General features: G+C 38.0%; 1 protein-coding gene across 4 annotated transcripts; it reads left to right on the top strand.

The window, feature by feature from the left end:
• The first annotated feature begins 30,278 nt into the window (after positions 1-30,278).
• LOC111141217 (5-aminoimidazole-4-carboxamide ribonucleotide formyltransferase/IMP cyclohydrolase) lies at positions 30,279-58,890 on the top strand. Of its 4 annotated transcripts, XM_022493639.1 has the most exons (16): positions 30,279-30,378; positions 30,685-30,811; positions 33,928-34,004; positions 35,143-35,209; positions 39,150-39,238; positions 39,762-39,913; positions 40,244-40,400; positions 44,186-44,311; positions 45,084-45,191; positions 46,223-46,308; positions 47,504-47,593; positions 50,170-50,298; positions 55,188-55,280; positions 56,485-56,667; positions 57,990-58,145; positions 58,653-58,890. In XM_022493639.1, exons 1-16 carry the CDS (start codon positions 30,360-30,362, stop codon positions 58,770-58,772), a joined length of 1,779 nt encoding a protein of 592 aa, XP_022349347.1. In that variant the 5' UTR covers positions 30,279-30,359; the 3' UTR covers positions 58,773-58,890. The 4 variants fall into 4 exon arrangements, with proteins under 4 accessions (XP_022349347.1, XP_022349356.1, XP_022349339.1 ...); XM_022493648.1 differs by lacking the exon at positions 30,279-30,378 and having other exon boundaries at positions 30,569-30,811; positions 46,223-46,246; positions 47,529-47,593; positions 58,653-58,876; XM_022493631.1 differs by lacking the exon at positions 30,279-30,378 and having other exon boundaries at positions 30,575-30,811; positions 58,653-58,876.
• Positions 58,891-64,389: the final 5,499 nt, after the last annotated feature.

Raw genomic sequence — 64,389 nt, forward strand, 5'->3', positions numbered from 1 at the left:
TGGTTGGCTTCTACGGGTCAGGATCAAGATTGCATTCCTCCCTGCCCTCTACCCTTAAGGAGAAGCAATGTTAATTTCTGAGGACTTTTGCTGGGCCCTGGTGCTGGGGCAGAGGGCAGAACTTTCACTGTTGTTACTACAGTAAGGGTGGCACAAAACCTTCCACTTCTCTGTCAATGTTCTCCAGCTGGGTTTGGTTTCTTAGAGGTTCTGTCCTTTCTGACTTGTCTCATTAAGATGACTTCCCCACCAAGGCAGCTCTAGCAAGAGACCAGGCTCTGATTTCCATCGATCAATTAACTCCTTCCTACTGCCTCCTCCCACCACCCACCCAAACCACACTTCCTATCTTGCAAAATGAAGGCTTGACCTGGGGTAGAGAATTAGACCACTTCATTCTAGGTCTTTGGGAGAGAAAATCACCCTATTTTTTTTGTTTCTGTTTTTTTGTGGGTTTTGTTTTTGTTTTTGTTTTGCCACTAGAATAAGAGGACCTGGAGGAATTCCTTTCAATTAGGTCTTTGACAAAAGACACAGAGTTAATGGTTTCAGCCCTATGTAAGCCCAGCACAATCTGTCAGGTCTAGGAATTCCACACAGGGTATTGGCACCAAGCCCACAGATTAATAAACAGTATACTTGGGCCTGGCCTCATCCTCAGTGCACGTACTTCCCATGGCAAATCCAGGAGGTGTAGCTGTGCACAAGTGGCTATCTTGAATCTGGTGCTCTTGACTGAATCCTGGCCAAACATCAACTCAGAAATGACCAACATACGCTCTTAAAACAGTTTGGAGTGGAATGGGGAGGAAAAGTAAAGATTAAGGCAAAATGAAAATACCCTGTATGCAACCACCATTTTAAGACATGGACCCATCAATGTGGGTCCCCAAATACATATTTCTGAAGCATCTAAACTATATCTCTGAATATTTGAATATTTTGAGCTATTTTTTTTAATCCTTGTTTATATTTAAGTTATCTCCTAAAGCAAGTTCTGTCCATCCTAAATGATTTCCTTTAAAACCAATCTGTCTTGGGGTGCCTGGATGGCTCAGTCTGAAGAGCATGCAACTCTTGATCTCCAGGTTATGAGTTCAAACCCCACTTTGTGTGTAGAGATTACCTGGATAAATAAAACTTGAAAAAAATTTTTTAAAAAACAATCTGTCTTTAAAATACTCCTATAGATAATGATGGTGAATATCAATGTAATAGGTAAATAGCATTAGACCACAATCATCATCTTTACCACCAACAAAAAAGGGGGCAAATAACCTTATCTTACCCAAGTTGAATGAGAATTCACTCTAGAATTTCCTTCTCACGAGGCAGAACTTGACATTCAACAACTCACGCATTTCATTTTCAGAGGTAAATGAACACACTGCAGTTAATTTGAGAGTTAGTTCCTAGTTAGAAATAAATAGAGTACATGTGGGGGAAAATAACTCCTAATTGAAATACACTGAGTGGCTATAAAGTTACTCCTAGTGCTACGCATACCAAGCAGATTGTTAGTAGCCAAGTAAAGGTAGAGGATCAACGTGGCACTGGGACTTTAACCATGTTAATGATCTATGGCAACGTGGACCGTGCACTGGACTTCTAGAATTGTCCTTACAGAAATTCAAAAGTGCCCAGTACCAAACCTACCATAGTGTAACATTTTATTTTAGATGGAAAGGCTAGATTAGTGAAAAGAGCTTGGTCTCCGAATGCAGGCAAACCTCAATTTGAAACCTAGTGAAACCACAGCCAGGTGAACCTTGGGAACACATGTCTCAGTGTTTATAAATACAGGGATAACATCAGGACCCTGCAAGTGATAGATTTTGGTGCCATACAGGTGTAAGTATTGTCTGCAGACCTTCTCAAGGGGAGGTAGGAGAAGTGAGGATGACAAAGTCTGCCTCATCAGATTCTCTGAACTCATGAAGTCCCTGATCTGAAGCCACGATCAGATTTCCAGCCTAAACCAAACAACAACATGGAGCCTGGAGATGGGCAGAGGAACCCACTGCAGCACTGAAGTGTGGTCTATACACTGCTGAAGGTCCAGGAACTGTTTGTTGTTGCTTCATGGTAAGATAAGCACAAAAAATAAGAGTAAAGATTTTAAACTTCTAGAAACATTTGACAATAATCTATTATCTGTTGAAATTAATGATAAAAAGATGTGTGTTTCTGTTTTGTATGTCTTTATTTTCATGTGTCCGCTAATCGAGTACTTTGATTTTATTGTATTTTATCAAAGTCTTGGTCTGTGACAAAATGGGAGGAGGGAACCTGTCCATCCTCAAAGACAATGTGTGAAACACTGTCTAGATGTTAAGGCTCTTAAGTCTATTGCCTGAAATCTAGTAACATCTTTATGTGCAAAAGTACTGATTCCATATAGATACGGTCTTTTTATTTTTTTTAAGATTTTATTTATTTATTTGACAGACAGAGATCACAAGTAGGCAGAGAGGCAGGCAGAGAGAGAGGAGGAAGCAGGCTCCACGCTGAGCAGAGAACCTGATGCGGGGCTCGATCCCAGGACCCTGAGATCATGACCTGAGCCAAAGGCAGAGGCTTAACCCACTGAGCCACCCAGGCACCCCTAGGTAGGGTCTTTTTAAAACTTCTCCTCCAGTTTGGGTAATCTCAGTGAGTAAAGCACTGAAGTCCAAATTTAATGTCAAAGTTTAGATTTGACAACATGAAAATTAAATGGAAAACTAATTAGCAATCATTATGCTCATCAAATATAAGTCTATTTAATATCATTTCTTTTGCCTGGTTCAATGCTTCCTAGGCTTCCATGAAGCAACACTCTGAATCAAATACCAATAGCACATTTGTTTCATGTGAAGCTACATTACAGAGACAATAAAAATGTTATGGAAAGTCAAGAGAAATGACTCTAGTCTAGATGAATGAAACACAATTTAATTGAGAATATGGATCAGAAGACTTGATTTTTAAAAAAGCAATTTTCTCCTTTGGGTTTGTCCTAGCTTTATAGTTCTATGCAAATTTTTAATATCCAATACAGATCTCGTAGGGTTATTACTGATGCCCACAGCTAAAAATGCTCTGTTTACAAATGTTTATCTTACCAAAGAGATAAACATTAAGGTGCTCTGTAATGGGTTTTTGTTTTGAGTTTATCCATTGATTTGTAAAATTCAGAATGGGCAGATCCCTGTGTTAGGCTTTTAAATTTGCAAGCACTAGAGTTCAATCAATTCCAATTGTTGGAGTGGGACCAACATCGTTAGGTGAAAGAAAACATTACTTGATAACTCCTTTTATCTTCTTTAAGCTGAGAAAAGCAGCAGTCTCATTCAAATGCCAACTTCCCAATGAGAAACACATACTTTCTGCTTTATCTCCAACATAAGGCAAAAAGAAAAAGAGAATACAGCAAGCAGGAGAATATTACATTGTGTCTGAACATCTGATAGCCCCACACATCAGAAACAGATCTAATTGAATGGCTTGCACCTTTTAACCGATACAGCAGCTATTAAATAGACTTATTCCTTTAATCATGGAAACCAAGTCTTTATATTTCTTTTCTCACATAATAAGTATTAAAAAATTTTATTACCTTTATCCTGATTATAAGAGTAATACATGTTCATTATAGAAATGCATAATAAGAAGACAAAAATCATCCGTAGTCTTATCATATTTAGAGATAAACATTATTAACGCTTGTATGTACTACTTCTCTTTTCTTTTTCCTATAGATATTCATACATATTTAGTTTTCTATATTGCTGAGATTATAATGTGAATATCATATCATCAGTTGTACCTTATTCATTTACTAAATTCGAAATATTTTTCAAACCCAGTAATTACTATTTGAGTACGTAACTTCTAGTGACTGTATAATATTGTATTGCAGTTATAAGGCACATGAGCCTCCTCCTACTGCTGAACACTTAACTCTTTAAAGAGGTTAAGAAGATGTTTTCAGAATCAATGACTTGGTTCAGTTCCTGGCTGGCTCTGCCACTTATTAGCTATGCGACCTTAATCAAGTTCTTAATCTCTCTGAACTGATTTTCTCATCTACAAAAATTAGGAAAATAATACCAGCTACTTTACAGGGTTGCGACAGTAAATAAGATGATGCATATAAAAGAGCTAAGCACAGTGTCTGCCTTTTCTCATTAAATGTTAATTATTTTGATGCTATGATAAACATCTTAGGTCAGACAGCTTTGGTCTAGTTTTTTGTTTAATTTAGACATATGCCAAGAAGATTAGAAATAGAATGGGAGAGTATATTTTAAAAAAGAACTTTTCAGCTTTGAGCACAACCAAGAGAAACTGTTGAACAGAGACTAGACTTTGTCTTAATATGTTAGATTACTCAGGTGAAGCAAACCAGCAAGACAACATAGAAAAGCTAATGGATTTAAATGTTGCAGGAACAAAAACATTTTGAGAATGCCTACTCTCCTTGGAATTTTTCATTCATTTCTCAGAGTGTTAAAAACAGAAAGATGACTGGCCCACTCAGTAAAAGACACTAGAAACAGATGATACGGGTGCCTGGGTGGCTCAGTTCGTTAAGCATCTGCCTCTGGCTCAGGTCATGCATGATCCTAGGGCTCTGGGATCCAGCCTCACACTAGGTTCCTGTTCAGTGGGGAGCCTGCTTCTCCCTCTCCCTCCCACTCTGCCTACTTGTGCACTCGCTCTCTGTCAAATAAAAAAGTAAAATCTTTAAAAAAAAAAAAAAAAGAAGAAGAAGAAAGAAATGACAGATGATAGACAGGTAGGAGACCTATAATATTCTGTACATATCTTAGAAGAAATAAAACCTTTAATATGCAGTAACTCTGACCTGCCCAGGCTTCCCATCTGTCTAAACATTCTCTTCTTTCCTTTTGTTCATTTCTTACTCCACAGCTAACCTAGAGAAGTAGCTGCTAATTGCTGATCTTCTGTACAGATGCTGACTTCACTGAAAAATACTTTCATACACACAAAATCTGTTTATCCATAACTCATCAAATATGAGAAAAAGGAAAAGAGTAGTAAAAGGAACTTAAAAATATCCAAATTCATACCCCTGAAACAAATAAGACATTATATGTTAATAAAAAAAAAAAAAAAAATCCAGGGGCGCCTGAGTGGCTCAGTGGGTTAAGCCTCTACCTTCAGCTCAGGTCATGGTCTCGGGGCCCTGGAATCCAGCTCCGCATCGGGCTCCACATCGGGCTCACCTGCTTCCCCCTCTCTCTCAGCCTGGCTCTCTGCCTACTTGTGATCTCTGTCAAATAAATAAATAATTTTAAAAATCTTTAAAAAAAAAAAAAATCCAAACTCATTTACTCTCATGAATCTGAAATACCCTTAAAAATTAGTTAAATACTCTTAAAAAGTTAGTTACCCTAAAAGTCAATTTATTGCATTTGTCATATGAATATTCATGTATTAAGCAGGTAATTTTTTTAATCTACATTAAAAAAAAATGAAAACAAACCAAAAAAACCCCCGCAAAACTTGGGCAACTGAGTTTACCGAACAACTGTGGCAGCCAACCTCTAGGATGGCCCTGAACACTGAATACGGTTCACCTGCGAAGCTAGCAGGGTACCTTGGAAAATGACTGAGTGTGATTTCAGAGGCCAGGTCATCAAATACATTGTAGCTTCCACCTTGCTCTCTCCTGGACCACTCTGGTGGAAGCCAACCACCATGGTGTGAGGACACTTAAGCAGCCCTATGGAGAAGGCCGGGCTGTGAGGAGTTAAGGCCTCCAGCCGCTAGCCAGCATCAACTCACCGGCCTTATGAGGGAGCCACTGTGAAGCAAGGCCTCCAGCCCCTGTTGAGATGTTCTAGCTGACATCTTGACTGTAAACCTGTAACCCCTGAGACCCTGAGCCAGAATCACTTAACTAACCTCGTCTGGGTACCCCCACATTTTTGACCTACAAGAAATTTGTGATATAATAAATGTTTATTATCGTTTTAAGGCAGTAAGTTTTGAAGTACTTTGGTATGTATGCAATGATATATAGACAGCACAACTGAAGTTGGTGTTCTTACAGCATTACTATTATTAGAGAACTCGTTTAACTCACATTAGCCAAGTAAAACTTTCCTTCATGATGTGTAAAAGGAATATAGAATAACAACTAAAAAAAAAATTAACTTTGAGGTCAGGTAAGTAGGATATTCAAGTTTTCTCTAAGTATTTGAAAAAAATACTCAACCTCATTAGTCATCAGGGCAATTCGAATTAAAACCACAACAAGATACAACTATACACCCACTACAAGGACTAGAATTAAAAAGAATGATAATACCAAATGTGCAAGTGTACAATCTCTTTGGTCAACTATTTGGCAGTACAGTATGTACAAAAACTAAACTTATCCAACCATTGCACTCCTAGTAATAAACCCAACAGAAATGTACACATCTGGGCACCAAACAACATGTACAAAAATGTTTATAGTCAAACACTGGGAATACTCCACATGTCCCATAGCAGTAGAATGGAGAAACTGAGATGTATTAATGCAATGACACACTACACAGCAATAAGAAACAAATTACAGACATACTCAGCAATAAGAATGAACCTCACATATCAAGTGCAAGAAGCTAGTCTAAGGCAAGAAAAAAGAAACGAAGGAAGGAAGGGAAGGAGGGAGGGAGGGAGGGAGGACAGGACAGGAAAGGACAGGACAGGACACGAAAGGAAAGGAAAGGAAAGGAAAAAGAATGCAGTTGTGTAATTCTGTTTACAAAAAGTTCAAAACCAGTCATAACTAATCTATGTTGATAGAAGCCAAGATATGGTTATCTTTGGGGAGGAGGAGATAGACAAGGAAGAAGTGACTGGAAAGGGACTGGTTGGGAAGATTTTGGGGGTTGATAATGATCCATTTTCTGATCCTCCTGGTGGTTACTTTGGCATGATCACTTGGCAGAAATTCATTAAGCTGTGTATCTTTGATTTCTGTACTTTTTTGTATATAGGCTATTCTTTGATAAAAATTTCACTTAAAAAATATACAACATGCTAGGTATCAACCTTAATTTCTTTATTTTCATGGTTGAACTTCCATTAGATGGGAGAGAATTCTTGTATTTAGGAACCACATACTTAAATATTAAGGGAGAAGAGGGTATATGTCTGAAATTCTCAGGTGGCTCAGGAAAAAACCAAAATATATAACTTACTTATATATATATATATTCTTTTTTACACATTTTTCTCATTTCTGGGTTTCTCCCTCTTTATATATATAAATAAAATGTATAAATTATATACATTTTATAAAAAAGAGAAAACCAGTGATGAGAAAAATGTGTAAAAAAAAAAGTTAACAATGGCGGGGGTCTATGCCAAAGTATGTGAGAGTTCTTTGTGTTATTCTTATACTTTTTCTATGAATTTGAAATTATTTCAAAATAAAAAGTTAAAAAGCATATTTAAAATACATCCAACAGTTCTACTTACTGACTGCATTTCCATGAGTTTATGGTCAAATTTATAGGTAAAATTCTCTATGCCTTAGAAGTCATAGAAATGGGGATATTAGTATCTATCCTTCATTATAATGATGGGAGGAAATAAGAGAATTGGTAACAGATATGTAACTTACCCTATGTCATACACCTAGTAAGTGTGAGCCAGAATCTGAACTCAGGAACTCTGAACCAAGAATCTGCACTGCCAGCCAACATATAAATCAGTCAAGCAAATGACACAGTGAACGCCACAAAGTAGATGTCATTAACAGTTAACAGTTATCTGTGGTGATGATCATGCCTGCATTGTTAGTTTGCTAGGTCTGCGATAACAAAGTTCCACAAATTGAGAGGTATAAAACAATAGAAATTGATTCCCCCATAGTTCCAGAGGCTAGAATTCCAAAATCAAGGTGTTAGCAAGCCCTTGATCCTTCCAAAGCCTCCAGGGGAAGATCCTTCCTTCTTCTCATCTATTATAAGGGCACTATTCATACTGGATTCAGGCCCCTCAATTAGGTTTGACCTTATCTTAACTTGATTACATCTGCAAAGACCCTACTTCAACATACAGTCACATTCACAGGTACTGGGGATTAGGACCTCAACATATATTTTGAGAAGACATAATTCAGCCCATAAAAAATGCTTAAGAACTTTCTGTCATATTCTTGCCAAACAGAATAAGTTTAACTGAAAGAACTTCCCTGCTGATTCCCCGGAAGAGAGAAAATGATACTTGGGCAAGAGGAAAAGAAATCCTCTTATGGCTTTTCTGCTTTAAAAAAGTGAAATGGAGATGCTCCATTCTGCTTTCAGAAATGCAGTCATTTCAAAGTTTATGCAGTTCCTTCTGTATTAAAAGTTATAGAACAAAGGCAAATAGCTCTAGAGTACTTTAAAAACGGCAGTTTTGAGGAAATGTCATTGATGGGTGCCTCAGAATAAACATAAATAAAGTGTTATACATACAGGAGCAGTGACTCTGACAAATTGTCACATTTAGGTAAAAGTTTCTCTTCCAAAAAAAAAAAGTTTCTCTTCCTCTCTGAGAAGTACCTTTATCCCTGGGAAATAAGTGTGTCCATGTGTGTATTAAACTTGGTAACTGGAGACTTTCACTGAAAGAATATACATCTATTTAACACTGGAGGAGGAATGGAAAAGAGAGAATGGAGAAAGAGGTTTGACTTAAATCTAGCACCCATCTTCACCTAGCATGGTGAAACCCCCAGGGATGATATTCTAGCTTGAATAACTCAGATATTCAGAAATGTCATGCCCTGCATTATTATTCTCGAGATTACATGGTAGAGGAAGATCAGACACACATCCTTGCAAACAGAGAAGTGGGTTTCCCAAAAGGGGACTAGAGGTTCGTACTGCATAGATATGAATAAGAAAGCAATTGCTGAGAAATGGGGCGTAGAGGGCAGGAGATCACAGAAGGAACCTGTGTTGTGTCCACAAAGGAAATACTCCACAAAGGTTCTAGCCTCTGGGAGCTTTTCCCTTGGGCAATGAGAATAAAACATGTAACATACGGTTTAAAGTTTTTCTCTGAGTCATAATTCTCTTTATTCCCAACACAGTGAGTCAGATGTATCTGTACAGCCTAGTGAGTGAGGTATGGGATTAAGTGATAAAGGCAAGTGTAGCCAGTTGTTCATCTATCCCTCTGCATCCTAATCAAGGGAGGCCTATTTTCCAGAAAATGTAAGCATTGTTAGCATCAAAAAAGAGTAGCAATCAGTCCCAAAGCGAACAGCACGAGATGGGAAAGACCAGAAAGCCAAGAAAGGCAACAGTCTAGCGGACTATTCAGGAGCTGATGTAAGATAAACAAAATTTCCTTAAAAATCAATCTTGGGAGATCTATGAATAGAGAAAGTGAGGGTGTAATATTACACGGTCACTGCAAAGCTCTCCCACAAAATCCCATCACTCTTTCATTACTCTTGTATTGTACGTTCATATTTTATGACTTGTATTAAGAAAAGTTGCCAGAAATTTGCAGAAAAGATGATGCTGTTATCTTTTTTAAGATTTTATTTCATTTATTTATAAATTAAGATTTATTTATTTATTTGACAGAGAGAGTGAGAGAGTGAGTACAAGAAGGCAGGGCAGCAGGCAGGGGTAGAGGGAGGAGCAGGCTCCTCACTGAGCAAGGAGCCTGACATGGGGCTCGATCCCAGGACCCTGGAATCACGACCTGAGCCAAAGGCAGCCACTTAACCAACTGAGCCACCCAGGCACCACATGCTGTTATCTTTTAATATCACATAAATAAGACCACGTAAGGGCCATCTAACCAGAGAATGTAACTTTCTTTGATTTATTTACTGTTCATTACTCATTAGGGTCTGACGTCTGTGAAGTTAGGTGTTTAACTTGTAGAAACTGATCAATTGCAAATCATGTCTGTCCTAAAGAGAAGCTAACCCTGAAAGTTATGGTTTACTGTCATGTAGAACATTAACTAGATCTGTATGTAATTTAGCAACTGAAATTCAGGACTCCTTTTATTTATATTTTTTACTTATATATAACAGTCTCATATTCTTGTTTGCACTAGTTTTGTTAACCAACTCATTAAATAACAGTTTGATCTGTGCTATCTACTTGTATATAAATTACATTTGTATTTTGAAATTACAATAACACCTGCATACATTTGTAGCATATCCTATCAAAAGACAAATATTTGGGGGGTGGTGCCTGGGTGGATCAGTCAGTTGGGCCTCCAACTCTTGATTTTGGCTCAGGTCATGATCTCAGGGTCATGGGATAGGGCCCCACGTTATATTCCATGCTGGGCATGAAGCCTACTTGGGATCCTCTCTCTCTCTCTCTCTCTCTCTCTGCCCTCCTTCGCTTAAAAATAAAAGGGGGGGGGCATGGGCAGTTAAGCATCTGCCTTCAGTTCAGGTCATGATCCCCTGGGTCCTGGGATGGAGCCCTGCATTGGGCTCCCTCTTCCTTTCCTGCCTCTCCCTCTGTTTATGGTCTCTCTCTCTCTCTCTGTGTCAAATAAATAAATAAAACCTTAAAAAAAAAAAAAAAACTTGTATTTTCAATTTTGAGCCTGGTTGTTTATAGAGCCAGAATGGACAGAAGGGGGAAAAGCAAAAAAGAACATATTGGTCATTTCAGGAAGTACATTTATAGTTTGTAAAAGCAAACAATATGATATTTTATATTTGACTATAGTAAATAAATAAATTGACTATAGTAAGTAAATCAAAATTGATTTTGGCTGGTGGGAACACATAGACGACAATAATTTTCAGATGGAGCATGATAATTTTAGGTTTATTAGAAAAGGGGATTATTGTCAAAAGAATTCCAAAATGTTCCTTTAGGAAACTGTTCAGTATTGTAAACCTCATGCTTGCAAATATGATGCACTACTGTTTATTAATCCCCTATTTTTAAATTATATAAACCAAAATGCTGTGCTTGCCACAAATATACTTTAAGACTTTATCTTTGGCGTTCCATAAATAATTATTTTGTAAGTTACGATGGTGTGTGACCAATTAGCTCAGCTTGTTAGTTACTGTGCTAATGAGGCCAAGGGCTCAGACCTAATCCCCAATCAAGCTAGTCTCACAAACGCACGCTGTATCATTAATCACAAGAGGGAATCTAACATTCAGTAAGAATGTGGATGAAGCAGCACAGATCCACCAAACCCAAAATAACCTCAACTGTACACCCCAAATTTCACAGGTTGATAGCATTCTTTATTACACTGTGCAGACTACAGAAACATGTCAAACCTGGAGCTGACTATGGCCAATGACTTTTTTTCTCCCTAACTAAGGAAAAATAAGAATGTTGACCATAAAATTTCAAAGAATACTTTAGTTTTAATAATCCATTCACCAATATTAATAGCTAGGGTTTCTCTTAGACTGAGAAATCGATTTTGCTCTAATCATCATTACAAATTGGAGCTCCATCTCCTGCTGACCTACCCTTGGCTTCTATTTAACTCCCTCTGACTTACCTGGTTTATCCAGGGATTGTGGTTTCTGTCATCAAACCAGTTCTAAGAGTGTTAAAACCCCCTGCAGCTCTTCTTCCTTTGCCATAGGCTTTTGGTTTAAGAAAATGTACTCCTGGGGCCCCTGGGTGGCTCGGTGGGTTAAGCCTCTGCCTTCGGCTGGGGTCCCTGATCTCAGGGTCCTGGGATCCAGCCCCGCATCAGGCTCTCTGCTCGGCGGGGAGCCTGCTTCCGCCTGCCTCTCTGCCTACTTGTGATCTCTGGCTGTCAGATAAATAAATAAAATCTTTAAAAATAATTAATTAAGAAAAGAAAAGAAAATGTACTCCTCAGTATCTAAGGACTCAGTCTTTGCTGGTCTCCTTACAAAAGGAAGAATTTTGTTTTTCTGTTCCATATGTCAAAAACAAAGAGGAAGAGAGGGAATCCTTTACTGAATATCATGACATATTCTTACCACATATCAGATAATTTTTTACTGATTGATTTCCTACGCAAAGTCCAACAGCATTTCGTATCAAAAACAGCAGGTTCCCTAAAAATTTGTTTGGTAAGGCTATTGCAAGGCTATTCTGTGTTAAAGAGATCACATTTTTTTCAGGCAAAATTTTACATGGATTCAAATGAGAAGGGCTCCTTCCAGGGGTTTCTCAGACGCTATTTTTATTATTTCATTATGCAACATAAAGGAAGTTAATAAAATCATCTTCTCATTTATATATGAAATTTACAGTATATGACATGGTGATAAGGCTCTATATAGAGAAAATTGTGCAGAAATGGAGAGAAAGCATAGGAGGATGTGAACAGGATTCGCAAACTGGGTAGCTCTTTCTTCCCCCTCCAGTCTTTCCTCTTAGTGAAACCTGCCCTGGTCATTGCAGTTTTATCGCTTTGATCTTCTATCACGTGTTCTGCTTTTTGTCAATAAGACTCAGGGTCAAATTTTTGTCTTTATTATGTGCATTGCTTATCAGCTGCCTCCCCTTACTCTATGAGGCAACAGTTTTCATCCATTTAATTCACTCTTGTATCCCAAGGTTCTAGAGAATTACATAACACAGGGTAAGAGCCTGCCAGCCTGCTCTCGCGCTCTGTCTCTCTCTCTCTATAAAATGGAAAAGTGTAGTCAGGGACAGCTTCTCTGGAAAGCTGACAATGAAAAGAGATGTGAAACTGGTGAGAGGATGACCCCGGAAGGTGGACTTATGCCTGGAGAGTTGAAGAAGGAGCAGAGACTCCACTGTGGTTGCAGTGGAACAAGACGGGGAATGGTGTAGGATGAGAGGGAAGTAAGGGACCAGATGCCCAGTGTCTGGGGGTCATTATAAGTGCTTTGCCTTTTACTTGGAGTGAGAAGGGAAGCCACTGGCAGTTAGAGCCAAGTTAAATTGGGATTATATACATTTAAAAAAAAAAGATTTACTTATTTTTATTTATTTGAGAGAGGGAAAGCATGCACGAGTGGGGAGGGGCAGAAAGAATCCTTAAGCAGACTCCCCGCTGAGTGCAGAGCTGATGCAGAACTTGATCCCAGGACCCTGAGATCATGACCTGAGCTGAAATCAAGAATCAGCCGCTTAACCAAATGAGCCACCCAGGCAATGCAGGATTGTATATGCTTTTAAAAGAATTTCTCTGTCTGGCTACTCTGTTGAGAATGACTGCAGGGGGTAGAAATGAGAAAAACACTTAGAAGATGGTTGCAATAATCTAGGAGGGAGACGACAATTACTTGGTGGTAGTAGAGACTGGTCAGATTCTGTACACATTTTCAATATGTAGTTGATGGGATTTATTGAGAGATTGGCTGTGGGGTAGGAGACTAAAAAAGAAACTCAGGGTGACTTCAACATGTTTGACCTAAGCAAGTGGTTGGATATAGATGCCACTGACTAAGATATAAAGACTATGGAAGACATCCTTGGGGAGAATGAAGAAAGGCATTGAAAATCAGTATTTGTTGGGGCGCCTGGGTGGCTTAGTGGGTTAAAGCCTCTGCCTTTGGCTCAGGTCATGATCCCAGGATGCTGGGATCGAGCCCCGCGTCGCGCGCTCTCTGCTCTTCGGGGAGCCTGCTTTCTCCTCTCTCTCTCTGCCTGCCTCTCAGCCTGCTTGTGATCTCTGTCTGTCAAATAAATAAATAAAATCTTTTAAAAAAAAAACATCAGTATTTGTTAAATAGCATTTCACTATTATTCCTTTACTTAAGAAAGCTGGGAGAAAGGATCTTCTACTGAGCTACCATCACCCACTTTAAATTTAACACTGGCACTGTCTTGATCTTACCATGTAACATTGAGAATTTTGTTGGTTTTTCTTTTTTTTGCTTGAAAATTATTTCTTAATCTTAATGTTCCCGGGGCGCCTGGGTGGCTCAGTGGGTTAAGCCGCTGCCTTCGGCTCAGGTCATGATCTCAGAGTCCTGGGATCGAGCCCCGCATCGGGCTCTCTGCTCTCTAGGGGAGCCTGCTTCCTCCTCTCTCTCTGTCTGCTTGTGATCTCTCTGTCAAATAAATAAATAAAATCTTTAAAAAAAAAAAAAAATCTTAATGTTCCCAGTGCCGACCTAGTATAAGACACACAGCAAGTAATGTTTATTGAATATATAAATCTTTCAAATGATCTAATTCCTTCAATTCCTTAGCCCGTAGTTTCTCAGCCCTTTAAAAACCCTGCGTGTCAGAGCAATCGTATTTCCTGTGTGCTAAACATTGTCTGGTCATCACTGCAGATGGACGTACAAGTAAAGCAAAAAAGAGGTGGTCTTTCATAAGGATACAAAATAAGGGTGAAGAACGTATCCACCCCATAGTGTAATTGAACAGTGCTGCAAAGTCCACCTCCAGCAAAATATCTTCTATTTTGCCACCAACCACCATGATTACCTGACCTCAAATTGAACATTGCTATTTTTTTTTAAAGATTTTATTTATTTATTTGACAGAGAGAGATCACAAGCAGGCAGAGAGGCAGGTAGAGAGAGAGGAGGAAGCAGGCTCCCTGCTGAGCAGAGAGCCCGATGCGGGGCTCGATCCCAGGACCCTGAGATCATTACCTGAGCCGAAGGCAGCGGCTTAACCCACTGAGCCACCCAGGCGCCCCGAACATTGCTATTTTAAAGGAATAAATGCTTTTTGAGAAGGGAAGCGTACCTTAGGATCCTTCCCTAACTTTATTAGTAAATCAGGAATCATAGGTAAACATCACATTGAAATTTCAAGTGAGAACTGGCCCTAAGGTGATACACAAAATAAACACACTTCAGTATGAAACAGAAAGAGGGAGAATTAGATAGAAAGACAAGCCCAAGAATGAAAGAGTACAGTTCCACTATCACTTTCTTTAAAAGGTTATCAACACGTATACACACACATACACACACACACACACACACACACACACAAATGAATACGAAGACATATATAAACTTGAGTTATTTACATATACTATTTAAGTCTACAACATACTTTCTTTTATATTTTAATCTTCTGAAATTAAAATGTAACAATGTGGAGTGTTATACTTCTCTTCCTACCTAGCAATAAAAAACCTGATCTAAAACCGAACGGGTACCTTAGAATTGAAACATTCACTGGTTGCCCCTTTCTAGGCTGAAATTTATGTTCCCAGGAGGATGTCTTTTAACACATGCTCACGATTCCCTTTCGGCACCAGCACAGACCTTGGAGTGGGAAAGATAGTTCCAACTTTACTACACTGTGACCTTGAGCTTCTACTGGGCCCTTCTTTTCTGCATCTGAAAAATGGTTAAGAATAGAATATCCTAGATTGTGTTATAATGGAAATGAGTGATAACAACACTTCATTGGCTTAAAAGCATTATGCAAATGTAGTTGGCTATCTTTTTTTTTTTTTTAAGACTTTATTTATTTATTTGACAGAGCTCACAGTAGGCAGAGAGGCAGGCAGAGAGAGAGGAGGAAGCAGGCTCCCTGCTGAGCAGAGAGCCCGATGTGGGGCTCGATCTAAGAGCCCTGATATCATGACCTAGAGCCGAAGGCAGAGGCTTAACCCACTGAGCGACCCAGGTGCCCCTAGATGGCTATCTTTGACAGAGATTCTGAGTTGCTGCTGACCCAGGGAACAACCCTCTGCTGCTCCCTAGTGGTGGTATGTTCTCCTGGGGACTCTGGTCTAGAAGTAAATCATCTCTGCTTTCATTTTTCTTTGAGGAAATGCTTTTCTTTGATATGCTGAAAACTGTCTGTAGAACTGCATGAACTCACTGCATGAATATGTAGAGAATAATCTAAGCAGGAAATGGCTTATGTATTCTTCTGTGACCGAACTTTCTTGAACATTCCCTTTTGCCTGCCCTCCTTAAGCTTAAATGACCTAAATGGCCTCCTCCTATCCATTCCAATCTCCTTGCCCTTAACTCCTTAGCAAGCATGAATTTTTAGTGATTACACATTTATGTGGTATGGACCCTTTCTAGTTCACATTATCCTTAAAAACTAAAACTAATAATTTCATTTAAATATAGCTTTTCTAGCCTCCTTTCACTCTTAACCAGAACAAGTTGAAAGTTTTTCCTAAGAGCAAAAATCATGTCTATTCTTTATTATGTTATTTAAAGGAACTAGTCATTGCCCTGTACTCTGCTGCTATTACACCCTTGTTGAATCACTACTCTCTCAAAAAACAAATAAAGGAGACACATTCTTAAATGCTTACTGAAAACTTGGTATCAAAAAACCCAAACACATTACATTTGGGTTTTGCAACACAGAGATGTAAAAATCATCCCTTTGCATTTAATGACCAGATTAAGTAGTAATCAATTATACTGATGCTATTCTGAAACAATACTTCTGACTGGAAGTTCCTTTGACATCCAGGTTCAAGGATAAATTGATGCTACATGTGTTCTTGGGTTTGATATTTAATCTTAATCCTAAACTAGATTCTTTATGGGGAAAGGAGACATATGACAGATGATAACTATATTCGTCTATAATTGCACATAGGAAGTCTTTTTTCTACTCGAAGGTTACATTTTTTTGTTTTGTTTTTTGGTTTGTTTTTTTTTTCTAAAAGAAAAGCATCCAAGTATCTTATTACGCTCTTATTATTTCTAGTGATCCAAAATATTTTTCATTTGCTATTGATTTTTATATGGAACCTTTCCAGGTGTTAGATTGAAGATTTTACTTTAACCTTGCAAACTGTCCTTTTCTCTTCAAACACTAAGGATATTAGTTTTAAGTGCTAAAAATATGATGTAATAGTAAAGATTTTTTATGAATAAATTCTGAGAAAATACAGCTGATTAAATGAATTCATCTATGTGAAGTATAGAGAAGTATGCAGCATAGTAATATAAAATTATTAGTATATATTTATAATGACACATATTTTATAATATGTGACATATTATAATGACACATATACTGCTAGAAATGAGTATAACGTATTTTGCGGAAAGAAGATATAAAATTAATATAAATAATATAATTAATATAAAACCAGACTATTTCCTTTACAAATCAATGCAAACAAGAGTTACAAAAATGCTTAAAATACAGAAATTTACTTTCCTATGTGTTCAGCCAAAATGTACACTTTAAAATCTATGTATGTATTCAACTATTTTATTTCTAAATTTAAAAACTGACGTATTGGCAAGCAACCCTGAAATAAAACAAAACTTTTACAGGGTGATTACTTTTCAGCATGAGGGAAAGGGCAAGGTTCACCCACTTCCTCGGAGTCTTATATAGGAACATAAGGAGAGTCTATATCAGGCTGTGTTCTATTTCGTTTTTTTTTTTGTTTGTTTGTTTGTTTTTTTTAAAGATTTTATTTATTTATTTGTCAGAGAGAGAGAGGGAGAGCGAGCCAGCACAGGCAGACAGAATGGCAGGCAGAGGCAGAGGGAGAAGCAGGCTCCCTGACGAGCAAGGAGCCCGATGTGGGACTCGATCCCAGGACGCTGGGATCATGACCCGAGCCGAAGGCAGCCGCTTAACCAACTGAGCCACCCAGGCGTCCCTCTATTTCGTTTTTAATGATATTTTTTAAATTAGCTTTTCCTGTTGATAGAAACATACCCTATGACAGAACCCAAAATCCAGGGTTTTAGGGTTAGAAGAACTTACATTTCTGATCTAAAGAACTAAAATAGTACAATAAGCATTTATTTGTCCCTGCATATTATTTAGTATCTCAGAGAAAGGAGGAAGATACAAAAAATACTTCTGTAGGATCTGGTACCCAAATCCAGAATGTACATAAATCCAAAGTGTCTGGAACTCTTAAGAACTCACGTAAAACCTAATGGACCGCTTTCCTCATTTTAGGTAATTTCTAAATCTGCAACTTATATTTGTATCTTACTATATAAATAGTATTGTAAAGTGTCAAATATAAAGCATTTCAGGGAATTCTGTGCCTTATCTTAATTGGCAAATGATATGACAATTCTTGGATTCTGCCTAGATTAGTGCTGTCCAGTAAAAATATAGTGGGAACTACATATCTTTAATTTCCTAGCAGTCATTTTAAAAACAGTAAAAAGAAAAAAGTAAATTTTAAGACTATATTTAACCCAGTATATCATAAACATAGTCATTCAACATGTAATCAATTAAGTTATTAAAAATAATGTATTTTTACCATTTTTTTCTCAGTCTTTAAAAACATTATATTTATTTTATACTTACTGAACTCTCAGTATAGACTGGGCACATTTCAAGTGCTTAACAGTCACATGTGATTAGTGGCTACCATATTGGACAGCACAGGATAGCACAGGTCAACAATACATTCTGTTAAGTGGGGATGAGTCCTATCCCTTGTTAGTCTTTTTCTGAAACAATTTTTTTTTTAATTTTTAGGATTTTTAAGCTACTTGTGTAGAAGACAAAAGCAACTGACTTAAACAACAACAAAAAGAAATTAGTTACTCAAATACCAACAATCTGACAGTGGGGTTGCTCAAGATTTGGCTAATCCAGAGGCTTCATAATGGTATCAAAAACACAGATTCTTCTCATTTTTCTTTAGCCTCAAAGTAAATCTTGTAGTTAGAAGAGATAGTTAAAAGATGGTTGCCACAGTTCTAAGGATCATATCCAACAGAAAAGGCCTTCCTTTTTAAGAGATAAGAAGATTTTTCCAAAGGCCCTACAACAGATCTTCCGCTAGGTCTCATTACCAGAAAAACTGGTCATGTGTGTACTCATATACCTATCACTGCCAAGGGAAATAAGACTACAACAAACAGCTTCTTTTGTAAGTATTTTTGGTCCTCTGAAAGGGATAAATTGGAATACAATTGGAGATCTGCCAGCAATAAGTAAGGTGGGGGAATGACATTTTGCATAGGTAATTAAGTGTCTGCCACACACTGTCTTTAAACAAACTTCCTACCGGGGCTTTTAAGTTTTTCTCCAATAGAAAATAGCAAGGTCCTTATTATCAAGTCAAGTTCCTAAACATATGTATTCCTTTCTGAACAAAGAATTTATGTGTCTCAGAAATGTATCATTTCTGGATATAGAAATTCAGAAAGAAACATGGAATGAATCTCAATCTGTTAAGTTTTTAAGGTGTTACATTACATTCTGTTAAGTATAACCATACATCCGTTTTACCAGAACCATAAAATTTCACGCATTCTGTCTGACTGTAATTATTAAATAACAGTGATGTTCACTCTCAAGTGTCTTACTTATTTAAAAAAAAAAAAGGCAATAAAAATTGCCTTTAAGGAAGCTCAAGTTTTGAATTTAGTGGACAAAATTTTAAAGTACTTATAATAAATATATTCAAAGAACTAAAGGAAATCATATTTAAAGAATTAAAGGAAAGTACAGTGACAACCATTCATTAAGAATATCAATAAAAAGATATAGATTATAAAAAAAGAATCAAATGAAACTTTAGAATTGGAAAAATGTAATAATGGAAATAAAATATTCACTAAAGGGACTCGAGAGTAGATCTGACCTGACAGAGAAAGACTGTGTGAACTTGAAGATAGATTCAGACAGATTAAACAATTTCAAGAATAGGAAGAGAAGAGAATGAAGAAAAATGAAGAGTCTCAGAAAAATATGTGATACCAGTAAGTACACCGACATAAACATAATGGGACTACTAGAAAGAGAAGAAAGAGAAAGGAGGACAGAAACAAATATTTGAAGAAATAATGTTTGGAAACTTCCCAAATTTGATTTAAAAAACATTAATTTATAAATCTAAGAAGTTCAATAAACTCTAGGTAGGATAAAATCAAAGACATCCACAACAAAGCATATTGTAATCAAAATGTTAAAATCCAAAACCAAGTGAAAATTTTGAAAGCAGCAAAAGAAAATGATTCATCATGTAGAAGGGAATTCAGTAATAGTCAGAACTGACTCAAATCCACAAGAAGACATGAAGAGTCTGGGAACTGGTTAAGAATGTTAACATAAGGGACGCCTGGGTGGCTCAGTTGGTTAAGCAGCTGCCTTCGGCTCAGGTCATGATCCCAGCGTCCTGGGATCAAGTCCCACATCGGGCTCCTTGCCCATCAGGGAGCCTGCTTCTCCCTCTGCCTCTGCCTGCCATTCTGCCTGCCTGTGCTTGCTCTCTCTCCCTCTCTCTCTCTGACAAATAATTAAATAAAATCTTAAAAAAAAAAAAAAAAGAATGTTAACATAAAAACTTGATAAATACATTTTTTCTTAATTTTTTCAAAAGACATATCATTGTATAAAATAATCATTGTAACACTGTACTGCTGGATTTGTAACACGGAATCGAAATACAGTGAAGCAATTTTTCTGTATCTCACTGAAATTAGTATAAATCTCAAATATATTCTGATAAATTAAGATATGTATTGCAATTCTTACAGCAACTACTAAGAAAAATAACTCAAAAATATAGTTAAAAATCAATAAAGGAATTAAAATGGTACATTAGAAATTACCCAGTTAATCCAGAAGACATTTAAAAAAGAACAAAACAACCAAGATATTAGTCAATTGGATCCAACAGTACATTAAAAGGATTATTGATCATGACCAAGTGGGATTTATTCCTGGGCTGCAAGGGTAGTTCAACATCCCTAAATCAATCAGTGTGATACACTACATAAATAAAAGAAAGGACAAGAACCATATGATCCTCTCAATAAATGCAGAAAAAGCATTTGACAAAGTACAGCATCCTTTCTTGATTAATACTCTTCATAGTGCAGGGATAGAGGGAACATACCTCAATATCATAAAAGCACATATGAAAAGCCCACAGCGAATATCATTCTCAATGGGGCAAAACTGAGAGCTTCTCCCCTAAGGTCAGGAAGAGGGCAGGGATGTCCATTATCACCATTGTTTAACATAGTACTGGAAGTCCTAGCCTCAGCAATCACACAACAACAACAAAAAATAAAAGGCATCATGAGGCACCTGGGTAGCTCAGTCATTAAGCAACTGCCTTTGGCTCAGGTCATGATCCTGGGGTCCTGGGATGGAGCCCTGCATAAGGCTCTCTGCTCAGCAGAAAGCCTGCTTCTCCCTCTCCCACTCCCCCTGCTTGTGTTCCCTCTCTCCTGGGGTCTCTCTCTGTCAAATAAATAAACAAAATCTTTAAAAAAAAAAAATAAAATAAAGATTATTAAAAAAAAAAAAAAAAAGACACCCAAAACGGGGGGGGGGGGGGTCAAATTTGATACTCTATATAGAAAACCCAAAATATTCCATAAAAAATCGCTAGGACTGATACAAGAATTCAGCAAGTTCACAAGATACCACCACTGTTATTTAGCATAGTACTAGAAGTCCTAGCCTCAGCAATCAGACAACAAAAAGAAATAAAAGGCATTAGAATTGGCAAAGAAGGGGTGCCTGGGTGGTTCAGTGGGTTAAAGCCTCTGCCTTATGGTTATGGTCCCAGGGTCCAGGATCAAACCCCGCATCGGGCTGTCTGCTCAGCAGGGAGCCTCTTCCCTTTCTCTCTCTGTGCCTGCCTCTCTGCCTACTTGTGATCTCTCTCTCTGTCAAATAAATAAATAAAATCTTTTTTAAAAAAAAAAGAAAAAAGAAAAAGAATTGGCAAAGAAAAAGTCGAACTCTCACTCTTTGCAGATGACATCAACTGTGTCGAAAACCTAAAAGACTCCACTCCAAAACTGCTAGAACTCATAGAGGAATACACCAAAGTGGAAGGATATAAAATCAATGCACAGAAATCAGGTGCATTCCTATACACTAACAATGAGACAGAAGAAAGAGAAATTAAGGCGTTGATCCTATTTACAATTGCACCGAAAACCGTAAGATACCTAGGAATAAACTTAATCAAAAAGGCAAAGGATCAGTACTCAGAAAACTATAGAACTCATGAAAGAAATTGAGGAAGACACAAAGAAATGGAAAACATTCCACGCTCACGGATTGGAAGAATAAATATTGTTAAAATTTCTGTGCTACCTAGAGTAATCTATACATTCAATACAATCCCTATCAAAATACCATCAACTGTTTTCACAGAGCTGGAGTAAATAATCCTAAAATTTGTATGGAACCAGAAAAGATCCCGAATAGCCAGAGGAATATTGAAAAGAAAACCAGCATCTTAATTGTTGGCATCACAATTCTGGACTTCAAGCTCTATTACAAAGCTGTAATCATCAAGACAGTATGGTACTAGCACAAAAACAGACACACAGATCAATGGAACAGAACAGAGGATCCAGAAATGGACCCTCAACTTTATGCTCAACTAATCTTTGACAAAGCAGGAAAGAATATGCAATGGAAAAAAGATAGGCTCTTCAACAGATGGTGTTGGGAAAATTGGACAGTCAGATGCAGAAGAATGAAACTGGACCATTTTCTTTACCATACAAAGAATATACAAAAAATAAACTCAAAATGGATGAAAGACCTAAATGTGAGATAGGAATCCATCAGAATCCAAGAAGAGAACACAGGCAGCAACCTCTGTGACCTTGTCTGCAGCAACTTCTTGCTAGATACGTTTCCAAAGGCAAGGGAAACAAAGACAAAAATGAACTATTGGGACTTCATCACAGTAAGAAGCTTTTGCACAGCAAAGGAACAGTCCACAAAACCAAAAGAAAACCAACGGAATGGGAGAAGATATTTGCAAATGTCTTAGCAGATAAAGGGCTAGTATCCAAAACTTATAAAGAACTTATCAAAATCAATACCCAAAAAACAAAATATCTAGTCAAGAAATGGGTGGAAGACACATGAACAGACATTTTTCCAAAGACATACAGATACCCAACAGACACATGAAAAAAATGCTCAACATCACTCAGTATCAGGGGAAGACCACAAGGAGATACCACCTCACACCAGTCAGAATGGCTAAAATTAAGAAATCAGGAAACAACAATTATTGGCAAAGATGTGGAGAAAGAGAAGCCCTCTTACACTGTTAGTGGGAATGCAAGCTGGTGCAGCCACTCTAGAAAACAGTATGGGGGTTCCTCAAGAAGTTGAAAATAGAGCACTGGCTGTTATACACAACAAATGAATCATTAAACATTACATCAAAAACTAATGATGTAGTATAATTTGGCTAATTGAACATTAAAAAAAAGTTGAAAATAAGGTTACCCTATGACCAAGCAATTGCACTACTAGGGATTTACCCCAAAGATACAAATACAGTGATCCGAAGGGTCACCTGCCCCCCCAGTGTTTATAGCAGCAATGTCCACAACAGCCAAACTATGGAAAGAGCCCAGATGTCCATTGAAGAAGAATGGATGATGTGAGATACACACCCCACACACACACACAAACACACACACACAATAGAATACTACTCAGTCATCAAAAAAATCTTGCCATTTGCAACAATGTGAATGGAACTAGAGGGTATTATGCTAAGCAAAATAAGTCCATCAGAGAAAGACAATTATCATAAGATTTTACTCATATGTAGAATTTAAGAAACAAAGAGGGGCATAGGGAAAGAGAAGAGAAAAGGAAAAGCTGAGGGTTGCTGGAGGGAGGTGGGTAAGGGGTTGGGGTAACTGGGTGATGGACATTAAGGAGGGCATGTGATGTAATGAGCACTAGATATTACATAAGATTGACGAATCACTGAACTCTACCTCTGGAATTTATAATACACTATATGTTAACTGAATTTAAATTTTAATTTTTTAAAAAAATTTTTTAAAAATTAGAGAACAAAACAAAAAGAGACACAAGACTAGAAAACAGTAAAGCTGTAGACATAAATTCAAATGTATTAGTAATAATGTTAAATGTATATGGGATAAAAAAAAAAACTCAAAAGGCAGAGATTTTCAGGTTTGACTTTGGATAATAAATTTTGATCCATCTAAATATAATGCCATTATTATTAAGTAAAGTTCACATTGGAATAATAGTTCTAATAATATATTCGTAGGAGTTTCTCAAGGACAATACTAAAGAAATCTGCCACAGAGTGGTATCAATTTAAAGTTTTTGAAAACTTTTTTTTTTTTAACACGTGGAGTTGAGGAACTGAAAGACCACAATATTGAATAGGTCATTGATGGGTACAGAGATATAACCAAAATAATCATAGAGGTTGAGGCAGAAGAAAAGACTGTGAGCCTGGTACCAAAATCTCTGTAAGTAAGGACTGTTTATGAATTTGAGTTGAGAAAGACTAAGAGTAGAGAGCAGCAGAGCCAGATCCTTTAAGCCTCTACAGTTAATGCCTGTTATCTACTAGTTATTATATTAGGCATTCAAGTAACTACAGAAAAATAAATCATAGCCCCTGCCTATAAAATACAATGAGATAGACAGCTTTATAAAGATGAATGCAATACAATGTAAAGATGTTATCATTAAGGTAAACTCTGGGATTAAAGGAAGGGAAAGGATCACTGATCTGGGGACACAGTGATAAAGAAAGGCTTTAGTAGGGAAGAGCTATCTTTTTGTATCTTAGGATTAATTTATTATGACATTTTATCATTTGAAGCAGGGTAGCAAAGGTCCAGTTGCTGAGAAAGCTCTAAAAACTACAAAATACTGATGTGGTTATTTCGTCAAGGGTGAAATATAAAGGCATCTGGGGCTAAGTAGGAATCTCCAGCCCTAGTTCTGACAAACAAGGACACAAATGATCTAATGTAAGTGGCAGAGGAATTCAACAGTTGGGCAGGGCTGGCCAGAAAGACCAAGATTATTAGCAAATATCTGAAAATCCAGGCAGTTATGTCTAGGAAGAATAGGATAGGGGCACTGACAAGGAAGAGCCCCAATCCCAGCTGGGGACTGGTCTAACTGGTAGATGACTGGAAAAGGAACTTCAGATTAGAAACCAAAGCTAAAGGCCTTTTTTGGTAAATCTTTGCCCAGAATGTTCATTGTCTGCACAGTAGCTGGAGCCCCATTTTCAATTTTAGCATCCACTGATGACTCTAGTCTAAATTAATTCCTACTATCAGAACTGCAAAACTGTGATAATTTGGGTTTAATTTCAAGCACCTTAAATACCCAGGGGAGCTAAAGTTATTGCCAAAATGAAAAAGATACCTGAAAATGTTAAATGTAACAGGAATGTGTGAGTATAATCCATTATAGTTGCCTTGAATAAATTCATATTTAATGTCTTATTAAAATTGATATTTTCTAAGACTTATTTTGAGAGCGAATGAGCACAAGACCATGAGTGCGAGCATGGTGGGGAGAGGCTGAGGGAGACAGGGAGAGAGTCTCAAACAAACTCTCCCCTCAAAGCCCGTTTCGGGGCTGGATCTCATGACTGGATCTCATGACCTGAGCTAAAAAAAAAGAGATGGACGCTTAATGGACTATACCACCCAGGAATCTCTAAAACTGATACTCTATGCGGAGTTATATTTTATTCAATTAATATCAAAATGATAAAAATTCCATTTGGACCATAAAATTTATTTTCCAAATCAAGATACTTTTGAAGGTAGGAGTTGGTGCTATTTACAAGTACCAAAGAACAAGAGACATAAACTGGCAAAGTCCTGGGCACTCAAATTAGCTTCTGTCTACACTCTACCTTAACTTCCCACTCACATGACCACATGAATATGGTCCACCACCCAAACTGCTCCACCCTTAAAAACCCATTCTCTAAAACAGTGCTTCCTTCTGTCCTTCCAACTTGCCGTAACTAAAAACTATTCTTATCTGCACATTTGACCTACTAAAGCCTTCCGCTAGTCTTTACTTCTCTCCCCCCACCCCCAGCTCAGATTTCACAGCCTATCAAGTAAATCACATTGGCCAAAATACCAAAGTCCCTTGACTCTTGTTCTTTTTTTACCCTCCGGGCAAAACCCCAATCCCGGTTGAACTGACCAACCTACCTTCTTTGTGTCTGCTCGAGACTACCTATCGAGCTGCTGGAGGAAAATCATAGACTTCAAGTCTCCATAAATTCATCATCACCATAAATTGGTTTCAGCATTGCCTGGCAATCTTCCTTCACCCTGGCTTCTGCTACCACCACTCTACTGAAGCTGTATTGCCAACATCACCACTAACCTTGACAATGACAACACTGCTAACCAGAATGATCACCTTTTGGTCTTCTTATTGCCTTCGGATAATATTTAAAATAGCTGACAGCTTTTTTTGACTCTCCGTCCTTGGCTTTCATGACATCTAGGTCTACTTCTCATTTAAGACTTAGTCCAAAATGCTCTTCTCATTCTGCTTTTTTTCCGTGACATATCTTTGTATATAGGACACTACAAATTTTATGTATCTGTTTTGTTAATGACTGTCTTCTCCTCTGAGAACCTAAACTCCATGAGGGCAGGGATTTTTTTCTTGGTCTGTTTGGCTTACCTTTGCCATCTCATTGCCCTCTAGCCTGTGCATACTAAGGCCTCAGTCAACATTTTTTGAGTGAATCTATGAGTAAGTGAATAGCATCCTTGGTAAATATTCATCACATGAACATTTGCCATAATAGCAATGGCAATACCCCACATATATTCCTAGTACATTAAATGTTTGCTTGAGCAAATTTCCTTTTTTTGGCCTTCTGACTTAGTCTATCTGCTGGGCCTAATTAAGAAAGATTGTCTTCTTCCAGGCTTAAACTACTATTTCAGTGTCATTAACCTTCCAAATTTATCTTTAGCCTCACCTCTATTCCTGCTTTGTATTTCCAAAAACTTCTGTATATTTTCATTTTTATGTCAATCATTATTTATATTTCAAACTCAACATTCAGAAACTCAAATTTATCTACCCAAACTCTCACACTGACTTCAAATAAAAATAGACACATGCCAAAAATGTTTTCTCTCATTTTTTTTTAAGATTTTATTTATTTATTTGACAGACCAAGATCACAAGTAGGCAGAGAGACAGAAGGAAGCAGGCTCCCTGCCCAGCAAAGAGCCCGATATGGGGCTCGATCCCATAACGCTGGGAGTCATGACCTGAGCCGAAGGCAGCGGCTTTAACCCACTGAGCCACCCAGGTGCCCCTTCTCTCATTTTTTAATGTTAATTATTTGCTTCACAGGCTACCCAAATGACCAAGCTAGAAACAATGCAGTTTCCCTTATTTCTTTCCATTTCTTATTTCCTCTATGCAATTGATCTCCAGGATGCTGGTTTTACCTGATTTTGTCTCACACAAATCTCTCCTTTTCCACGCTTTCAAGTCTTTGGTTAGGAGTTTGTTAATGCAAAACCTTCCTAATTGGTTTCCCTGCTTCCAGATATTCAATTCATTTTTTGTATCATTCCCAAATTTACAATTCCAAAAAGCTCCATTCCCTTCAAGGAAAATGTTCAAATTTCTTACTATGCCATAATATACTCTAACCTTTAGATAGAGAGGGTGTTGGTAGACGACACTTAATCCTTTTATCCAAACTCCTGGGAATCATTTCAGATGGCAAACCACACCCACGTGAGCAGATAAACCCTAGAAATAAGTTAGCCCAAAAAGGAGCAGTTTTACTAATTCTTAGAAGTTGGTAGGAAATCCCAGATTTAGTAATGAGACGGATTGGAGAAAGGGATAAGTTTACACATGGAACAAATAACATACAGGCCAAACAGATTATAGCACAGTTGAGGAACTGAAATCACTTATAAATAAGTTAAATGTTTAGATACAGTAGTCCCCTCTTATCCGCAGAGAAAATGTTCCAAGACCTCCAGTGGATACCTCAAACCACAAATAGTACTTACTGAACCCTGTATATAATACGTTTTTTCTTCTATATAAGAATGATAACGTTAAATTTATAAATTAGTCACAGTCAGAGATTAGCAACAATTACTAATAATAAAATAGAACAATTGTACGGTAATAATAGTTATATAAATCTAGTTCTTCCAAAGTGTCTTACTATACTCACCCTTGTGATGATGCGAGATGATAAAATGCCTTGAGACAACATGAGGACGAAGATGTAGCAACCCTGATGTAGAGTTAGGCTACTGTTGACCTTCCGCTGATTCGTCATGAGGGGGATAATCGGCTTCCCTACAGCAGTGGACCAAGGATAACTGAAACTGCGGAAAGCGAAACCACAAATAAGGTGGGAACTACTGTATAAAAAGATGATCTCTGGGTCTTCAACTTTGTTTTGGGAGGGATGTGAGGTAAGAAGTGAAGAAATGAAAATGTAATCGCTATAGTGCATGCATGTTTTTTTCTATCTGAAACCGTAATGCTAGTGATAACCCTTTGAGGGATAAATTCATGTCTTTGTGGGAGCTTCTTCCATTTCTCATATACTAGCTTGCTTATGACCAGCATTTTTAAGGAGGATGTACTCTGAGGCCCAGAGAGATAAACATTTATTCAACTACATCAGGCGAATGAACCATGAAGGAGATTACAAGTTCTTTATTACTTTTACCAGTCACTTCACAGTTTATACTTTCAATAGATTAATTTACTTCTTACAATCTGAAGAAGCCTGCAGAACAAACATTATGTCCATATTACAGACAAGGCAACTACAGTCCCTAAAGTTGGAATGATGTGGCCAGGATCACAAAGTTAGCCAAAAATTCATTTCCTCATCTTGCCATTAACAACGTAATTATCATGTCTGAACTTTAAAACTATGGAGGGATTTGTCAGAATTCATTTCAGTAAGCATCTTTACATGAATTCATTTCAGTGAACATCTTTACATGAAAAAGTTGTGTCTTGGTCTGGAACCCACAGTTCACTCTTTCCTAGTATATATGATAGCGTTCCGAAAGACCCTGCAAAAATTGGTTTAATTCTGGGGGTGCCTGGGTGGCTTAGTGGGTCTCAGGATCCTGGGATCCAGCCCCACATCGGGTTCTCTGCTCAGCAGGGAACCTGCCTCCCCCTGTCCCTCTGCCTGCCTCTCTGCCTACCTGCGTGCTCTCTCTCTCTCTCTCTGCCAAATAAATAAAAAGTATTTTAAAAAAATAGGTTTAATCCCATTTTTTTCTTTATATTGATATTTTCTCATTGTACCTATGTCTCTATACTTTCATTCCGTCGTGAGCCCCTTAAGGACAGTGAATAGGTAATATTCATCTATTTCTTTCTGACACTGTATTTCTGCCATTTAGGCAGAAAGGTCTCAATAAATATTCATTAAATTAAATATTTGAAATTCACATGCAGGAAAAGTATCCAATGCCTAAATACTATTTATTTTCCTCTTATCACTTTTCTCAGGTTCTTTTCTCTGCTTTCTACTTTCTATAAAAACCTAATGGTGACTGGGCAGGGAAATTCAAAGTTGGCAAACACAAACTGAAGACACTGATAATTTTTCTTTTAGAAATGAGAAATATTCAGAGCAAGAAGTTCACAAATTCTGAAGTTATAAAACAGAGCTCTTGATTCTAGCCAGTAAGTATTCATTTGGGGAAGTTAAGAGACTGGAAGAATTACAGAGGGTAACAAGAAAAACACACATAAGTAACATACAGGCAATAAGAAAACAGACTCCTTTCTGCAGCTGCGAGCCCCAGACTAAGAATAAAGACAGTACTATTTTGTAATATAATTCTATTAAGGAACGTTTTTAAAAATCTCCATAAACAGCAATATGTATTTATTTTGTGGCAAAGTGTCTTTTTTTTTTTTAAGAAACAAGTGTGCAGTTTTCCTTTTCCTATTTTTAATGAATTTAGAAAGGTGTTCCCTCCTCCCCCTTGAACCATTATTTTTCCTTTCACCCAGGCTTCAGTCAAATATTATTTACTGATCCAAGACACCATCTTTAAGCAGATTTCGGTCTATTCCATAACGTGGAATCAAAAACTTAGACGAATATCAATTTCACTTTGTTTTTACTCTATTACGTGAGCTGTGGGCTTAAGCTTTAATCATTGGGTCTTGAGTTTATTTTTTAGTCTGTTAAAATGGGAGTGGATGATTGCCAAGATGCTTTCTTCCTTCTCGCTGTGGGAATTATTTCTGGTGTTGCTCTTGTTTTCTGCACTAGTGTTTTGACACTTCTTAGCTGCATTCCAGCTTCGGGGGACAGGCCCGCCCTGGGGAGCAGGAATTTTCCCCTGAGGTCCCGCAGCCGCCTCACCTCCGCGAAAAGATACAAATCATGGTCAGAATAGGAGCCTGGGGTGGAGCTCCCTTCAGGTTCCGGCCTAAGAAAGCCAGCTGCAACCTCCCTCCCGCCTTCCCTTCAACCCCGAGGCTCAAGTTCCACGCCCAAGATAGAACAGGGCGGGGCTCCGGGGCGGCCGGGTCACGTGGCAGGTCAGGTGATCGCCCGCCGCCTCCCTCTACCTGCCCGCGCGCACGCGCGCGTCTTACCCGCTCGGCGCCCCCTCCGCACGTGGTGTTGCCGCTGCCGCCCCCGCTTGGCCCAGACCCCCGCCGCCCGCAGCCATGGCACCCAGCCAGCTCGGTGAGCCTCCCCCACGCTCCCTCCCGGAGCCCCGCCCGCGGCGCCCCTACCCCCCGGCGTCCCGAGTACGCAATGGCGGCGCGGAGCGCTGCAGCTGTGAGTGTGAGGCCCGCGGCCCGTTGGCTTTTGCGCGGCTTGCGGGTGTCTGACCCGGGGGGAGTTCCCAAGCTGGGCCTGGCCACTGTGGGTCGCCTTCATGCCCTCGAGATTCGCGACTGTTCGTTTCCCAGCCGCCCCCACCACCCAAGGCCTTGTAGGTCTTAATGTCATGTACTGCGAGTGATGAGGAAAAATGTCTTGTTTCAGCCTTATTTAGTGTCTCTGACAAAACGGGCCTTGTGGAATTTGCCAGAAACCTAACTTCAGTTGGTTTGAATCTGATCGCCTCTGGAGGGACTGCAAAAGCTCTCAGGGATGCGGGTCTGGCAGTCAGGTAAGGCACAGCGGAGTTCTTAAGCTCAGGGCAGTCGGAGCGCAGTGTGATGCAATCCACCGGAAAGTCATGCACCCCGGGCACAGTGAGTAAAAGACGTCATTTCCCCCTTCCAGCATCACTTAACCCCGTTACAGAGGAGGAAGGTAGGGCTCAGAGAGGTGTAGTAACTTGTGCTCAAGTGTACAGAGTTCAGTGAGGACTTAAGTTCAGGGTTGGAACCCCAGGACTCCCCATTTCTCAGCCACTGCCTATGGCACATTAATTTAGGAGGGCCATTTGTGGTTAAAGAAAAACTCAAGTTATATGAGTCACATGGTCTCTTTTGACTGGCTCTTGAGTGAAGCTGTTGACAGCGTTAGGATTCAAGTCTCCCTGTGTTCCCTTACTATCCCTGTAAATTATTTAAAGGCACAAGTCTGTCATTTGTTCCCTTACCCACAAGCTGTTCTTTACCTGGGTAAGTGATGGGAAGAAGGAATGAGCAAAAGGTAAGTCAGGCTGCCATTCCTGACCTCAAAGAGCAGGCATTCTGATTGGAAAGGGAGTCACTACCGAGGGGAAGAAAATGAAAAAGGCTATAGGACAGCTCTAATGAATGGCAGTGACACCAGTGGACATACCCACTCCTGAAATATATTTCAGCAAAGAAATGAAAGATCTGTCTGTTTTTGTTGCCAATGAAAAATTTTGCTGCTTGCTCTCTGGGTCAGATTTTTTTTTTTTTTTTAAAGATTATTTAATTATTTGTCAGAGAGAGAGAGGGAGAGAGAGCAAGCACAGGCAGGCAGAATGGCAGGCAGAGGCAGAGGGAGAAGCAGGCTCCCTGATGAGCAAGGAGCCCGATGTGGGACTCGATCCCAGGACGCTGGGATCATGACCTGAGCCCAAGGCAGCTGCTTAACCAACTGAGCCACCCAGGCGTCCCTGGGTCAGATTTTTTAATCGTATAATTAAGCCTTCTGTGGGCAGTACACAGCTTTCCTAAATTTGACATGTTGAAATGGCAAGAATGCCTTACTTTACTTACTAAATAAAGGCTTTATATTTTCCAAAGTCTTCTTGCATCATCTTTTTGATGTTCTCCTAAGAGCCCTGTAAGAATCCTGAGAGACAGGTCAGTCTTTTCTGAAGAGCAGCAGAGTGAGAATCCAAAATCTAGACTGGACCATGTTGGATGCTATTGTAGTTGGATCCTTCAGTTTAAGCAAACTCCTTCTGTAGTCTTTTTTCCTCCACTAAACTGTATTATGGAAATATTATGGGTATAATAAAACGTAGAATAATACAATGAGCCTTCCTGTTGCATATCCATTCCTCAGTTTAAAAATTTATAAACTGTTGAGTCTTGTTTGATCTGTACCTCTGCTGACTCCTTGCTTACCCATTGTAGCTATGTATTTCTTTTTTTTTTTTTAAGATTTTTATTTATTTGACAGACAGATCACAAGTAGGCAGAGAGGCAGGCAGAGAGAGAGAGGAGGAGGAGGCAGGCTCCCTGCTGAGCAGAGAGCCCGATGTGAGGCTCGATCCCAGGACCCTGGGATCATGACCTGAGCCGAAGGCAGAGGCTTTAACCACTGAGCCACCCAGGCGCCCCCCATTGTAGCTATGTATTTCTTAAAAATTGGGAATGTAACTGTATTTCTCTCCTGTTAAAGTATAAAACTGTTCACACATACACACACACTCATGTAATCCTTACAACAACTTTTTGGTGTAGGTAGTATTATCTCCCTTTATAAACAAGGAAACTGAGGCACAAAAAAGTTAGATAACTTGCCCAAGTTCATACAGCTAACACAGCTAATAAAATGCAGAGCCAAGATTCTATCCTAGGAAGTTAACTTGGAGGTGTGAGGTAAACTGATGAGATTTTAGTTGGTGACTATACAGCAGTGAGCACACAGAATTATCTGAAGATTGTACCTGTTGCATGCAGATTCTGAAACCTAAAGATGCAGCAAGCTTTTTAATTACCCCACCTGGTTTTTCATTCTAAGAGTACATCTCCCTTCTTTGATTTAGCAATTATCTTCTGTTGGAGGAACTGGAGTTTATTTCGTGAATGCCGGGAAAGGGAATTTTGAATTGAACACCAGGCTGTCACCAGTTTCTCAGTTTATTGGAAATATATGAGCCCTTGGTCAGATATGGTCATCTGCCAATGGGTCTATATAGGAGACTCTACCCAGGAAATTCTATTATACCCTGTTGGAATTTGCTGGTTTAAAATATTTGTTGGTTTTGTTTTGTGTTTCGTTTTGTTTTGTTTTACCACAAAGGCCATGTATGTTGGTTGTAGAAATTGTGAAAATTGTAGAAAATTGTAAAGAAGCTAATAAATAGCTTATAATTTTGTTGAACATGTTGATGTGCTTTTTTCCAATTGCTTATAAACGTATATTTATTTTTTAGCTTATACAGAAGATAATTTTGCTTCTTGATTTTGTTCACCTAACATTGTTGGCATTTTTTCATGTCATTAAAATTTGCTTGTAAATCACCTGGGCGCATGGGAATTCATGCCAGTGGTGATCTGAATCGATATTTAAGTATTGCCTTGCGTTTGACCGTTTGTCATATTTTGCAATTATTTTTTCCTGCTTAATTTTTTTCTGTGTAAAACTTAACATTTTACATAGACAGATCTACTAATATTTTGTTTAATGCTTTGAGCACATTCCTCATGTATTGAATTTTGGTAGTTCTGTGATTTTTTAAATGCTCAAACCTTTGATTCATTGGGAATTTATTTTTATATGAGCTAAACCAGTATTTTAGTACTAACACCACCTTACTAAAACACAGTCTTTTATTTCCCCATTCATTTGATTTGCCATCTTTACATTTGTTTAATCATGAAGATAAATGCTTGTTTTTATTTTAGTCTGCTTCTGAAACAAAGATGTTTTTAGTGGTTTTTGTATATATTACTATAAATTACTTCTCAACTGAATGTATGGCATATGACTCGGTTTCTGAACTCTGAAGATTCAGGCTCTGGAAAATTCTCCCAAATGAGGACAGTAGATGTAATGTTAGAAGATTTGCTTTAGAATTGTGTATAATGACAATTTAGCAGAAACAGCAATATTCTGTTCATCTATTTTCAGAGATGTCTCTGAGCTGACGGGATTTCCTGAAATGTTAGGGGGGCGTGTGAAAACCTTGCATCCTGCAGTCCATGCTGGTAAGTGTTTGGTACTTTTCAATTTCAAACAATCAGTGGTCTTCAGGAATATTTTGGTTGATCACTTTGTAGAATAAATAAGGAAAAAGGCAGGTCATAAGCTCAGAAAATTATCTGTGAGTCTATATTGGTTTCATCACATTTGCTGCTAAAGTTCATAATTCATTAGAACCTGTTTAAAATCTAGTTTGCCTTATTATGTGAAGGAATCACATTGTTTTCCTCGCCTCTTTATTAGTCCTGACCTGATAACTAATTTAGAGTGATATTTTCTTCTGGAGTTAGTGAAAATATTTCAGTTGCATGTGTGAAAGACTTTTATTACAGTGCAAACTTAGAATAAAGTATTAAAGTGTAAGTGACTTCTTTAAGATTTATCTATTTTAGAGAGAGCATGCACATGTGTGCTTGTGTGGGGAGAGGGGCAGAAGGAGGGAGAGAATCCCAAGCAGACTGCCCAAGGAGCATGAGCCAAACAAGGGGCTCAGTCCCAGGGCCCTGAAATCATGACCTGAGCTGAAATCACAAGTCAGACGTTCAACCGCCTGAGTTACCCAGGTCCCCTTATAACGGACTTTAAAAGAATTCTTTTTCGTAGTGCTTATCTGGGAGAACAAATTATACATCAGCCAAAAATGGTGAGAAACAGGTATATTGCTAATTTACCAGTTAAAGTAAAATTTGGCAGAATAAAAGGCTGTTACACTGAGGAGGATCATCAGATAAGCCATTTACTTATACTTATGAGAATACATAGATGCATGGAACTGGTAACAGTTAAGTGAAAATTCTTTCTCATTTTGTTGCTTAAAAAAAGGTGAGTAAGGGGGAGCACCTGGCTGACTCATTGGAGTATATGGCTCTTGATCTTGGGGCTGTGAGTTCAAGCCCCACGTAGGGTATAGAGATTACTTGAAAATAAAAAATCTTAAAAAAAAAAAAAAAAAAAAAGAGGGGGGTAATAAAGAACTGATACAAGAGCTTTTAAAACTTACTGTAAAATTTTAACTCTCTATTTTTTAGTCTTCTTGATTAGGCAGTATTAGAGGCTTTAACTTGATTGGTGGGACCGTGTTGGAAAGAAGTATCTTATTCTGATGTGTATTTTGAACCTAATACTTTAACTTTGTTAAATTAGGAATCTTGGCTCGTAATATCCCAGAAGATAATGCTGACATGGCCAGACTTGATTTCAGTCTTATAAGGTAAAAATTGGAAGTTAAAATTTTAATACGTTAAGGATCAGACAGTAAGTATGCTAGACCTGGTGCCCTCCCTTTTAAGACCAAGAATAACATTAGGTTTAGTTTCCTATTCAGTCACTATAAACATTTATTGAATACTCTCTGTATGACATTGTACATACATAAGCATTTTTTTTTTAAAGATTTTATTTGTTTATTTGACAGAGGGAGAGAGATCACAAGTAGGCAGAGCAGCAGGCAGAGAGAGGGGGGGAAGCAGGATCCCCACTGAGCAGGGAGCCTGATGTGGCTCGATCCCAGGACCATGAGATCATAACCTGAGTCAAAGGCAGAGGCTTAACCCACTGAGCCACCCAGGTGCCCCAGAAAAGAACCTTTTTTTAAGGAAGCTATGACATAAATGTTGGTACATATTAACAATGTAGTTATTTGCATAAAAATACACACTATTTCTTTTTAGTGTGTATAACTTCATTGATATAACACATATATAATTTCCCAAATTAAAATCTATAATTCAGTAGTATTAGTATATTTAGAATTGTGCAGCTATCACCACAGTTAATATTAGAACATATTCATCACCCCCCTCCCCCAAAAAATCCCATACGCATTAGCATTCATTCTTCATTTCCCCTAAAACCTCCAACCCTGTGCAACCGTAGTCTTTTCTGTCTCTCTGGATTTATCTATACACAGTATTTCATACCAATGGAATCATATAATGTGTGGTCCTTTGTGACTGACTCCTTCACTTGTTTTCAAGGTTCATCCATGTTCTAATATGTTTCAGCACTTTTTTATTATTATTATTACTGAAAACCCATTGTATGGATATACCCCATTTTATTTATCAGTTCATCAGCTGATGGGCATTTGCGTTGTTTCCACATTTTGGATATTAGAAACAATGTAACCATGATCATTCATGTAACAAGTTTTTGTGCATACATATATTTTCATTCTTCTTGGTTATATACCTAGGAGTGGAATTCCCTGGTCATCTGATAAGTATGTTTAACCTTTCCAGCAGCTGCCAGATTATTTTCCAGTGTGCTGCATCATTTAACATTGCCTGCAGTAGTATAGGAATTTTTTCCGCATCCCCACTAACATCTTTTTCCCATGATGGCTGACACATCGTTGTGGTTATTACCGGCTTTCCTAGTGACTAAGCGTCTTGTCATTGTTCGTTGGCCATTTTTGTACCTGTTGAGAAGTGTGCATTTTAATCCTTTGCCCATTTTTTTATTTCTCATTTTATTATTGAACTGTAAGGGTTCATTTTTTCCCATTCTATGGCTTATCTTTGTTTATGGTGCCCTTTGACTATCATAAAACCTTTAAATTTTGGCAGTGTCCATTTTATCTATTTTTCTTTTGTTGCCTATGTTTTTGGTGTATCTAAGAAGCAATGGCATAATCCAGGATAGTGAAGATGTAAGAGTTTTTTAGTTGTAGTTTTTATGTTTTTAGGTCTTTGATTTTTTCACTTTCTTACTTTTTTGTTTTTAAGATTTTATTTTTATTTATTTGACAGAGAGAGAAATCACAAATAGGCAGAAAGGCAGGCAGAGAGCGGGGGGTAGAGCAGGCTCCCCACTGAATAGAGAATCAGATGCGGGGCTCAATCCCGGGACCCTGAGATCATGACCTGAGCTGAAGGCAGAGGCTTAACCCTCTGAGCCACCCAGGCACCCCTGATTTTTTTTTTAAAGTTACTTTTTATATATAAGTTAGGGGGTCCATCTTCATTCTTCTGAATGTGACTGTCCACTTGCCCCAGCATCATTTGTTGAAAAACTTCTTTCCCCCATTGAATGGTCTTGGCACAGTTGAACTGTATCTGTCACGCTGGCACGATATCATTGGATCTTTGTGGCAGATACTGAAATTGAGAAGTGTGAGTCCTCCAACTTCTTTTTCGAGATTGTTTTGGGTATTCAGGGTCCTTTGCATTTCAGTGTGAATTTTAGGATCAGGTTGCCCACTTCTGCAAAAAAACAGAGCCTTTGGCTCAGGTCATGATCTCAGGGTCCTGGGATCGAGCACCACATCGGGCTCTCTGTTCAGCAGGGAGCCTGCTTCCCCCACCCCCTCTTCCTGCCTCTCTGCCTACTTATGATCTCTGTCAAATAAGAGTTTCCTAGAGATTGTGTTCAATCTGTGTATCAATTTCAGAGGAGGTTGCTATGCTAATATTAAGTCTTCTGGTCGTAAACAGGGATGCCTTTCCATCTACTTAGATTTCTTTAATTTCTTTCAACAATGTTTTCTACTTTTTAGCATACAAGTCGTATGCTTTTGTTAAATTCTTAAACTTTCTTTTGTGGTTTTTGATGCTACTGTTAGTAAAATTGTTTTCTTAATTTCTCTTTCGATTATTTGTTGCTAATGTACATAAATTCCCTTAATCATATGTTCCGTAACCTTGGCTAAACTCAGTACTAATCATTTTTTTTGTTAAATCCCTTAGGATTTTTCTATATACAAGATCATGCCGCGGGCTAATAGAGATAGCTTTATTTTTTCCTTTCCAATCTTGATGCTTTTTATTTAATTTGCTTTGTTAATTGACCTGCTAGAACCTCCAGTACAGTAGTAAGGGCAGACATCCTTGTCTTGCTCCTGAGCTTAGGGGAAAGCATTCAGTCTTTCACCTTTAAATAGAATGTTAGCTGTAGGTTTGGGGGTTTTTCTTACTTTTTTTTATGTTGAGCAAGTTCTCTTCTATTAATTTTTTGAGTCTTTTTATCATGAGTGGGTGCTTTTTGTGCATCTATTGAGGTGCTCAGGTGGTTTTTGTTCTTTGTTTTATTGAAATGGGCTCTTACATTAACTGGTTTTTAGATGCTAAGCTAAGTCTACATTCCTCGGGTAGACCATATTTGGCTGTAGTATATGTGCCTTTTTATATTTTGTTCGTTTCAGTTTGCTAGTATTTCGTTGAGGATTTTTGTGTCAGTATTCATAAGATACTGGTTTATATTTTTATTGCGGCATTTTGTCTGGTTTTGGTATCAGGGTTGTAGACATTACAAGTGTTCCTCTTCTGTTTTTTTATTTTCTTTTGTTTTAATTAGTTTTTACTAGTTGTGCTTATTTCCCTGGGAGTAAACTTGCCCACAGAGCTCCTCATATTGCAGGCCTAAGCATGGAACTCTACTAGTTGTTAATTTTATATTAGTTCTGTATTTTAAATTATTCTTTTGGACGTCCTGTTAACATCATTGTGTATGATCTCTCTGAAGACAAAACAAGCAAAGAAATATTTCACCCTTAGAATGGTCTGTCATTTTTCATCATTGTACATGACCCATCAGAAATAGAATCTAAAATTGAATGTAGATAAAAGTGATTATATTCTAAAATGAGGTTATCTGTGGCCTTATATTTTGCACTTCTTTTAAAATTTTTAAATATGGTTTTTTGATGGCTGAATTATATAATGGGGTAGCTAAGTTTACCCAGGCAGTAATGTTGCAGTATGATTTGGAGGAAGTAATGTTTTGAGAAAACTTGTTGACCAAAGCCACTTTTATTGACTATGTTATGCAACAGTGGGAGCTCCTGACATTTCAGTATTTTTTTTTTTTAAGATTTTATTTATTCATTTATTTGACAGACAGAGATCACAAGTAGGCTGAGAGGCAGGCAGAGAGAGAGGAGGAAGCAGGCTCCCTGCTGAGCAGAGAGCCTGATGCGGGGCTCGATCCCAGGACCCTGGGATCATGACCTGAGCTAAAGACAGAGGCTTTAACCCACTGAGCCACCCAGGTGCCCCGTTTCAGTATATTTTTTAGAATTCTAAAATGCTAGGATTATAGTTTATATTTTAGATCTTTAGACTCTTCGATCATGTTAAAGCTAGTGACTAACTTATATGTAAACCCCATAAAGTTTGCATTTCTAACAACAGCTGAATTCCTTTTTGGTTTAGAGTTGTCGTCTGCAATCTGTATCCCTTTGTGAAGACAGTGGCTTCTCCAGATGTAACTGTTGAACAGGCTGTTGAGCAGATTGATATTGGTAAGTCAGCAAAATCATATTTGAAGACTGATATGGGAAGATTATTTACATTTTATTTAATTTATTTATTTCTCGAATATTTACATTTTTTATTAAAGATTTTATGTATTTGAGAGAGAAAGAGAGAGCAAGCACAAGCAGCAGGGAGGAGCATGGGGAGAGGGACAAGCAGACCCTACCCTGAGCCTAGAGCCTGACATGGGGTTTGATCTCACAACCCTGAGATTCACGAACTGAGCACCCACACACCCCAAACACTATTTATATTTTAAAATAGATTTTGTTTTGATGTTCACCAAGAATCAGAACATTGAGGGAGCAGGAAATCATTACTGCTCCCAGATTGTGTTCTGGGGTAATTGTAATTCGTCTATATTTTCTAATCCATTTCTTTGTGTAGAGGTTCATCTGGGGTATGTTTTCTACATTTTTTGAGTCAAAAATTAGAAGTATGTTTACATTGACTTTATTTGAAGGAGGTTAAGCTCATATGGAAATACAAATTGTCTTTTGTTCTCACAAGGCGGAGTAACCCTATTGAGAGCAGCAGCCAAAAACCATGCTCGGGTGACAGTAGTATGTGAACCCGAGGACTATGCAGCTGTGTCCACAGAGATGCAGAGCTCCAACAGCAAAGACACCTCCTTGGAGACCAGACGTCAGTTAGCCTTGAAGGTAGGGATGCACTTTTATCCAGTGCAGTGTGTGCCAAACCAAGTGGTATTCAGTTTTCAGTAGGTCTCCATGGAGCTGCTATCCTTTTCCTATAAATGAAGAGACCCAGGTATTAACAGAGGTAACGTCAAAAAGATTGAAAGAATCTTGGAGAAAAAGATTGGAAGAGCCTTGGAGAGAATGATTCATTGTGTTTTTAATGTTATTGAGTGTCTTTCCTGCACAGTCATGTGTGGGCAAGGACTGTAGTTTGTTGTGTGCTACCTAAAACCCTCTCGTTCCCCTTTGGTAAGTGCTGCTGGTGTTCCACAAAACTTACACTTTTTGTAGGCCTTCACTCATACGGCACAATATGATGAAGCAATTTCAGATTACTTCAGGAGACAGTATAGTAAAGGAATATCTCAGATGCCTTTGAGGTATGGAATGAACCCTCATCAAACTCCTGCCCAGTTATACACGCTGAAGCCCAAGCTTCCCATCACAGGTAAAGGCTGTGTGTTATGTGGCATAGTTTGCTATGTCGGGGGGCGGGTAATGCGTTTCTCTCTCTTTATTGTATCTGATGTGTTTCACGTTGAGAAGATAAAATAAATTACATAATGCCTTTTTAGCCATCTGCAGTATGAGGTGCCAGGTAGACTTATGAGTGAAAACTTGAGATAATTAGGGGTTCTGGAGAGAGGTTAGGGTGGAGATGGAGTTTGGAATGTCTTTGGCATATGCATGATTTTAGAGATGTAGAACAGGGAGGGTAGATTTCACAGACTGAGGTTAAGCAGTGGAGGAACCAGCAGAGGAAAAAAAGGCCAGAAAACAGAAAACCTGCAGGGTTTCAACTGGTTTGGAATGCTACTGAGAACAGAAAAGTGACTGTTTGATCTGGGAAAAATTGCAAGAACAATTACCTTGGAATGATGGACCTGGAAGCCCCACTGAAGTGGGCCAAATTAGGAAAGTGAGGTTAGGAAATAACAAAAATAAAGGTAATTCTTTGAACAGAAAAGTTAATTAGGACTTCCATGGGTCTATAGAATTAAAAGAGAGTTTTCACTTTTTTGTTCTTTTTTACTCTTGGTGGGGGGGAATGGGTGCACAGGGCAGGGAGAGAGTTGTGGGTACGAAGGCCTTGAAGGCCCAAGCATTGGTAGGAGGGCTCGCCTTGGGTGACAGCAGGGACAGCTTCTTCATGTACTGTGAAGGCAAAAACAGAGCACACTGGTTGGTACATTTGGTGGTGGGAAAATGTAGGTACTTCTGTCTCTTTCCTCCTTGTTAGCAACTGAGGGAGAGGAGGAGCAGGGAGCAATGTCAGAGATTTGAGGAGAATCTGAAATACTCCTTCCCCTTCTCATTCATTGGATCAAGTTCTATTATTTCTCTATTTCAGATACATTTTGAATCTTTTCTAACACTGTGGAAGTCCACACAGTGACCCCCAACATCTCCCAGACTACAGTAGTCTAACTGCTCTCTGCTTTACTGTCTTTTCTATTCACAGCAGAGGAATCATAAACATGTAAATCAGATGATGGTACGCCATGAGACCATTCTTTGGCTTTCCCTCCCACTTAGATGCCTCTTGATGCCCTGCAGACACTGTTATCTGACTGTTCTTCTTCCTTGATAACCGTCCCCTATCTGCTGCACCCCAGGGCCTGTTTTCCTTTTGGTCAGCAGGCCCAGTGTCTGTGGCCTTTGCTGTGGTCTTCAAGGTCTCACTCGCTTGTCATTCAGATCTCAGCTTTAAGTCACCTCCCAGGAGAAGCTTTCTGTGATCACCCAGACTGAAGTAGCTGCCCATCACACTTTTATCACAACACTATTTTGCTGCATTTATTTATGTTTTAGTCCTCTCCCATTTGATTATCTTCCCCTGAGAGCAGAAGCCTTGTCAGTCTTTGTTCATTGCTTCTTGTTTGTTCATTGCTGTATTCTCAGTACTTAGAATATTGCTTGGCGTGTTCCCTAAGTATTTATTGAAGGAGTAGTCAGACATTTTGCATGAATTTTTACTTTTAGAATTTCTTAAAACAGGAAGTTCTGCTATTTTATCTGCTGTTATTTCCTGCTTATACTGTTTCCTGAGGCAAGAAATACTTCCATGTACTTTCATTTCCCATGTTTTTCATTTTCAAAGCTCTTTCATTGGTGTTGGTCAAAGGAACTGTTTTTTTAGGTACTTTTATTTTTTTTAAGACTGACTTACAAGTCTTTTTTTAAGACTTACTTTGTAAGACTTACTTATAAAGACTCCCTGCATGAGCTGGGGAGAGGGGCAGAGAGAGAGAAAGAAGCAGACTCCCCACTGAATGCAGAGCCCAACGCAGGGCTCAATCCATGACCCTGAGATCATGACCTGAGCTGAAATAATGAGTTAGGCATATATACATCCAATGGAATATTACTCAGCCATAAAAAAGAACAAAATCTTGGCCATTTACAATGACATGTTGGAACTAGAGGGTATTATGCTAAATGAAATAAGTCCAAGAAAGACAGATACCATATGTTTTACTCATGGAATTTAAGAAACAAAACAGATGAACATAAGGGAAAAGAAGGAAAAATAAAATAAGACAAAAACAGAGAGGCAAACCATAAGACTCTTAAATGTAGGAAACTGAGGATTGCTGGAAGGGAGGTGGGTAGGGGAATGGGGTAACTGGGTGATGAGCATTAAGGGGGGCACTTGAAGTAATGAGTACTGAGTATTCTATGTGGCTGATGAATCACTAAATTCTATCTCTGAAACTAATATAGTACATGTTAATATACTATTTGTATATAAAATAATAATATAGTGTATGTTAATTAAGTTGAATATAAATAAAAAATTCTTAAAAAGATGCTTAACCATCCAGGCATCCCCTTGTTTTTTATAATAGACTTTATAAATTAGTTTTAGATTTACAGAAAAATATCTCACAAAGTACAGAGAGTTCCCAGACATTCCCTTCCTCTGGTTGTATATGGATATACCCTAGTTAGTTTATCCATTCACTTCTTTTTTTTTTTTTCTTTAAATTTATTTATTTGACAGACGGAGATCACAAGTAGCAGAGAGGCAGGTGGGGGGTGGGGGGTGCAGGCTCCCTACTGAGCACAGAGCCTGATGGCAGGGCTTGATCCCAGGACCCTGAGATCATGACCTAAGCCGAAAGCAGAGGCTTTAACCCACTGAGCCACCCAGGCGCCCCTATCCATTCATTTCTTGAAAGACATCAGAAATAGAAATACAGTTTTTGACAGTTATGAATAAAGCTGCTATGAACATTCAAGTACAAGTTTTTCTGTGGGTATGTTTTTAACTCTTATGTAAGTACTTAATATTTTCTTATTGTTTACTATTAATTGCCTATTTTGTTTCTTCTATGTCTCTCCTGTAAGCTCTGTGTGGGAGGGGCTAGTTGGTAATAACTCCAGTACCTAAAACAGTGCCCAACTTTGTGGTAGGCACTCAGTAAGTGTTTGTCGAAGTTTATTTTTAAAAGTATGCACTATTCAAGATAACACAAAGGAAATGCAGTTACAAATTTGTTTTTAATTAATGGGCCCCATTTTTTTGTATGTATGGAGTTTATAATTTATTCACAAGAGATAATAGCTACTAAAAGAGATAATAGCTACTAAAAAATCCTGCCATTGTTAAGAAAATAGGCAATGAGAAAGTTGGAGGTTGTGATCTTTATAAGTGCATTTCAACTTTAGGCAGAGCCTACTGAGTCTGGTATAAAGGAGGAAAAATCCGACTCATTTTTTCCCCTTATTTTCTTCTACCCACAGCTCTTGCATTAGTTTGTAATAATATCCTTATATTGACAAGGTTTATAACTTAGATTTTGTATTGTCTGTAATTGCTACAATTGTGTTATCTTAGTTCTGTAGTGAAGTGGATCCCTGATGATCACTGGTCTTGTCATTCTTTCTCCCATTCCTGAGTTCTCTATTGGTTTATTTCTAGATTGGCTGGAGTTGGTTTCTTCAGTAGCATATGTGTGTGTGTGTGTGTGTGTGAGAGAGAGAGAGAGAGGGTGTGTGTGTGTGTGTGTGTGTGTTTTTTTTTCTTTTTTGGTAAGGCAGGCTTAGGCTCTGGTGTTTTATTCTTTTTTTCATCAAGTTATTTATGTTTGTGTACACGTATTTGTCTCTTAATTACACTTTCCTGAAAACATACTTGTGCTACCTTGGCATATTTTTTCCAGAAATGTACATATATCTGATTGTGTTGATCCTTCTTGATAATGTGTTATATAATGTTTCTATGTGTAGTTCTAAATGGAGCCCCTGGATTTATAAACTTGTGTGATGCTTTGAATGCCTGGCAGCTGGTGAAGGAACTCAAAGAAGCTTTAGGCATTCCAGCGGCTGCCTCTTTCAAACATGTCAGCCCAGCAGGTAAAGCACTACTCTCTGGAATGCTCTGGATCTGTTTAAAATGCCTTCTTTTTGACTTTAGAAAGAATTGACATGTTCTAATGTGAATATAGACATTCTCTAAAGTCTCAAACCACTTTTGTGGACAGCTTTAATGTAGTAATATGATAAAATCTGATAGTAACATGTGTTATTTACATATATGTAACTGTATAATATTACTATGAGATAGAATCCGGAAATCACTTTTTTGCAGTGGAAATGTATAAAAAATAAAGTAAAATGGCTTAATTCAGTATGCTAAATATTTTTCCACATGGTTGAAAATGGAACTGAGTAGACATAAGGATGTTGTTGTGACGCCTTATCTGTAACTTCTTATAGCCATTTTATGAGATACGTTTTGCTTCTGTGTCTAAGTCAACTCTGTTACATAGTTCTTTGATGTTTATTTGATATTAAATTGATATAAACAGGGAAGAAATAAATGGTATGTGATATCAAGCAAGGTAGAGAGAGAGTCCTTAGTGAAGTAAACTAGCTTTGTATATATGCATGTGCTGGCGGACTCAGACAGTAGTTGTTTCTGGAAGCCAGAAAGAAAAGATTCTCCCTTCCCCTGAAACTGTTATTTTTGATGTTTAATTATCTGGCCATATGTTTGTTTAATTTGGCACAGGCACAAGAAATTATGCTGCATAGACTAGATGTTAAGAAAAGTGTTGTCTTGATTTAGGAGAGGATAAGTAGTAACTTGAGACTTGGAGGTTTATTTTATGGTTTTCTATACCAGGTGCTGCTGTTGGAATTCCACTCAGTGAAGACGAGGCCAAAGTCTGCATGGTCTATGATCTGTATAAAACCCTTACACCCATATCAACTGCATATGCAAGAGCAAGAGGTCAGAAGAGTAATAGGGTTCTTGTTTGTTCTTAAAAGAGAAAAAAGAATATTTTATCCTAAATAGAATAAAGTAGTATATCCTTTGTTTCAGATTTCAGATTATTTTTAATTTGTTCTTTGTTAATACTTAGGAAATGACTATATGAGTGCTTTGGAATAAATTTGTTTATAAAAGTGTATGTTCATATTTTCATGTAATAAATGGAAACAATTAGAATTTGGTGCATCTGATTTCACATTAGGTTATTGAAAGCATTTGTATTGTTTAGTATATGACTAAAATTATGTGTTTGGTTTTTTTTTTAAGATTTTATTTATTAGGCAGAGAGATCACAAGTAGGCGGAGAGGCAGGCGGGTGGGGGAAGCAGGCTCCCCGCTGAGCAGAGAGCCCCAATGAAGGGCTCGATCCCAGGACCCTGAGACCATGACCCGAACCGAAGGCAGAGGCTTAACCCTGAGCCACCTAGGCGCCCCATGTGGTTATTTTTAGCTACAGTGAATGTGGTTAGAGTTATATTTTATATATGTCAGGAATATCTAATTCATGAGGTTAATAACCTGTGAATATTATTGTAACATTTTCAGAAGATCATCAAGAAACTTGATAGCACCATTGACCTTCCACAGTAGGGGTTAGCATACTATGGCACATGTGCTAAATAAATCCAGCCTGCCACCTGTTTTTGTAAATACAGTTTGATTGGAATAGGGCCGTGTCCCTTTGTTGATGTGGCTGATTTCTACAATTGCAGAGCTGAGTAGGTATAACAGACCAGGTGCCTGCAAAACTTAAAATATAGTTGCTATCGGGCTCTTCCAGAAGTTTGCCTAGAGGGTAAAATTAAAGAATACTTTGTTGTGATTATTTCAGTTAAATGACTTACTAATATGTTATTTAGATCTTACATAATACAGTAAAGTTCTGTTTAGAGAAATGGATTTTCTATGATCACATTGGGGTTTTTTTAAACATCTTTTTCTGTGCAGAGATATTTGTAACACATACCTCATTTTGATTTTATTTATAGGGGCTGATAGGATGTCTTCATTTGGTGACTTTGTTGCATTATCTGATGTTTGTGATGTTCCTACTGCCAAAATTATCTCCAGAGAGGTTAGTGGACATTGCCAAGTATTGATCCATCCATAACTGAGTAAAGCTCTATTTATTCCTAGTATTCATTCATTGAAAGCATAACTTATAATATTTATTCATACCATTTATAAATTAAATTTATTGTTTAACATATTTATAATTTATGTAGAACATGAATCCTTGACTGAATTTTAATTCTGAGGTTTAGTAAATGTTTCAAATGGATATTTTGCGATTATGTTTTAATTTATATATTTAGGGTTTTTTTAATTTTCTAGTAGTCATTATCTTAATGCCAAAATTATTATTTCTAAATTATTTATTTCTAAATAATTTCAAAATTACTATTCTAAGATGCTATCTTAGATATGTAATAATGAACCTTACCGTAAACCTTTGTAGGTCTGTTATAGAAAAGTTGTGTAGGGGAAGATAATAAACTACCCTGAAAAACTAACCCCATCAGTTGAATACCAAACAAGCATTCCAGAAGGGTGGGATTTTGGGGCGAGGAGGCAAGAAGACAAAAGAAGGTAGCTTAGATTAGCTTGGAGCGAAAACAAATAGGTAAAACTGAAGGCTACAAGGCCTTGATAATTTAGTTGCTTTAGAGATTCTTCGCATGACCTCTACCATCTCCACCTACAGTGAAGCTGACCTGCTGCATTTTATGATGTAGCACAAGGCTTGTAGTATGAACTATGACTTGTCTATCTTTCAGAGATGTTAAATCTGATCCCTTTGACTTGCTGCTGAGGTACTTGCCTTGCCTAAGGTTATTAGCGGAGATGTAATCTGATCCCCATGTCTTGCTCTTGTGGACCTAGCTTTGCCTAAGGTCATTTTGCCTGGTACTGGCAGAGTGGGGACTACTAGAACGTGCTTTTTCTGGTGCAAAACACTACTCCATGAGCAGAATAGTGAGAAATAATTTTTCTTCCTAAGGTACATGTATTAGAGTGAATTGTTTATATATTCTTAGTTAAAACTGAAACAACCAGAAACCATGAAAGGATAGCAGATGAGATAAGGTTAACTGTACAAAGCTGTATTCTAACATAGGCTTATCTTTTCTGAGTGTAGGTTTTAACATATCTGTTGGATGTAGATACGGGAAAATACTGCTGCATTAAGACAGATAATTGTGCTTAGATTGGTTAAGAAGTGTTCCCTAATTTTTGAAAGTAGAAATTAATGTTGAATATATTCATAGGTATCTGATGGTATTGTTGCCCCAGGATATGAAGATGAAGCTTTGAAAATACTTTCTAAAAAAAAAAATGGAAACTACTGTGTTCTTCAGGTTAGTTTAATTCATGTTTAAAACAGTAATTTGCTCTTCTGTTTTGTGTTGCTTTTTCCCCATTTTTAACCTTTCTTTTATGATGACAACCTTTTAATTTATCCTTTTTTACTGTGGTTTCTTTAATTCTAAATCCTACAGTTTTCTTTTTCCTTGCTGTTAATTTTTAGGTTGTAGGTGAGGAGAGCTTCCTTACTCTTGGTTTCAAATTTTAAATTTTTAAGAAAATAGTTAATACCTGGGGCGCCTGGGTGGCTCAGTGGGTTGGGGTCTCTGCCTTCGGCTCAGGTCATGATCCCAGGGTCCTGGGATCGAGCCCCGCATTGGGCTCTCTGCTCAGCAGAGAGTCTGCTTCCTCCTATCTCTCTCTCTGCCTGCTTCTCTGCCTACTTGTGATCTCTGTCAAATAAATAAATAAAATATTAAAAAAAAAAAAAGAAAGAAAATAGTTAATACCTATACGTGGTTTCCTGTTCAAAAGGTATTAATGTTATTTGATGAAAAGTTTCCCCATCCTTCCCTTCTACTACTGTTATGTCTTTAAAAGTAACTAATATTTTTAATTTCTTGCTCATCCTTCCTGAAATATTTGATACTTTACAGCAAGTATTTGTATTTCTTTTTCCTTTTCTGTTGTTTTTTTCCCCACTAATACAAATGCATATAGTTTCACCGTCTTGGAAGTTTGCCCCATGTCTGTGTAGCTTGTGTAGGCAGTCACCAGTCTTTTAGCTACTGCACACACCCTGCAGTGAATTAGAACCGGGTCGCAATCAGTGGGTATTGGTAGTTTTGATAGGTCCTGTTCTCTTTCAGGGCGTTCCGACAAATTTTACGTCTTAATGGGAATGTTAAGGATGCTGATTTCCTAATAACTTTACCATCATCATGTCCTTTAACTTTTCATCTTAACAATAGATAGATAAAATGACATCTTATTGCAGCTTAATTTCCCATTATGTGTGGGGGGAACATCTTTTCATATTTAAGAGTATTCTTAATTCCTTTTTATGAAGTATCTGACCATATTCTTTGCCTGTTTTTCTGATTAATTGTTGAGATTTTTCCTCACTAATTTTAACCAGCTCTTTTCTATTAGGGAAACTAGCCCATTGTCTAAGATTATAAATGGATAAAGCAGAGTTATTTGAATTAAAATAAAAATTCATAACACTGTTTTACAGAAAGTGCTCATGTCAAAAGATTTGTGGAATCATAACTCCGTATAATCGAAGTTCTAAGTATATAGCCTTCATTGTAAGATACCATTAGTTGTATGATAAACCACAAATTCAGTGTCAGCTTTTCAAGGAGAGAAGAAAAATAGTACATTAAGTATACATACTTTTCTGTTAAGGCCCTTCATTTAAGTTCAGCCCTTCAGTCAGCAGAGGCTGTATTCTTCAGTTTCTTAATCCAGTGGTCTTTTTTAAGGGTATAAGTACTTACAGCTCTATTTGATACTTATGTATGTCATCATGGAGATTGTTTCCAAACTTTGAACGCATCGTGACCTCTTCAGCACCTGACAGCATTACATTTGAAGATGTCAAAAGACTACACCGGGCGTTCCCCAATATATTATTTGAGAGTTTAGCCAAATGCACATGGACACATAATTATAGCTGTGAAATAGCTTTATTCCTCTCTCTGGCTGTAAGTTTCTTTTGACATCAGTTAATAAGGAGAGCACATCCCAGTTTTAGAAATTTGATAATATGGAAGAAAAGGAAACATTTTGGAATTCAAGAAAGTACAAATTAGGAAGAATTAATTATGAGGGCTTGCTTATAAGTTACGAATATCAGTGCTTTCTAAGTCAAAGATCTTTTAAAGAATAAATTAAGAGATATTGTGAAGTTTAGAAAAATATCTAGGGAGAGAGTGGTCTTACGTAGATTATTCTCATGTCGTGATACCTTTTTAGTTCAAAATTTGTAAGAGGAAGATAGCAACAAATGACATATATTCCTGGGATGCCTGGCTGGCTCAGTTAGTAGAACAGGTGTCTCTTAATCTCAGGATTGTGAATTCTACGTTTGGGTGGAGATTACTTAAAAAACAACAACATATATTCCCTTTCAAATAACAAAGATTGACTTGACTCCAAATGTTACTTTCCCCCTTTTAACTATTTAATTTAGGAGTTTACTCTGTATTTTATAATAGATTATTAGAAAGAAGGGAAAATTAGAATTTATTTTTTATGCTACTACCTGTTTTATGTTTGTTTTTTTTTTTTTTTTGGCAAATTTGTTTTTATCCGCTGATCTTCCAAAAGGAAGATACAGACAGTGCTTTCAGTTGGTATAACCAGAAATGCTGTCACTGGAATCATTGTTTTAATATGTTTGTTGTTAGAAAACACCACAGGGTTGTAAACCTCTAAAATTTTTTAGAACAAAAATACTAATACCTGACCATTCTATTGTACCTTTACTGAAGTGATCTTACACAGGCTTAAGTTAGAAAAAAATGCATATAATCTTGCTATGATGGTTTTTTGGTACATAAATTAAGTGAAAAACGTTGAAAGTTGTAGATATATTGGTTTTGACTCTAAATTTTTATTTTAGATGGATCAGTCCTACAATCCAGATGAAAACGAAGTTCGAACTCTCTTTGGTCTTCGTTTAAGTCAGAAGAGAAATAATGGTGTCATCGACAGGTCATTATTTAGCAACGTGGTGACCAAGAATAAAGCTGTAAGTTGAAAAAAACATCTGAACTGGGAACGCCTGGGTGGCCCAGTCGGTTAAACATCTGCCTTTGGCTCAGGTCACAATCCAGGGTCCTGGGATCCAGTCCCCCATTGGGCTCCTTGCTCAGCTGGGAGTCTGTTTCTCCCTCTGCCTGCTGCTCTCCTCTCTCTCTCTGACAAAAAAATGAAATCTTAAAAAAAAAAAAAAAAAAATCGTCTGAACTAAATGCTAGTAATTCAGTAAGTCTGTTTTTAATATTTATAAGCTTCTGCATTTATTAAGACCCATATTTAAAACTGGTTGATCTGCAAATGTCTGGCTCATCTTTGAGTTATCAAATAAGTTTAAGAGCTTAAAAAAAAAAGAATAAATGACCATATTAGGAGCTTCTGTGCATTTGTATGTACTTAGAGGTATTTATCTTCAGTTATGCCTAAGTGAGATCATGTTTCTCATAATTCTGTTCAGTGACTTGAATTTTTTCCATGCACTAAGCTACAAATACATTTCTTTCTTTTTTTTTTTTTTTTTTTAAGATTTTATTTATTTATTTATCAGAGAGAGTGAGAGAGCACAAGCAGGCAGAGTGGCAGGTAGAGGCAGAGAGAAGCAGGCTCCCCACTGAGCAAGGATCCTGACACGGGACTCGATCCCAGAAACCGGGGATCAAGACCTGAGCCCCAATGCAGACACTTAACTGATTGTGCCACCCAGACATCCCTACAAATAGAAAGGCCACATGGCAAGCCATGTATAGATGTACTCTGATAGATATTTTGTTTCCATTTTCAGTACTGTGGTCATTGTTTTCATGTGGTCAAGTTTTTGCTTTTAGACTGTTGTCGTCTTTTAGGAAGGACATACTCCTAGGATGATAGTGTGATTTTTTTTTTTTTTTCCCACATACATATGTGTATTCTGTCATTTACTATGCATAGCACTCTTACGTGGGGACTGGCAGTGGGTGACTACTATCATCTCTCTCGTAAAGATCACAAAATTGTGATAGAAGTTATGGCTAAGAAATTTGTCCAAGGTTACATAATACGAAAATGGATAAGCTAGTATTTCTTCTCTGAAATCTCTTAATCGGACCTTCAGTTTTTGTTTTGTTTTGTTTTGTTTTTGTGGATCTTCAGTTTTGAAGGACTTTTTTGCAGTTCTAACATTGGCTCTTCTCCCCTCACACCCCTCACACCCTCCTCTCCCCCCTCTCCACCCCCCCACCCCTCTCACACACACCCCACGCTTAAGATGTGTAGCTGCATTCTTTTGTGGCCTTGTCTGCTAGTACGTCTGGTATTTTTAGTTGGATGCTGGGCATTGAATGTGAAAAAACTGTAGAGGTATTCTGAGTGTTTGGATGGAGTCTTTTTTTTCACTCCAGAACTGACTTCCACTTTTGGTAGGCAGAGGAGGTGGAAGTCAAATCATCTTTATCCTGGCAGGAGTTAAGCTGATTTGGATTTGGGCTTAAGTCTTTGTGAGGACCGGTCCTTTTAGGGTTCACCCCTGTTCTGCTGAAAGCACCGGTGTCTGCTAGTGTCACTTTTCCTTGGTGTTCTCTGAACCCCGTTTTTGCCACTTAGTGCTGTAACACCAGCAGGAGTGCTACTCAGTTCCTTCACCCTTTAGCTTATTGCCTTGCAGCTTGGACAGTGCCTTGAGGTGAAAAGCAGAGATGGTCACACTCATTTCTTCTTGCTTATCTCTGGAATCTTTGCCTCTGAGTAGTTGATATTTTACTGCCGCGGTGTTGAGCTTTCTTCTTTGTTCCTAGAAAAGGTTTAGTCTGTTAATAAGTCATTCCTCGTAACAGAAAAAGAAAATGAAGAGGTGCAGTTGTTCCAGGTCTGAGTCCCAGGCGTGACTTCATTCTCATCATCTTTAAGTAGAATTGCTGAAAATAAGCTTTAAAACCTTTATTGGGTAGTTCAGTCTGTTAATAAGTGTATAGTGATGAAGACGTGATCTTCGTTGATTTAATAGACATTTTTTCACTTTTATTTTTGAAAATTAATGGTGCCCTGAAGTAAAGGAACATGGTGTAGGCATCATGTGTAGAAATAAATACCTGTAAGTTCATTGCCATCTCCTCCTGTGGTCAAGGCTGTAAAGTAAACTGGGATTTCCAGTTGGAAGCAGTGTTTTGTACCAGTATTACTTGCTGTATATGAGCAGCTTACAGTAATATGTGCCCCCCCCATTTTTTTAACACTTTATTAATCTGGCTGGTTAGTGTATCTTTTAAAATACTGAAACAGGGAGCACCTGGGTGGCTCAGTCATTAAGTGTCTGTCTGCAGCTCAGCTCACGATCTCAGGGTCCTGGGATCAAGCCCCACATCGGGCTCCCAGCTTGGTGGGATGCCCTTTTCTCCCTCTCTCACCCCCCCTGCTTGTGTTCCCTCTCTTGCGGTCTCTCTCTGTTAAATAAATAAATAAAATCTTTTTAAAAAAATAAAATACTGAAACAGTATTGACCTAGATTACATGGTGCCTATGTTGGCAGCTTTGCCTAACTATTGAGGCTCTTACTTTTTTAAGTTTTCCTTTTAGGTTTATAGGTATTGGACTGGTTAATAATTTAGCAGTATTTGATAGGATTTATACCGCTGGCTGTGCTAACTTGGATTTTTTTTTTTTTTTTAACAAGGAGTGAGATACGGCTTTAATTCATCTTTTATCTAAATTCTTCTCTACTTGTTTAATATGTATTTTTAATTAGAAATTTGGAAGCTCAAGCATAAGAGTGATGGTTTTATCTTTCTTTATACTCCTCTCTTCTTTTAAAGCAGTGTTTTGTTAACATGTCAGCCTCAAAATCTTTTTAGGTCTTAGAACAGTGGGAGAAGCAGAAGTATGTGTAGTAAGCATTAATGAACATGTGACTGAGTTATTACCTCTTCCATTTTTCTTAAATAAAGCTTTAATTTGTTTTAACTGTTTGTGTCCCTCACTCTAACTCCGGCCCCATCCCCCCTCTTGAAATGGCTTATATTCCTTGATCCTAACTCAGAATACCGGAGTTGCATTTCAAGGCAGACCTGTAGGAAAGCTGGTTTATGTAATTAATCTTTCTTAGAACTAAAAGATTAAAATGTATAGTTGGTGTCTCAAACAGCAGATAACAGATAAGAAAGGATATACTACATTAATACTATCTTAGAATGACAAATTCTTAAATTCTAACATTGTGGGGTTTTTTTGTTTGTTTTTTTAAAGATTTTTTATTTATTTGACAGACAGAGATCACAAGTAGGCAGAGAGGCAGACAGAGAGAGAGAGGGAAGCAGGCTCCCTGCTGAGCAGAGAGCCCGATGCGGGGCTCGATCCCAGGACCCTGAGATCATGACCTGAGCTGAAGGCAGAGGCTTAACCCACTGAGCCACCCAGGCGCCCCCTAACAGTATTTTTTAATTGGGGTTTTAGTTTTAAGCTTAAAATGAAAATTGCCCTTTCACGTGCACTGTTAAGAATTCCCATGTATCTTTTGCCCCATTTCCCCTCGTGGTAATATCTTACAGTATCACAGCCATGATAATGATTCTGATACAGTCAAGGCACAGAAAGAACATTTCCATGGCCAAGAGGGTCCCTTGGGTTGCCCTCTTAAAATCATACTCATTTCCTTCCTCCTTTCACCCCTCAACTTTGAGTAACATCTGTTCCCCCTTTTATAATTTTCATTCAGTGTACATTTCATGAGTGGGTTTTTATGTGAACATAAGTTTTCATTTCTCTGTTATAAAGGCCCAGGAGTGTAATGGTGGCTGCTGGATAGTATCATAGTTGCATATTTAGTTTTTTAAACTGCCAGATTGTTTTCCAGAGAGCCTGTGCCATTTTACATTTTGCAACAGCAACATATGAGTGATCCAGGTCTGTGCATCCTTAACTCGCTTTTACTGTTGTCACTTTAGTTAGGTATGTGGCAGTATCTCATGATTTTCATTAGCATTTTCTAATGGCTAATGATGTTGCTTCTTATTTATTTGCCATCTGCATATCCTTTTTACTGATACGTCTCTGTGTGTTTTGCCTATTTTCTCATTAGATTGCTTTTGTCACTGAGTTTTAAGAGGTCTTTACGTATTTTAGGTACTAGTTCTTTTTTGGATATGTGGTTAGCAAATACTGCCTCCCAGTCTATAGCTTGTCCTTTTATCCTCCTAATAATAGGGTGCTTGCAGAACAGAAGTTTTCATTTTGATGAAGTCTGATTTTAGGTTTTCACTTAGCTGCTACTTACAGTCTTTGTGCACTCAGCACAGCTCTATAGATCATCTTTCTTTTCAGTTTGAAATTGTTCTTTTTATTAAACATAGTGACATTTTTGGCTTTAATAATTGTTTTATTCTGTTTGGACTGGGGTAGTTCACAAGTATTTTTGAACAGTTTCTACTTAGAATTTCTGGACAAAGCAGAAAATGATCCTTTTTTTTCCCTGAACAGCCTTGGCTGTGTACGGGCATCACAGTTGTTTGTAATGTCTGTGAAAATGATTCTCGGTGTTTTTTCTGAACATAAATTTTTATCATTTTTCCATATAGGTTTCTTGGTTCTGTGGCTGAGAAAGTATTTTTTGTCAGTTTGGGTGGATATGGTATTTTGTTACTAGTGTGATGTTTAAACAGGCTTAAGCCTGAGTCGCTGCAAATGACTTTAATCTGAGTCTGATGCATTAGGCACTGCTGAGTTCCGTAAGTATGTTGAATGTTGATTTTGTTTTTTTAGTAAAACACAGTAGAGTTTCCTACGAACAGTTCATTTCTTTATGTCCTTCGAGAGATACTACATTTCAGGTCTGTTAAAATAAATAACATGTAAGATGTTTCAAGTTAAAGGGAATTACAAAAGTCTGATGCAATTGACCATCCTGTGTTTTTTCAGTTGCCAGAGTCTGCGCTCAGAGACCTCATTGTAGCCACCATTGCTGTGAAGTACACGCAGTCTAACTCCGTGTGCTATGCCAAGAATGGTCAGGTAACCAAGCTCTCAGACCCACTTGGGGCAGACTGTTTTACAAAATGATGCCCATCCCTCAAGTCCTAGACTGCTTGGAAAGGAAAATCTGTCTTGTCTTTCTCTTCGGGGTTTGTCAGTATTTACTCAGTAATATAGAGGACTGTTAAAGCTAGTGGTGATCACAGACTGTCTTTGGAACGATGTGTTAAAATTGGTCGTATTGCTTCTTGCTCAGACTGAGTTCACATATTTGGATTCTTGGGACTGTAATAGCTGCTCTAAAACTAGTTCATTTGCTCCCCTCCTCCTAATTGGTGTGGTATTTCCAGTGAAGAGAGACTAATGAATGGTACTGCCACCCATTATTCCATGTTTTTGCAGCTTGTTGGGTATTTTCACATGTATTTCTAAGGTTACTTTACCAAGAATCTGTAGACTGCAAGTTAATGTGATCTTTGAAAATCCAGTTTACTGAGACATAATTTATGTACAATAAAATTAACTTTTTAAGTGTCGAGTTTTGAACAGTTTTCCCCAATTACCTAGTTACGTGACCACAACCACAATCAAGATATTGATTACTTGACGTTAATTAAGCAAGATATTGAACTTGTTTTCCTAGTACACTGAGCCATAGAATGCAGGACCGACCTAGCTCATCATTGGGGCCTCTCCTAACTCTGGACTAATCTGGTTCTGGTTTTGCCATAACTTAGCAGCATTGGGACCCCTTTTCACTGTGTCTTGAGCTCTTCTCTTAGCATTTGTTAAATCATTTGACCCATAAGTAGGGGAGGGAAAGTGTGGATATTAATTAGCATGTGATTTGGAAGACTTTTAAAATTCAGAATTTTAGTTGATTGTCAATTGTAAAAAGATTGCTTGTCTCTAATAATGAAAACTTGGGAGATTATGGCTACTGGCCTCCTTTGACTCAGGTTCTAAGAAGTTCTGGTAAAATTGTGCTTCACTGCTGATGTCCAAGAGTTCTAGAAACTTCCATAGTATTAGTAACCATACTTCAAATGTCACTGAACAGGTAAAATGTATAAATAGTAGTTATAAACTTGTTCCCTTACCTTTTAATGCCTTAAAAATTACTTGTATTTTGGACTGATAATTTTCCACTAAATTGATAGATTTTAGAGAATTTGCACAAAAGATCTGTTAAGAAAAATATGTTGTTGGAAGAGATAGTCATCTTAATGTTCATGTTCTTCAGGTTATCGGCATTGGAGCAGGACAGCAGTCTCGAATACACTGCACACGCCTTGCAGGGGATAAAGCAAATTATTGGTGGCTTAGACATCATCCACAAGTCCTTTCAATGAAGTTTAAAACTGGAGTGAAGAGAGCAGAAATCTCCAATGCCATTGATCAGTATGTTACTGGAACCATTGGCGAGGTAAAAGTCTTGTTATTGGGTTTGTGGGTAGAGTATACTGGTATGCTCACCTTTTTCTGTAACATACACCTTCATCACTACTGAGAGAAAAATGCTATTCTTCTTGAATTTTACATTGTCTAAAATTTTAATTCTAAACTTCTCAACAATTCTTCATTATCTTGCCTTTGACTTCGTTCACAGTTCTTCATCCCTTTCTGACACCATAGACCTTCCCTGTCTTAAATTATAATCATTGGTTTAGTTTTATATGTTTGTACTTTAGTTTTATATGTTCGTACTGATTTTAAGCTTTTGATGGCAGGGACTGTTTTGTCACCTATCCTGAGGTTTCTGTCACATTGCCAAGCATGATGCTTGCTACATGATAGGTGTGTATTCAACACGAAATACAAATTAATCTGATGGCACATAATTGGGGTCTTCTCCCCCCACATTTTCAACCAGTGCCTTTAACAACTCTATTTTTGTTACATTATATGTTCTTTAATGTCTTCAGTTTTAAAGAAGGCATATGAGAATAATAAAATTACAATGTCAAGTATCCTGCCAAAAATACAGAATTTAGCCCCATTTTTGCTTAATCCTATATGGAAAACAAAAGAAAGAAGTCTGGTAATCAGACTCTCGATGGTCTTCTGAGAGGATGAGTTGACCACACTACCTTGTCTACAAATTCAGGGACAGGAATCCATGACATAGTAAGTGTCATTGAAGAGTGTGCCTTATAACCATAAAGTATTCAACATGTAAGCCTTTCTTTTTTTACTCTAATATTTGTATTTCCCTATTTAAAAATTACATAGCAAAATCCTGTTCATAGTCCTGTGAACAAGAGTTAAAAGTACACTGTTTAAGCCAAAAAGTCATCCAGGATAGAAGCATCTTTTTTTAAATACAAATACCATGAATCATACCTTGATTCTGTTAGGCCTACTGTAGACTTGAGACTGTGTAAATGCAGTTCTGCAACATCCATCATCATCTGCTTGCTTGCTTGCTTGCTTTGACACAGAGATATAAAGTAGTAGATCTTACTTAGGCAGAGATTAAAAAGCAAAATATATTTAAACTGATTTACGAAGTAAATAGTATAGTTTTTATTTGGTACACTTAGAATTACCTTTGTTAATGAAATGCTAAAAGCATAAAAAAAAGATTCTTTAAAAAAAAAAGATTCTAGACATGTAAACTGTAATGAGCTGTTGTAATTAAATCCTGGGAGAAATGCCCAAGTGCTTTCTGGCATTCTGATTTGCATCAGAAAGTACTAAAGATCTCATCCAAAATCTTTCTTTCCTGTCTCCGCCCTCTACTCTTAGGATGAGGATTTGATAAAGTGGAAGGCATTGTTTGAAGAAGTGCCTGAATTATTAACTGAAGCAGAGAAGAAGGAATGGGTTGACAAACTTAGTGAAGTTTCTCTCAGCTCTGATGCCTTCTTTCCTTTCAGGGATAATGTAGACAGAGCTAAAAGGGTAAGTATGGAATTGATGTGTATTTGCATAGAATTGGTTGTTATGTAAAAACTATTTCAGGGGTGCCTGGGTGGCTCAGTTAGTTAAGCTCCTAACTCAGGCTCAGGTCATGATCCCAGGGATCCTCATCGTGAGGGGGCGGGGGGGTGTTTCCTCCCTCTCCCTCTGCCCCTCTTCCCTACTTGTATGTTCTCCCCCGACCCCGACAAATAAATAAAATCATTTAAAAAAAAAAAAAAAAAACTATTTCAGAAATCCTGCTTCTGTTTAAGTTCTGTGAATTCTATATCCAATTATGGCAGTGTGATATATCAATAATATTTAATTATTTTACTCTTCCATTTGATGTATGAATAACCCACATCCTATCATTTTCCTGTTTTGACTGGGTGAATCAGTCTGCATTGTGAATAATTATTAGCTTATGCTTTCTAGAAGGGGATTTTGATTTTTTCTTGTCTTAACCTAAAATTGTGTTTTGAAAGTCAGTGTCTCTTCTTCCCTCAGAGCGGTGTGGCCTACGTTGCTGCTCCTTCTGGTTCTGCTGCTGACAAAGTTGTGATTGAGGCTTGCGATGAATTGGGAATAATCCTTGCTCATACGAATCTTCGGCTCTTTCATCACTGATTTCATTGCCCCGTATTTTATGGTTTGCTTCTGTGTAGGTGAAAAATCACATGTAACATTTTGACAATATCTTTTTTTTTTTTTAAATAAAACATTAAGTCTTAGTCGTTGTCTTGGATCCATAGCTTTTGGTTGTATTTAACTTCTTAAAGTTATAGGCTTTCTAGCATGACAAATATTACCCATAAATATTTGTGTGTAAGAAATACAGGAACATCCCTGCCTCCTGGAGCTCAGCTCATTCCAAAACATTGCCTGGGTGAAACATCTTAAAATCATCAAGTAAGCCAGAGAAACTGAGCAGACCCTGGAGTTAGACAGCATAAGCATCCTACAGTCTCACTGGTTTTCTCATAGGGGATTCTGCTCATGCAGCTTTTCTTTTAGTCAGAGTTCTAAAAAGCTCCTTTCTAAGCACAGTTTTGAGATATTTGAATTTTAGTGTGATGTATGGGTCGAGTTTCACTTTCTTTCCAAACATTTATCCAGGTGTTTCAGCATCATTTAAAAAAACTATTGGATTGCCAGTTCCCTCAGTTAACCATTATTTGCCATGGGTCTGTTTCTGGACTCTTTTCTGTTCCATAGTTACCTTTGTCCTAACACCAATACCACACTGTCCTGAAAATTGCAGCTTTGTGGTAAATTTTGAAACCAGATAATGGGAGGCCTTCATCTTTGTCCTTTTTAAAACTTACTTTGGCTATTCCGGGGCTTTGGCATTTCCATATAAACTTTGAAACTAAATATAGTCTGTTTCTATAAAAATATTTGTTGGGATGTTGATTGAAGTTGCATTGAATCCATAGTTTAATGAGATTAATTTGACATATCTCCTTTCCCTTTGAAGGTTGATTCTGTCTGGTTTCCACCACCTTTTGGTTGCTCTCCAGTGGTTTCAAATAGATTTTGTAACATGTTTGTTCCATGTTCATAACTATCTGTAGGAGGGTTAGTCCAGTACACTCTACTCTGTCCACATACGAATATCATAGGAAAATTTCTAGTCACTGTTTCCATTTCTTTTTTTTTTCTTCCTTAGTCATTTAGCAAAGTATATATATATATATATATATATATATATTTTTTTTTTAAAGATTTTATTTATTTATTTATTTATTTGACAGAGATCACAAGTAGACGGAGAGGCAGGCAGAGAGAGAGAGAGAGGGAAGCAGGTTCCCTGCTGAGCAGAGAACCCGATGCGGGACTTGATCCCAGGACCCTGAGATTATGACCTGAGCCGAAGGCAGCGGCTTAACCCACTGAGCCACCCAGGCGCCCCTATATATTTTTTCTCCTAGGAATTTCACCATTTTGTCTAAGTTTTCAAGATTGTTGACACATAGTAGTATTTTTCTGAATTTTTTTTTTAATTTTATTTTTTACAAACATATATTTTTATCCCCAGGGGTACAGGTCTGTGAATCGCCAGGTTTACACACTTCACAGCACTCACTGTAGCACATACCCTCCCCAATGTCCATAATCCCACCCCCCCTCTCCCAACCCCCCTCCCCCCATCAACCCTCAGTTTCTTTTGTGAGATTAAGAGTCACTTATGGTTTGTCTCCCTCCCAATCCCATCTTGTTTCATTTACTCTTCTCCTTTTTTTCTGAATTTTTAAAGGATCTTTTTTTAATGGAAGTTTGGGGATGGTCACAAATTAGTTAAAACTGTACCTGTCATCCAAGTACAACTCATGATCACTAGTTTCATCTACCGTTTCCCCACGTACCATTCCACAACACTGATTATTGTGAAGCATGACATAGGTATTTCCTCTGTAAATATTTCAGTTAAAGTGACTCAAAGAACTTTTTAAAATAGTATATATACTCTTTAAAATACATAATCATGCCTATTCCTGTGAGAGGCAAGAAATAATGCCCCAGTAGCAATGAGCATACCTAATGCAAGTTGCTGGTTTCTGATGCCACTCCAGTAGAAGGATTCCAGCACTCCTTGGAGGAATAGCTGACTCTAGGACTGGGGTAGAAAGTAACACAAGGTGAGATGCCTGGAGCACCTTACAGTGCCAGAAAGTCAGGACATACTGTAAAAACAAACACATGATCATAGGAGTATGTCAAAGGATATAGGAGCCAACTCAAAGGATTCTCAATAGCCAAAGCTAGAATCATTTGAGCAGCGAAGTAATGTAGTATTAGATTATAACCCAACCTGTGAAATATCTGAGTTCATGGCTGATCTAATGAATGATTGAATGAATAAATGGAGAATAACTCTGCAGAATTTTAAGTAATTTATATAGATAATCCACTTCCAAGAAGATGAGCATAACTCCCCACCCCTTAAGTGTGGGCCGTGCCTAGTGAATTCTTTCCAAGATGTGTGGCATGGAAAGGGGGATAAAGGAGTAACTACAGTGGAAAGACCTGACTGACAGCACCTCAGGCAGGTGCTGAGGGTTAAACAAGCATGTCACGGTGATAGTATGTACCTCCGAGTGGGAGTGGCATTTTACCTGTTTGGTCTTCTTTCCAAAACTCCACAACCCCAGTGTAGTCCTAGGAGAAGCATCAGGCAACTCCCAGTTGAAGGACCGTACTAAGAATTGTCAAGATCCTGAAAAACGAGGGAAGTCTGAGAACCTCAGTCCAGAGAGACCAAGGAGACAAGTCGACCAAATATAATGTCTCCAGCATAGACCATTTGAACAGAAAAAGGATGCCAGGTTAAAAAGTCCCAGTGAAGTACGCACTTCAGTTATGGATCGATATTGATTCATTAATTGTAAGAAATCATAAAAGGAGAAACTAGGTGTAGGGCATATGGCAACTCGATACCAACTTAATTTTTTTTTGTAAATCCAAGTAGTAGAAAATAGTTTATTTAAAAAAATATATAACCATACTTCAAGTAGCACACTGAAAGGCATAACAGAATATCAAATACCCAGTCCCTGTCCAGATCTTACACATTAACTTTTTTTTTTCCACCTGAGCTTGTTGGTAAAAATATCCAAGCCTGGGACGCCTGGGTGGCTCAGTTGGTTGGGCGGCTGCCTTCGGCTCAGGTCATGATCCCAGCGTCCTGGGATCGAGTCCCACATCGGGCTCCTTGCTCATCGGGGAGCCTGCTTCTCCCTCTGTCTCTGCCTGCCATTCTGTCTGCCTGTGCTTGCTCTCTCTCCCTCTCTCTCTCTCTCTGACAAATAAATAAATAAAATCTTTAAAAATATATATATATCCAAGCCTGAGGGGCACCTGGGTGGCTCAGTCAGTTAAGCGTCTGCCTTTGGCCCCAGTCATGACCCCGGAGTCCTGGGATTAAGCCCCGCATCTGGTTCCCCAGTCGACAGGAAGCCGGCTTTTTCCCTCGCTCACTCCCCCTGCTTGTGTTCCTCGCTCACTGTCTCTCTCTGTCAAATAAAAAAAAAAAAAGATCCGAGCCTAAGACACACATTGATTGCACTTGATTGGTGCATCTGAAATCAGTTGTTGACTGTTTCCTCTTTTTTATTTTTATTTTTTTGCAGGCAGTTACCAAAGATACCAGGTTTTAGGTTCCATAGAGTTTCCAGTATTCTGAATTTTGTTAACTGGATTCCTGTAATGTCATTTTATTTCATTTGTGCCTCTGTTCCTTTATTTCTTTCAAACTGATAGTTGTAGTTTAGTGATTTTTTTATAAGTTTGACCTATCAACAGTAGAGAAAGATGGATTGAAACCTCCCTCTGTGAAGATGAGTTTACCAGTTTCTCCCTGCAGATTTATAAATGTGCTTCATGTATATTTGAAACTAAAAAAGTGCTTGCATGCATTAAGTACTATTTTTCATAGTGATTTTATGTACTCCAATCCTACTAACACTTTTCGTCTTAGATAAAATAATTAAAATAAGTTGTTTTATTGAATATGAACAGAGCTAGACCAGCTCTTTTTTGGTTTATATATGTCTAATACCTCTTCATTCTTTGGTGCTCTTATGCTTTAGGTGTAGATATATCTGGAATCTGTTTTTGTTTTTAATGCAATTTGCCAACCTTTACTTTTGCATTCAGCTCATTTACATTCATTCAGTTGTTGATGTATTTGGACTCTGTTTCTACCATCCTATAAAGTTTGAACCACTTTTGATTCCTTTTGTTGCTTTAAATTGATAGCTGTTTCTTACCATAATAAGAACTTCCGCCTGCTTAATGAATGTTTCCCCATTCCTACCCCCAAATTCCTATAATGTCAATTCCTAGACTTTTCAGTTCTAGGTTAGAGAGAGACATTTTCTCTCATGTTTAGTTGTTTGTTTTTTAAGACAAGTTTTCCAAGGTTTCTGTGAACCTTTACTTCACATACCTCTTGCCATTTCTCCTGAGTTTCTCTCTCCTCAGGTAGAAACTATATGCACTGTGGTCTGCTAGGCACAAATTCATTTTTTAAAAATAAATTATAGGGGCACCTGGGTGGTTCAGTGGGTTAAAGCCTCTGCCTTTGGTTCAGGTCATGGTCCCAGGGTCCTGGGATCAAGCCCCACATCAGGCTCTCTGCTCAGCGGGAGCCTGCTTCCTCCTCTCTCTCTGCCTGCCTCTCTGCCTACTTGTGATCTCTGTCTGTCAAATAAATATACAATTTTTAAACAATTATAATTATGCCTGTGGAAAGTGCATAAAACACCTACAATTTAAAGAATAATTTGTAGGGCGCCTAGGTGGCTCTGGGTTAAGCTTTTGCCTTCAGCTCAGGTCATGATCTCAGGGATCGAGTCTGGCATCAGGCTTTCTGCTCGGCAGGGAGCCTGCTTCCTGCTCTCTCTCTGCCTGCTTCTCTGCCTACTTGTGATCTCTGTCAACTAAATTAAAAATTTAAAAATTATTTTAAAAAAAAAGAATAATTTGTAAACAAACACCTATGTTGCCACTAGCCAGCAGCTAATAATTTTGCCAGCAGCTCCCATACCCACTGAGATGCCTCTTCTGGATGATTTTCCCATTTCTCCCTCCAGAACACTACCTTGTGCCTCGTGTGGTCACCACTGACTCGTTTTGCCTGGCACCAGTGGGGCGATTTGGGGCATGTTGTTGGGCCTCTTGCAGTTTGTTTCCTCACCTATAACATAGGGGTGGATTTGCTCCTGGAGAGGTCAAGTAGCTCTCAGTTAAAAGCACTTTTGGTTAAAACCACATGAAACTAGTTTGTCAGGTTTGAGTCCCAACTCTACTACTTAGGAGCTGTGTGATGTTAGGCTGCTCACGGCCTGCCCCTCACTTTCTGTTTGTAAGCTGAAGGTGACCGCAGCCCCTGTACAGTGGTTTTGAAGAGTAGAGGAGACAGAGTGTGTAAGAACACTTACAGCACCATCCGGGACACAAGAAATACCGTTTGTAAAAAATGCTAGGGTCACCTGGCTGACGTAGTCAGGGGAGGCATCTGAGTCTTGGTTTTGGCTCAGGTCGCGATCTTAAGGGTGTGAGATCGAGCCCCAGGTCAGGCTTCATGTTCTGCCAAGAGTCCGCTTGAGATACTCTCTCCCTCTCCCTGCCTGTTCTGCTTGTGCTCTCTTTCAAATAAAAAATACACCTTTTTTAAAAAAATTCTAGTTATTATTCATAATGCCTTGTGTATATGGAAGCATGGAAGGTATTGGGGGATGAT

The sequence above is a fragment of the Enhydra lutris genome, unplaced genomic scaffold, assembly GCF_002288905.1.
Source record: "Enhydra lutris kenyoni isolate GAN:26980312 unplaced genomic scaffold, ASM228890v2 scaffoldscaffold1, whole genome shotgun sequence".
Classification (NCBI taxonomy): Eukaryota; Metazoa; Chordata; class Mammalia; order Carnivora; family Mustelidae; genus Enhydra; species Enhydra lutris.

Excerpts from the sequence above, each read along its gene's own strand:
- LOC111141217 (XM_022493631.1), top strand. The coding sequence starts at position 30,642 with ATGTCATGTACTGCGAGTGATGAGGAAAAATGTCTTGTTTCAGCCTTA. Across the intron at positions 40,401-44,185 it reads GCCCAAGCTTCCCATCACAG|TTCTAAATGGAGCCCCTGGA; the intron begins GTAAAGGCTGTG and ends TTCTATGTGTAG. Across the intron at positions 45,192-46,222 it reads TGCATATGCAAGAGCAAGAG|GGGCTGATAGGATGTCTTCA; the intron begins GTCAGAAGAGTA and ends TTTTATTTATAG.